Below are 72089 nucleotides of genomic sequence, written 5' to 3'. Positions count from 1 at the left end.
CAAGAATAAAAAGAACATTACAGAGTGCCCATTTACCTTATAGAGTATTCACAACAATTGAGCCTTTGCTTTGAACCTGAACCGTAGCACCATTTCCCAACTTCACACTTGTTTTAAAGGACTTATCAAGTGAGTTAAAGCATGCAACCTCAGGTTTCATATGACTGGTACACCCACTATCCATAAGCCAAATAGAGTTATGAGATGGTTTAACAACATGAGAAACCATAAATAGATGCTCACCTTGCTTTTGGTTCTCTTGGATTTGTTGCTTGCTTCTATTTGGCCCAACAAAACATTTTAGTACGTCCAGACTCTTGGGAAAAAGTACAATGAATTTTGGACATTTCGTTTTCCTTGAATCGATAATCCTTTTCAGCATGATTTGTCCTCTTATAAATAGGACATGGTGGAAAATTTTCATTTTGACCATTGGTGATATGATGTGTCTCACGTGACTAACTGAAAATATGACGAAGGTAAGTGCACCTATCAAAAGATATTATAGCTATGGTGAGTAGAGATATCGTATCCACGAGGACTAAAAGTATTAGTAATTACTATTTTTCTATTATTTAGTCGACAAATTGGAGTGATTTTTTTAAACTAAATTTAGTAAACTAATTTAAATAAGAGCTTAACAGAGAATGAATAAGGAAAATAATTGAAAGATAACAAATGAGAGAGACAATGCCTAGGAAAGAATCCACCTAAACTTTGCCTATTAGTCTGAATCTAAATTAAATGATTTATTCACTTGGTGTCTTGATCCGTAGAAATCCTTAAATTATGTTAATATCTCTTTTGAGAGTAAGAACAACTGACTCTAGGTTGATTAATTGAAATCTCTTTCTAATTAAAACCCCTATCGTTGCATTAACTCGATCTATGGATTCCCTTATTAGATTTGACTCTAATCCAGTAGATTTATGTCATCCTATTTCTAGGATTACATGCAACTCCACTCAATTATGCTAAATCTACTCTTAAACAATGACTTTTGCTCCACTAAATTAAGCATAATAAATATGAATTAATATCCCTAAAATATTAAAATAAGAAATAAGCACACATGATTGAGAACAAGAATCAAGTATTTATCATGTAAAACAAAAATAACATAATAGAATTCATCATAGGTTTCATCTTCCCTAGGTATCTAGGGAATTAGTTCATAATTGTGAAATAAAATATCTCAAAGTTAGAATAACCACAAGACATAAAGAAACTCATAAAAACTTCAGAAGAAATTAAAAGGAGGTCTTCGATCTTAATGGAAATCCGCTTCAGAGTTGGCTCCAATGGTATTCTTCAAGGGTTTTCTTCGATCCTCTCTAATGGCTCCCATATCTCTTCTTCTATTTGGTATTTATAGACGTTAGAATGCTCAAAAAGTGTAAAAATTGCGTTTTTCTGCGTGTTTGGGAAGCAATGTGTGAAATCGACATGGGCCGGCACATGGGTGTGTCCAGCCCATGTGGATACTAAAATTTGCTATATTTGTCCGATTTTAGCTCATTTTTCACTTCTTTCGCTCCCAAATGCCCACCTAAGTATGGGATTATGAATTTAAAGGATTAGTAGCATCAAATTCACCAATTTGCATAAATAATCATCCAAAAAGGCATTAAAAACGAGATCAAAATATGTTAGTTTTATCATTTATCAAATATCCCCACACTTAAGCGTTTGCTAGTCCTCAAGCAAAATCCTCGACTCAAATTAAAATTAATCTTTCTCAACTTATAATTCTCATCAATAATGTTTCAAAATAATTCACAAATAACCATGCATTGGCAATTCAACTAGAAGGGTACTAAAGATTCAAACAATTCAAGTTGAAAATTTTTAAAAACACGAACATATAGGTATCTCCCCTTATTTAAGTAATTACATTTAATTCAAAATTGACAAAAAATGACATCCTCATTAAAGATCCACTCAAATCACTTAAAGTATTTAAGGTTCAAGATTAAGTACTCAACAGTCGAACAAGAAATGTCATTACCATAAGCTTGCTTGAGAATCAAATCTCCACCACTATAAAATGATATGACACACAAATCAAAAGGTCTTTAAGAGGTTGTAATGGGGCTTAGGTTAAGAGTGTGGAGAAAAGGCTAGAAAAGTTGGTTATGATCGAGATCAAGTTGATAAATTACCAAACTAGAAAAAAAAACAAATGCTGAATTAAAAACAAGCGCATCAATCAAGAACAAACAGGAATGAATAATGAGTTTCTTCTTAAAATATGAATTTAACTTTTCAAGCTCCATCAACAAATAACTAATTAATAACCATTATTTTTTTCTAATTTTTTTTCACTTTTTTATCTAGAATAATAAGAAATAATTCAACAAATCAAATAGAAGAGCATAGTTAGGAAACTAACCAAATCAAATCTTGACAAAAAGGGAGTCAATAGAACGTGAAAAAATCACAATGGCAAAATGGGTTATGGGTTAAAATTCACAAGTTAGTTAAGAAAAGGGATGTTGGGCTCAATAGGGTTTACTAAGGGTTAATTAAAAATGTAGACTTTTTATGGGATAAGTGGGTTAAAACCAAAGTGCCTTTATCATCTCAGTATATCAAATCAAAGGTGTTGTCTCGACATACATAATTGAAGCAGGTTCTATAATAACAAATCAAGTTGACACACTCATAACCAATAATAGAATGAGCATGAAAAATGTATGCTCTATAGGCTCAAAAGCTCACAAAAAATCATGGTATTGATGTCAAACTTGCAAATTTAAAACTTCAAGATAATACCTCAATTTAGGGAAATAACCTAATTTTTTTAATTTCTGAAAAATAACTTATCATGCTTGATTCTCTCATGTATTAAAGTTTAAATCAATCAATGCACAAATATCTACAAATTAATCCAAAATAATCAACAAAAATCTCAAATCGATAAAAATTCATTCTACGGAAGTATGAGAAAATTACTTAAATACAAGACATAATTCAGGGATTTTATAATAATTATATAAATAATGTCCTCACACTTGTGATGTACACTTTCCTCAATGTACAAATCTATATAATCACAGTATAAGCAGAGTATCATAAGAGAGGGAGAAAACAAAACTGCCCTGGATATTGGATGAAATCGCTAGAATGGTGAAAAGCGGAATTGTAGGCCAATCTAAATGTACTGCATGGTTCCAAGCAAACTAATAAGAAAATAAACACAAATAATAAATAAGATTAAGATGTTACAAACTCGATTAAAAACAACCATAAAAATGAAAACATAGTTCAAAAGATAATAAACGAAATAAGTCTAAGAAAATAAAACTAACACTAAAAGAAAAAATAAAAATAAAAATAAAAATAAAAATAAAAACAAAAATAAAAATAAAAATAAAACTAAAATCAATGGTCTTTATCGTCGGAGGCATTGTGATTGTGAGGCGTCAGCGCTAAAGAGGAGATATGGAGGTGTTGACAGATCTACTGCAAAGTCGCATCAATACTGTCGAGTTGTTCAAAACAGTGTTGCTCAAAACGGGTGAACTGATCAGAGAGGTCTGCTAAGGTAGCAGCAAAAGTAGCAGGATGATAACTCTGAGATGGAGGATGAGGTGGATCCTCGTGGTGGAAATGTAACAACCCATTTTTTAGTGAAATCGGAACGGTGGTTTCGGGACCAAAAATTCGACCCAAAAATAAAATTTATTTTTATTTTTATTAGATGGACTGTATTATGATAGACATGTCGTGTGAAAATTTTGATACAAAAATTTTACCGATTAAGTGTTTAATTACGAGAAGGACTAAATTGCATAAAATACGAAAGTTGAATTCTAGTGGCTATAAGGATTAAATAGCCATGGAATTAAAAAATAGAGGTCCTTATATGGTAATTAGACCATTAAAGAAAAGTATGTAGATTTTTGGTGACTCATCCATGGAAATTTAGAAAAAAGGCAAGGACTAAATTGGAATTTAAAAAATAAGTAATTAATTAAAAGATGAAAAGAAAATATTATCTTATTTTCTCATCTTCTTCAACCTAAAATACATGGAAACCCTAGGGGAGAGAGAAGAAACTTTTATGGCCTAATTGGGTAAGTTCCTATGTCTCGTTTTTAGTAATTTTGATATTTTTGAAACTGGGATAGCTTAAACTATCTATTTGGGGGATTAATTTGAAAAGTTATCAAAGTATGAAAAATGGGTCATGGATCTATATGCTGAAAATTAGAAATTTATGGTATAAAATGAAAGGTTGTTGATAGATAAACAACTTTTACAAAGTGATTTTTGATGAAAAATGATTTAGGGACTAAAATGTAAATTTGTGAAATTGAAGAAAAATTCTGAATTTTTATGAATACATGTGCTGTAAATTTTGTAATGGGATTTTTGTTAGGCTTGGAATAGGGAGTAAATTGCACAAGTTTCATTTTTCGAGCCTAGGGACGAAATTGAAATTTATGGAAAAGTTAGGGGCAAACTGGTAATTTTGTCTAGGACGTAAATTGAGTCCAAATAAATATGAAATATCTGAAATTGATGATTAAATCTATTTATATAGATATGGACAACACAAATTCGAGGTTAGATCGAGGAAAAGAAAAGGTTTTGGATTAGTAGATTTTATACGCGAAGAAGTGTCGAGGTAAGTTCATGTAACTTAATTGAGTATGTAATTATGTTAATTGAATGTTATGCTTGTATGTAATGTGACTTATATTGGAATGCATTAATTGAATGCTATAATGGACAATTTTATACATGCTTGAAATGGTGAAAAGGGTTAACTCCTGATTGAATATTGAATTTCGATGATCATATATGCTTTCCTGAAATGGATGAGGTCCTACATTTGTTGCGGATAGGATTTAGCTCGAACGAGTAATCTTATTGACCTATTATAGAAAGGATTTAGCCCGGACGGGTAATCCTGATATAATACCTCGAGTATACGTTATAATTAGGGTTTAGCCTGGACTTGTAATCCTAATTAAACTCTTCTAAGCATACATTATATAAAGGATTTAGCCTGGACTGGTAATCCTGTTATACAATATATGGCTCAAGAGTGTGTTCCTTTATTAAGTGCCCTAATGGGTACCATTGAATAAGAATTTATAGATTATTGAATCGTACGCCTTTAGTGTACTACTTGAGCATCCATCGAAAATTCAATGATTCAACGGACATAACTCTTGACATGGTATGAGAATTATGAGATGAAATGATAATGACTTAAAAGAATATTGCATGATGAGCTTATATATGTTTACATGGTTGTTATGAAGATTTTGGTGACTAACATGTTTGATTGAATGCATGTGTTTAGGCAATATTGCTAATGGATGGTAAACATGATATTGTATGCTTAGACTTAACAAACGGAATCGGTAAGTTTAGTTTCTGTTATACGAACTTACTAAGCATGTAGTGCTTACTCCATTTTATTTTTCCCTGTTTTATAGTGCTTGAAAGCTCACGAAGGTTAGAAGATCATTGGAGCATCGTCACACTATCGACTAGCTTATTTTGGGTATACCTAGTAAAATCATTTTGGTATAATGGCATGTATAGGACAACTTGGCCATTAGTGGCATTAAAATGATGTTTTGTAACCTAGCCATTGGAATGGGTAGTAATGGCTTATTTTGGTATGATTAAGTAGGTTATTATGATATAGTCATATGTGATATGTTAAGTATTTACGATTAAATGATGTTAATGCCTAAGTTAATTCAAGGTAAGTTCATAAACACAAATGCATTTAATGGTATGCCATGATGAATGATGGAATTGTTTAATTTGAATGCTTGGAATGGTTGGTGTTGGATGTGTGTTTCAAGTGCAGGTGATGGTTGTGAAACTAACTAAAAATTCGACTAAGGCAAGCGCACCTATCGAACAGTAGTATAGTTATGGTGAGACAGGGAATATCGTAGAAACAAGGACTAAAAGTACTAGTAATTACCATCTTTTTATTATCTAGCCTAAGAATTAAAGGATGTTTTTAAACTAAAACTAATTATCTAATTAACTAAGATTACGATAGAGATTAAAGTTGGAAAATACTTTTTAGAAAACCGATGGAGAAGACAATACTCAAGGAAGAATCCACCTAGACTTCACTTATTACTTCTGAATTAGACGATTTATTCACTTGACTTAATCCGTAGAAATCCCTAGTTTATGTTATTATCTCTCTCGAGACTAAAAACAACTGACTCTAGGTTGATTAATCGAAATCTTTTCCTAATTAAAGCCCCTATTGTCGCATTAACTCGATCTATGGATTCCCTTATTAGATTTGACTCTAATCCGGCAAATTTATGTCGTCCTATCTCTAGGATTGCATGCAACTCCGCTTAATTATGAATGATTTACTCTTAAACAGGGACTTTTGCTCCACTGAATAAGCACATCAAAAACCTGAATTAATATCCTAGAATATTAAAGCAAGAATTAGAACTCACAATTAAGAATAAGAACAAGTATTTATCATAAAATTCAAATAGAAATAAGATTCGTCTTAGGTTTCATCTCCCTTAGGTATTTAGGAAGTTTAGTTCATAATAATGGAAAACATCTCAAAATTGGGAAAACAACAAAACATAAAGAAACCAAAGAACTTCTAAGGAAATTGAATGGAGATCTTCAGTCTTGAAGTAGATCCTGCTTCTTAGCTGATTCTGATGGCTATCCTTGAGTATTTTCTGCCTTCTACTCTGCATGTCCCCCTTGATCCTCTTCTAGGGTGTTTATATAGACCTTGGAATGCCCAAAATAGCCCAAAATTGGCCTTTTCTGAATAGAATTAGACTTTGGCTCGATAGGGACACGGCCATGTGCTATGCCTGTGTGAAGGTGTTTAGGCCATGTGTAATTCTGAGTTGGTTTTTAGTCGATACGGCCTTGACACACGGGTATGTGGTCTGCCGTGTGTATTACACGAGCGTGTGGATTACCTGTGTGGAAGTGCCTAGGCCGTGTGAAACACTGAATTAGGCCCATTTTGTCTGTTTTTGGCACGTTTCTTGCTTTTTTTGCCTTCCTATGCTCGCCTAAGTATAAAACATGAATTTAAAGGATTAGAAGCATCGAATTCTATGAAACCAAGAAAAAAAATCATCCATAAATATGCCAAGGATGGGGTAAAAATATGTATATATTATGGTTTATCAAATATCCCTACATTTAAGCATTTGCTTATCCTCAAGCAAAATCCTCAACTCACAAGTAAAATAAATCTTTCTCAACTTATAATTCTCATTAATAATGTTTTGAAGTAATCCCTAAGTAATCATACATTTAGAGCTTAACTAAAAGAACATTAAAGTTTCAAACAATCCAAGTTGAGCATTTTAATCATAAAATCACTGGTATCCCCTCTAAATAATCACCTCTAATTCCAAATGGACAGGAGTTGACATCCTCACTAAAGATTCACTCAAATCACTTGAAGTGTTTAAGGTTCAATAATTAAGCACTCAATAGTCAAACATGAAAAGTTATTACCATAGACTTGCATGAAAATCAAATCTCCACCACTATAAATGAGATGATACACAAATCAAAAGGTCTTTAACAGGGTTGTAATAGGGCTTGGGTTAAAGGTGTGGATAAAAACTAAAAAAAGGGGTTAGAATCGAGATTAATTTAATAAATTACCAAACTTAGAAAATAAAGCTAATCACTGAATTAAAAACAAGTGCCAGAATTATCACTATCCAAAACTAATGAAGTGAGCTTTTCTCTCAATATAATGATTTTCACTTATACAAGCTCTTTAGTACAATATGTAATTGAATGAATATAAATATACGTTTTTTTAAGAATAAGAACAAGTACAATAATGGAAAGTACATAATAAGAAATAATTCAGCAACTGGAATGAACGAACATTAGTTAGGTAACTAATCAAATCAAATCTCAATAAAAAGGAGTCAATAAAAAGGGAGAAATTCTTAATGAATCAAAAAGGGTTAAGTTGTAGGTTAGCATTAAGGGGGAAAATCAAGAAAAAATGGCTAAGTCTCAAAGAGGTTCACTAAGGGTCAATTATGTGGGTAGGCTTTTTATGGGGTAACTGGGTTAAAACCTAAGTGCCTTTATCATCCCAGTATATCAAATCAATGGTGTGGTCTCGACATGTATAATCGAAGCAAGTTCTAGAAAAACAAATCAGTATTGACACACTCATAAGCAACAATAAAAGTGAGCAAGAAAGGATATATGCTCCAAAAGGCTCAAGATCTCACAAAAAATTATGGCTTTTGATGTCAATCCTGTGAATTCAGAACTTCAAGATAATACCTCGATTCAGGGAAGAAACCTAGCAATTTTAATTCTCAAAAGTCCAGTTATCATGCCTGATTCTCTAATGTCTTAAGGTTAACCAATCAATGTACAATTGCCTATAATTTAATTCAAAACATATCAACAAAAATTATAAATTAATCAGAATTCACTCTAATAATAATATGAGAAAATTATTTGAGAACGAGATAAAATTCAGGGATTTTCTAATAAACATATAAATAACCTCCCCACACTTAAAACGTACATTTTCCTCAATGTACAATAATATAAGCATAATATCAGAAGAGAGGGAGAGAAGCGAAACTGCCTTGAATTTTTGGATGAAATCCTTGGAATAGCGAAAGTGAGAATTGTAGATAAGACCAATGAAAGGCATGATTCTGAGTTACTAATAAGAAAATAAACACAACTGTGGAAGAGAATTAAGGGGGTACTCAATTATAACTATAAAGATAAACATAGTTCAAAATATAAAACATAAGTCTTCAAAAATAAATAAAAGGAAAATTAAAATTAAAAAAAAAAATAAAATAAATAGACTCAAAGGTCCTCATCATCGGATGCCTCGTGGGTCGACAGTGCCGAAGGAGAGATGTGGAGGTGGTGGAAAATTTGTTGAAGAGTGGCATCGATGCTGTTGAACTGCTCAAAACACTGCTGCTCAAAGCGAGTGAGTCGCTCGGATATATCTGTCAAAGTGGTAGCAGTGGGGCAGTGACTTTATGATGGTGGTGGAGGTGGGTCCTCATGAAAGGGAGGGACATCATCAGTAATGTCCCCTGGCTCATCTTGGTCATCAGAATGAATGAGTCTATACTGGAGGGGTCGAATCCACAGCGTCGCTCTATCATCCTCATGGGAATCATACTAGAAATTCCCTGAGAAGACATCTGGCCTACTAGTGTGAGTGTCGATGACATCTCTGGAGTGTCGAATAGGCCGAAGTGTCGACGAGGCGAGTCATGTAGGGGCTAAGGCAAATGGGGCCCCTCCTATGGTGGTATGTCTGTTGACAAAAAGCGAGGGTGATAAAATATGCCAAATCAAATTCATGACCAGTCGTCATGCTCCATAAGAAGTAAGCATCGATGGTGCTAACGACGCTGGTGCTCTCTCCTCCTAGTCAAGGTATGAGCCAATATAGCATGGATGTAGTGTAGTGCTAGAGGAAGAGAAGTCGCCTTTGAGCGACTTGCGTTATAGGGAACAGTACTCGCCGTAAGGTTGGTCCAACAGCAGGAGGGCGAGTAGTGTAAGTGACGGTAAAGATGTAAAAAATTCTCAAAAGGCATAAACTCCTCCGTGTAAGGCCGAAAGTAGCTTCAGAATCTGGTACACTCATGTGTCATACGAGTCCACCCAGTCTAAAAATAATAGTACTGACCTGGTCATAGGTATTCATCACATGCTGTAGATGGAAAGTAGTGCAAAACTCCAAGGTAAGCTCTGAATAGGTGGGCTCGATAATCGAAAAGAACTGATCCCATGGGGCAGTGGCGAGATGGAAACAAACAAGGTGGGCAAGTTGGACCTGCTCCAAGGCGGTCTAATCTATGCAGTGGCCCACTCCTAATGGTCGTGCTCGAAGAAGCTGAAATAAGTTGTCCTATGGGCTAAACGAAAATCGAAGCAAAGGATGACGAGCTTCGATCGATGTGTTCGACGTGGAGGTCGAGCTAGGGCCCTTCCGCTTTTCTTGCCTGTAAGAAAGTGAAGAAATAAATCAGGAAGACGAATCAACATAGTAGGTAAACTCATAATAACGAAGCAGCCAACTAAAATTAACCATGAACCGATACGAGTTAATATTAAAATGAATAAGGGGAAACAGTAAAATCAAGTAAAACAACCCAAATATCTAATCCTACAGAATGAAATAAAAATAAGACTAGCCAAGCCAATCCAAAAACTAAATCATGAACCAGTCAAAAATCCATCAGAAAAAACAAAGCAAATAAATTACTAAAAGTAGTGAAATTAATTAAAGAAAGAAATGGTAATAATAATAATAATAATAAATAAATAAATAAATAAATAAATAAATAAATAAATAATAGAAATAATAATAAAGAATAATAATTAAAGAAAATAGGGGAACAAGAGGGGAAACCGATGGAGATGAAGTGGTGGTCGGAAGGGAAGTGGTGAGAGGGTGGACTGCTGGTGTGCGAGGGAAGAAGGTGGTGAGGTAGGTGTCGGGTTGGGGGAGTTTGCGCGTGGAAGGGAAAAGGGTCGGGCTTTAGGGTTGACGTTGGGCTGGGGAAGGTGTGTACAGCGGAGGGGTAGACCGCTGGTCTCCATGTGGGTAGGGGGAAAAGGGAGGAAGAAGAGGAAAGGGAAAAAAGAAAAGACAGGGAAAGAAGGGGTGGGGTGTAGTAAAGAAAGAAAAAATAGGGAGGGGAAAGGGAGAAGGAAGTCGACTGGCGGTAGGTGATGGTGGTCGGAGTAAGGTTTGGAGGGGAAGATTTTAGAAGAAGAAGACAAACCATGTTAGGGTTGGGGGGTTTAAAAGGGACGATCGTGTGAGGCCCGTGTTAGGCCACACGGCCGTGTGGCTCGAGAATTACCAGTGTGCGTCACGAGAATTTAGTGACCATTCGTCACACAGCCACGGATACGCCAGTGTGTCCAGGCCATGTGGTTCACACGACCGTATCGCACTGCCGTGTGCTTCGTTGTTTGCTTCTCCTACGCCCGTGTGGTTTTCCACACGCCCATGTGTCCTAATACACGCCGTGTGGTTTACCCGTGTAGCTCTCTGACCTGTTTTCAATTTGAAAATTTAGCTCCAGTTTTCACATGGCCTAGTACACGCCTGTGTGTCTAGGCCATGTGGTCTACACGGCCGTGTCTCACGCCCGTGTGGACTCTATTGAGGCCGTGTCTATGTTGAGTTTTGGTCATTTAAGCCATGTTTCCAAACGGCCAAGGATACGCCCGAGTTTCCAGGCCATGTGGGTTACTGTACCTGTATAAAAACACACACAAAAAAAACGGGTTAGTGGTGTTAGTGCTCAGGTTGCCTCTCGAGAAGCGCTTATTTAAAGGCTAAGCTCGACTTACCTCAATTTCGTATGGTCACGATGGCTTGAGGAGTTAAAACTCCTCACCTTTGCTATCAAATCTATCAAAATAAGATCTGAGTCGAGTATTGTTTACCTTGAAAGTTCTGAATTCAGTATGTGTTACCTTGACTGTACCATGTGGGAAGATATTCAGTACCGTGATTGTGCTCGAAAGTAGAAATTCGAGGGTCCTTTTCAGCTAACAATACTTTGTCCTCGATCTTAAATTGCTTTGTTTCATTCCTATGCTCATCATGGCGTAGCTTTGATTCCTCGTGTACTTTTGGTTTCTCCTTGACATGTGTTTACCATTCATCTAGTTCATCAATTTGTAATCTTCGTTCTTCATGACTCGTTCTTTTTTTGTTACATTGACTAGGATGTGGCTCCATCAAGTTCTTCCTAGGGATTTCTTAAAAAGAAGTTTGATCCATAATGCTATTCATATCAATGGAACTTGTATAGCCATTTTGCTTACTAGATGATTTAGTCAAATTACAAGCTTGGAGAGTAATCGTGTCATCACCTACACGAAGTATCAATTCACTTGTGCCAACATCAATGATAGTGTGACAGCCTTAATTTGACCCTAGTCGAAAAGTGGTTTTGGGACCACAAAATCGAGTCACGAAAATAATTAGATGTTATATTCTGTGCTTATTATATGTGAAAGTGCATGTGTGAAAAATTTCATGCTTTGATTTTGTCATTTGTATGTGAAATTATTAAATAGGACTTATGTGAAAATTTTTGAAAATGTGATAGGTTAATTTGAAGTGGCCAAATAATTTATGGTGTAAAATAGGTGGATTTGCATGTCAAATTTTCCACTTTAATCTGTAGTGGCCCGCCATAATGATGATGAGAAGCAATATATGCATTATATATTAATATTATAATAGTTAATGGCTTAAATTATGAAATAAAAATTAATTAAAATAAGAAAAGATGATAAAAAGAAAAATAAAATGTTTTGGTTCATCTTCTTCCTTAGCTTAGCCGAATCTTAAAGAAAAAAAGGGGAGATAGCCATTCGGTCACCTTTGAGTTGGAATTAAGGTAAGTAATTCATGTTAGTTTTTGAGATTTTAGTATAATTTAAGCTAGTTAGTAAGTCCCTTACTTAGCCCATGTCAAAATTTTGAATTGTGTGGTGTTATGAGTAATCGGCTATGGAAGAATTTGAAGGGAATGGTTGTTGTCTTCATGTTTTAATGAGTAATTGTGGATGAGTGAAGTTTGAGCTAGCTAAATGTTCATATAGGTGCATTAGATAAGAAGGTGAAATCGGCTTGTGTGTATGTGTAGTTGCCGAATGTGAATTTAGATAACATTGAGTAATGTTGCGTTTTAAAATGATGAAATGGAGATTTAAGCTTGATAGAATTTTGTTAAGAATGAATGAAAGAATATGTGTATTCGGCTATGGATGTTTGAATAATAAATTAGTGTGGATGCCTTGATGAGTTATGCTCAAATTATAAGTTGAATTTAAAGCTTGTTAAATTGCTCTTAATATTTCCGGATAAGTTACTTAGTTAAGTTTGTTAAATTTGCTCTTAATATTTTCGGATAAGTTACTTAGTTAAGCTTGTTAAATTTTCCCTTATTATTTTCGGATAAGTTACTTGTTAAACAAAATTTTAAAGTACTTAGTTAATTGATACTAGGTTAATGGTGTGTGTATAAATTAATATAAACTTTGTATATGTACTAAAGGTTGTAGATGAATTCGGCCTTGGGAGAAATTTTGGTATAAAATGCTTGAATGTTAATAGATTATTGCTTTAATGACCGAATGTGTCAATGGCTAATGCATGGACTAGTTGATCAATATGTGTTAAAAGGGAAACGTAAATAAATACCTATTTGATGAGCTATATATATATATTCGGCTATATGGTAAAGATAAATATATGAAAATATGATAAGCCTTATGAGTTTTGTGTTTGTGTATGTGAACTAAGTATACAATGAATATTCGACTATAAGCTAGCTTGATGGGACCTTAATAAATTAAATTTTGTTTGAATTAGCTCAAGAGCATAGAGAACCAAGGTTGGATAGGGGAAAAGAGAAAGTAGTTGAATAGCCGAACCGAGATTGTTCGAAAATTTATTCGAGGTAAGTTTTAAGTAGTTAAATAAATATAATACTCGATAATGACATGACAGATTATGAGAATTAAGTATTACTTGTCATATATGTATATGGCCGAATGGCAATTGTAATGGAAGTAAAATGTGATCTGCTTTCATGATCAAATGATAGTGTTAGATGAATATGAGTAAGATGTTACGTGTAAACTATCAAATGTTAAATGTGAGTGATGAAATGAGATAAAAGTGAATAAAATGTAGGATGATATATTCGAATAATGCTTGTACCCAATTTGGTGTGATTGTGTTATATGAAACTTGTTGATTTGAATATCGCACAGTATTATTCGGGCCTTTGAGCCTAGCAAGCTATAATGCCGGTGAGATACTATTCGGGCCTTTGAGCCTAGCAGGCTATAATGCTGGTGAGATACTATTCGGGCTTTCGAGCCTAGAAGGCTATAATGCCGGTGAAATGATATCGGGCTTCGAGCCTAGCAGGTGAAATGCCGGTGAATGAATTCAGGTTTTTAAACCTAGCAAGCTGAATGCCAATGATTTGATAAAAGTCTAAAACTAAGATACCTCGTGTTAGAACGGCAAATGAATACATTCAATACGTTAAGTTGGCCAAGTACGTATTATGTATTTATATGTGAGTATGATTTGAATTGAATCATAAGTGTATAATGTGATACATATGTAAATCAATGTTACATCTATATCTATGATCATGATACATTCGGTCAAGGTGTGAAAGTATGCGAAAATATTCGATTTATTTATGCCATATGAATTCAGATTAAGTGAAATTAGAATGCTAACTGTGCATTATGTGCTTGTGTATATTCGGCCAAATGGTAATATATCTAGAAAATGACCTCTTGAGAAATTGAATAATTGATGTATAATTGAGTTTATTTGTTGCATTACTTAAAACTTAATAAGCTTATGAAAGCTTACTTTGTTTGTTACGCTTCTCTGTTTTAAGATTGTTGACTCCAGTGACCTGCTCGGAAAGGGATCGTCAGCAACTCGTCACATTATCTATCATTTTGGTACTACTATGTTTTGAAGCTAGTATGGCATGTATAGAATAGACTTAAGTGAATGGTATTTTTGAGATGTTGTATATGGGCCATGCGAATATGGCATCTTTTGAATGTTTGTATAAAGTTTTTGAATGCATATAAAAGTTAATGTTCTTATATCAATGTGATTGTACAAATATGGTATTATGGGTTGGTAACACTTCATAACCCATTCCGGCGACGGATACAGGTTATAGGGGTGTTACAGATAGTTCTAGCAGTTGCTAAAAAGGGCCTTTCGAAAATTAAAGGTACGCCACTATCTTCGTCCATGTCTAGAACAACAAAGTCAACTGGGAATATGAATTTATCAATTTTGACAAGCACGTCTTCAATAATACCCCTAGGAAATCTAATTGTTTTATCTGCCAATTGAATACTCATCCTAGTTTGTTTGGGTTTTCGAAGTCCTAGTTGTTTAAACATTTTATAGGGCATGACATTAATACTAGCCACTAAATCAGCCAAAGCATTGTTAGCAGTTAAACTACCAATTAAGCAAGGAATCGTAAAACTCCCTGGATCCTTCAACTTGTTGGGTAGCTTATTCTGTAGAATGGCTGAGCAAACTGTGTTTAGTTCTACATGCGACACATCATCTAACTTTCGTTTATTGACCAAAAGCTCATTTAAAAATTTCACTGCATTTGGTATCTGTGAAAGAACTTCAATAAACGGTAAGTTAATATATAATTTTTTAATAATTTAAGGAATTTACCAAATTATTCGTCCGTGTGGTCTTTCCTTGTCGCTTATGGGTATGGCACACGAGGTTTATACTCTTTGCTTACATCAACCTTACTATTATCTACCATACTGTCTTGCCTCAGTTTTGGTTTATCGTCAACTAACCCTTCATCGCCGTATACAGTAATGGCATGGAGTTGCTCCATTGGGTTAGTTTCAGTGTTACTTGGTAAGCCACCTTGTGGTCGTTCAGAGATCAACTTAGCAAGCTGTCCTATTTGCGTTTTGAGCCCTTGAATTGATACTTGTTGATTTTTAAGTGCAGTTTCAGTGTTCTGAAAACGAGTCTCCGTTACTGAAATAAACTTTGTCATCATCTCCTCATGGTTCAGCTTTTTCTTTTGCTGGTAAGGTTGTTGTTGGAAACCTGGAGGGGTGGTGGTCTCTGATTGCCTTGGCCTCCCCATGAGAAATTGGGATGGTTCCTCCAACCTGCATTATAAGTGTTACTATACGAGTTATTTTGAGGTCTAGAATTATTACCCATATAGTGGACTTGTTCCTCCTTAATGCTAGGGTTGAAGGATGGATACTTTGTGCTGTGCACTCCTCCTTTATTTGAATCACACCTCATCACTGGATGTACCTGAGTAGAACCATACAAACCATCAATCTTTTTATTTAAAAGTTCTATCTGGTTAGATAGCATAGTGACCGTGTCGAGGCTGAAAACACCAGCTGCTTTTGTCGGCTTTGTTCTCATGAATTGCCACTGATAGTTATTTAGTTACATCTCTTCAATAAATTTGTAAGCCTCTTCAGGTGTTTTGTTGTTTAAAGTTCCACTGGCAGCTGCATCGATTAGTTGTCTTGTTGAGGGGTTCACATTGTTGTAAAAAGTCTAAACCTGCAGCCATAGAGGTAACCTATGGTGAGGGCACCTTCTCAATAAATCCTTGTATCTCTCCCATGCATCATAAAGAGTTTCTAGATCTATCTGCCCAAAAGAAGAGATATCATTCCTTAATTTATCCATTTTAGCCGACAGAAAATATTTAAGTAAAAATTTTTTAGTCATTTTTTCCAAAGTGGCGATTGACCCTCGTGGTAATGAGTTCAACCACTGTTTAGCCTTATTCCTTAATGAAAAGGGAAATAACTGAAGGCGAATGGCATCGTTAGAAACACCATTAATCTTAAAAGTGTCATAGGATTCCAGAAAATTTGCTAAATGAGTGTTTGGATCCTCGTGTGGCAAACCATCAAACTGAACAAATTGTTGTATCATTTGAATAGTGTTAGGTTTCAGTTCAAAATTATTTGCAGCAATAGCAGGTCTAACTATACTCGATTCAGTTCCTGTTAGAGTAGGTTTAGCATAATCATATATAGTACGAGGAGAAGGATTCTAATTTACTGGATTTGCAGTAACCACAGGGGGTTGCGGATTATTCTGATTATCAGCCATCTCCTCGGTTGTAGTTGAATATCGCCCTCTCGCTCTTCCTCTATGTATTGTAGGCTTCGTCTTATTTCTCTTCGGTTTCTACGAGCTGTGCTCTCGATCTAACTATCAAAAAGCAAAGGTCCTGACGGGTTTCTTCTAGTCATAAATTATAAAAACCTACCAGAAGTAAATAAAAGAAAATTTAATAATTAAAACAAAAACAAAATTAAATTGCAATAAAAATAAAAGATGGAAAAATTAATAAAAATTAAGCGTTCCTAATATCTTAGTCCCCAGCAACGGTGCCAAAAACTTGATGGTCATGAAACTAACTAAAACTTCGACTAAGGCAAGTGCACTTATCGAATAGTAGTATAGTTATGGTGAGATCGGGAATATCGTATCCACGAGGATGAAAAGTACTAGTAATTACTATCTTTTTATTATCTAGCCTAAGAATTAAAGGATGTTTTTGAACTAAAACTAATTATCTAATTAACTAAGATTATGACAGAGATTAAAGTTGGAAAATACTTTTTAAAAGACCGACGGAGAAGACAATACCCAAGGAAGAATCCACCTAGACTTCACTTATTACTTCTGAATTAGACGATTTATTCACTTGACTTAATTCGTAGAAATCCCTAGTTTATGTTATTATCTCTCTCGAGACTAAAAACAACTAACTCTAGGTTGATTAATCAAAATCTCTTCCTAATTAAAACCCCTGTTGTCGCATTAACTCGATCTATAGATTCCCTTATTAGATTTGACTCTAATCCGACAGATTTATGTTGTCCTATCTCTAGGATTGCATGTAACTCCGCTTAATTATGAATGATCTACTCTTAAACAGGGACTTCTGCTCCACTGAATAAGCACATCAAAAACCTGAATTACTATCCTGGAATATTAAAGCAAGAATTAGAACTTACAATTAAGAATAAGAACAAGTATTTATTAAAAATAAGAACAAGTATTTATCATATAATTCAAATAGAAATAAGATTTGTCTTAGGTTTCATCTCTCTTAGGTATTTAGGAAGTTTAGTTCATAATAATGGAAAACATCTTAAAATTGGGAAAACAACAAAACATAAAGAAACCAAAGAACTTTTAAGGAAATTGAATGGAGATCTTCAGTTTTGAAGTAGATCCTGCTTCTGAGCTAATTCCGATGGCTATCCTTGAGTATTTTCTACCTTCTACTCTGTGTGCCCCCCTTGATCCTCTTCTAGGGTGTTTATATAGACATTGGAATGCCCAAAATAGCCCAAAATTGGCCTTTTCCAAATAGAATTAGACTTTGGCTCGACAGGGACACGGCCGTGTGCCACGCGCGTGTGAAGGTGTTCAGGCCGTGTGTAATTCTGAGTTGGTTTTTAGTTGACACAGCTATGACACACAAGCATGTGGTCTGCCCGTGTGTATTAAACGGGCGTGTGGATTACCCGTGTGGAAGTGTCTAGGCCATGTGAAACACTGAATTAGGCGCATTTTGTTTGTTTTTGGCCTGTATCTTACTCTTTTCACTTCCCTATGCTCGCCTAAGTATAAAACATGAATTTAAAGGATTAGGAGCATCAAATTCAATGAAACCAAGGAAAAAAATCATCCATAAATATGCCAAGCATGGGATAAAAATATGTATATATTATGGTTTATCAGCAGGTCTTGGGTGAAATTTTGGGTGAGAAATGAAGCTAGTAATGGTTTCATTTTGTCCAACAGGCAAACACACAGGCATGTGTCTAGACTGTGTGTGACACATAGCCTGGTAACATGGGCATGTGGTTAGGCTGTGTGTCCCTTGCACCTTAATTTTGAGAAACAAAATGCTCAGAATTAAGCATACGGGCAGAGACACGGGCGTATGTCTTAGCTGTGTGCGCTACACGGCCTAGAACACGGGCGTGTGTCTTGGCGTGTGAAACCTGTATCTATTTTCGAATTGAATTAATTAATGACCTGGTCTAGCACACGGGCGTGTGGCATGGTCGTGTGCACAAGTCAGAGAGTTACATGGGGTCCAACATGGCCTCCACCATGGGCATGTCCCAGGGTCACACGGGCGTGTGACCCCTGCATCTTGGAAATTTTTGAAAAATTGTAAAAAATTCTTCGAGTTTTCAGTTAAGTCTTGACTTGATTCTAATGCTCATTTTGGGCCTCCATGGTCTAGTTAATGGACGTTTTGGATGATTTCAGTTAATGAATAGTGTTTTACATAAATTATTTAAAAATTGTTTTGAAAGTTTTGGTAATGCTCCGAAACCTTGTTTCGAAGATAGATACGGGTTAGGGGTGTTACAGGAAAGGGACATCATCAGTGAAGTCCTCATGCTTATCTTAAAGGTCAGAATGAGATAATCGGTATTGCGAAGGATCCACTCCACGCAGTCACTCGATCATCCTCATATGACTCATACTGGATAATCCCTATGTAGACATCTGTCCAACTAGTGCAAGGGAGTAGGACTGCTCCGGTGTGTTGAGGATGCCAATGTGCCGTGTGAGGCAAGTCACGTAAGGGCCTAAGTAGATAGGACCCTTCCTACTGCGCTTTGTCTAATGGTGGACAACTAGGGTGATGGAATAAGTAAGATTAAAGGTGTGCCCTGTGGGCATGCTCCATAGAAAATAAGCGTCGGTTGTACGGACAACGTTGGTTTTCTCCCTCCGATTAGTCAAAGTGTAAGCCAAGATGGCATGAATATAGCATAAGGCCGGAGGTAGGGAGGTCTCCTTGGATCAACTCGCATCATAAGGTGTCGTACTCAGAGTAAGGTCTACCCAACATAGAGAACATGAGTAGTGGATGTGCCGGTATAAAGTGAAAAAGCTCTCGACACTCATGAACTCGTCAGTGTTGAGTTCTAATGCAGCTCCGAACTCCGGGATGCTTATGTGATGCATCGTGCCACTGAGTCTAAAAGTAATAGTGTCTGGCTCATTGTGTGTCACATCACTTGCTGTAAGAGGAATGTTGAATAAAACTCGAGAGTAAGCTTCGAGTAGGTGGGCTCGATGATGGAGAAGAATCGATCTTAAGAAGGTGTAGCAATGATGGCGCGGACTCGATCAGCAAACTGGACTTGTTCTAAAGCGGTCCAATCAACAAATCGACCTAATCCAAACGACTGTTGTCGGATCTGCTGAAATAGGTCCTCCTAGGGACCTTGTGGAAACCGTAAAAATGGAATACGAGTATTGAAAGAAGTGTACGAGGAGGAGGTTGCGCCTGGAGTCTTCCGCTTCTTTGAAGCGGGGACAACGACCTTGGATTTTTTGCATGTGTTCGTCATGGTGTACCTGGAAGGTAGAACAGTCCAAAATCCAAAAACAGTAAATTAAGTATCACCAACGAAACAAATAGAGAGGTTGACAAATCAACGTGGGAATTAAAATTCGGCTAGCAACCCTCTCATCAAAATTCAATCTTCCTAAATAGAAAATATACTCCTAAAAGAATATGTACTAATACCTAATCATGCAAAAACCATGAACTTAAGCGGTTATGATTCCAACTAGAAGTTATAAAAAAATAATAAAGGAAAAAAAATAAATTAAACTAAATGAGAAACTAAAAGACAAATAATGAAATAATAATAATAATAATCAAAAGAGTAAAACAAATAATAATAAAAAACAAAACCCTAACATAATCAACTACTAACATAACCACAAGAATACTAAAATGACTTATAATTATAACAGTAATAAGATTAAGGAATAATAATAACAAAAATAAACAGAGTAAAACAAGAATGAGAAAATCAAAATTAATCAACAAGAACCAAACTTTTCAGAACAATGATAATAATGAAAATGAAAATAATAAAAAGGATCATAAGAATAATAATAAAATTAATGATAATAAACTAAGAATAAAAAAATAAAGAAAATATAAAAATAAAAAAATATTAATAAGAAAAAATATGAAATAAAAATAAAAAAGAACAGAGGAAAAGGGGCAAACGGTAGGGTACAGTAGTGCGGTCGGTAATGGTGATTGGAGACGCGGTGGGGAGAGGAGGTTTGGTCGTTGGGGAGGCATGTCGGAAGAAGAAGAGGAAGGGAAGGGGCTTGCGTGTTGAAGGGAGAAAGGGGGTCGGAAGTGGCATGTAGGGGTGCGAGATGTAGGGTGTGGAGTGGTTAGGGGCGAGGGTGGGTTTGCGCAGTGGCGAAGGAACAAGAAAGAGGGGAAAGGGGAGAGGGGAAAGGGGAGAAGGTGTAACACCCCTTACCCGAGTCCGAGGTCAGGACTGGGCATGAGGCATTACTTGACTTAACCGTATGCATACAATCATTTTCGAGTTATGAAAACTAGGTCAAACTTAAAACTTTTCTCTTTTAATCTAAAAGTTCTTAATATGGGCCTATGAGGCCCAAATCACATTTTAGAAATAACCCGGGATTAATCCCAACATCTTTGAAAACTTTGCAAAATTCCACTTGAAGCAGGGCACACGCCCATATGGAAGGGCAACACACCCGTGTGGCCATTATGACATCGTTGTGCTAAAGGCCTGTGTGGTTCACATGGCCTAAGCACAACGGGACACACCCGTGCCCCGAGCCTGTGTGAATTAAATTCCAATTTTGAACCTAAAGGGGTTTTCACAAGGCCTGACACACGCTTGTGTCCATGGCCCGTGTCTATGGTCTGTGTCCCTCACACGACCATGACACGCCCGTGTCTAAAAACCCTGACATTCTGTTTCTAAAGTCAACAACAATTTAGGGCACACGGCCTAGGCACACACCCGTGGCTAGAGGCCGTGTACTACACACGGCTGAGACACACAGCGGTGTCTCTGCCTGTGTGTTTACTGCCATGCATACTGACTTGCAAATTCGAGGTGCAGGGGACACAGGCCGAACAACACGCCCATGAGGCTGACCGTGTGTCATACACGGCCTAGACATACGTCCGTGTGTCTACCCGTGTGGATGATATAAGGCTATTTACCAAGCCCTTCGCCACCCTAAAACACCATCTAACACCATTTCTCATACCAAAATCTAACATAACATGATTTCTCAACCAAGCAACCACAACTAAGATCTATATACATTTCATTTATTCAACCACACCAACCACATTCACAAAAGGTTTTCTTGCATTCATATAATAACTTTCAATATCGACCATTTTTCATGACCTTATACAAAATGAGTCAGGTATTAAATTAAGCCAACACATTTGGCCAATTAACAATGGAAAAAAACTCAAAAGTCAAGATCCTATACATGCCATAATCAAAATAAAAGAACTAACTATACCAAGTGCTTCAGATGATAGTGTGGCTAGCTTCTCCGACATATGCGATGATTCACGGGCTACTTTGACGGCACTATAAGAAAATGGAAAGGAAAAAGGGTAAGCATAAAGCTTAGTAAGTTGTATGAAAATAAACATCAACTAATTATCATACAAAAATATACTCATAACATTTCATATCTTGTCCATGAATATAATGAATAGACATAAGTACAACTTACTTATCACCATCCAATACAATTCATATGGCATATATTGAGCCCACATCTAATACATTTCAAGTAGGTACCTGTACCACTCACCACATGGTCATAACTTTTCTCATTTTGATACAAATCATAAATCTTTCATTGAATTATTTAGAATATTATCGATACTAAAATACCCCGAACCTGGGATAAGATGCCGACGCTATGTCCCAGACATCGTCTTACACTGACTAGCACATTAAAATCGATGCCGTGTCCCAGACAGGTCTTACATTGACTTTCATATATCAAGGCCGATGCCATGTCCCAGATAGGTCTTACACTAGCTCTCATCTATTGGTGTCGATGCCATGTCCTAGATATGTGTTACACTAACACACAACAAGTTAATGCCATGTCCCAGATAGGTCTTACACTAGCTTGTATATCTCGAGGTTGATGCATGTCCTAGACATATCTTACACTGACTCTCGTCTAAATGTCGATGCATGTCCCAGACATCTCTTACACTGGCTCTCATAATATGGCCGATGCATGTCTCAGACATGTTTTACACTGGCTCACATACCACCCAATGTCATGGTACGAATATCCAAGTCTATTCCAAATGTTCAACCGGAAGTCTTTATTACATTAATTTCTCGACATGCATTCTCATAATCATAATCCAACAATTCATGCAATATCAATTCAATCATACATCATAGCAATATAGTTGCACTATTAACATACAACTTACCTCGGATTACAAAATGTAGGCGACTAGACGATTTAATCTACTTACTTGGCCTTCCCTCAATCTAGGTTCGGATTTTGTATTTCTTGATTTGTGAGGGTTACAAGCTGCTGAAATTTTCAAGCTTTCAAACCTCTATTTTGCTAGTGTTTTTCGGTGGAGAAGAAGATGAAAAAGTGATGATAACATCTTTCTTTTCTTTTATTTTCTTTTTGGCCAAATAAGTCACCAAACTTCACCTAACATTTGACTATTTTAATTTCCTTGTCTCATGGCCGGCCAAGCACCATCCTAGGGTCTATTTTCACTTTAAATACCCCTACTTTATAATCCATGGCCATGTTTTACACTGGCTCACATACCACTCAATGTCATGGTACGAATATCCAAGTCTATTCCAAATGTTCAATCGGAAGTCTTTACTACATTAATTTCTCGACATGCATTCTCATAATCACAATCCAACAATTCATGCAATATCAATTCAATCATACATCATAGCAATATAGTTACACTATTAAAATACAACTTACCTCGGATTACAAAATGTAGGCGACTAGACGATTTAATCTACTTGCTTGGCCTTCCCTCAATCTAGGTTCGGATTTTGTATTTCTTGATTTGTGACGGTTACAAGCTGCTGAAATTTTTAAGCTTTCAAACCTCTATTTTGCTAGTGTTTTTCGGTGGAGAAGAAGATGAAAAAGGGATGATATCATCTTTCTTTTCTTTTATTTTCTTTTTGTCCAAATAAGTCACCAAACTTCACCTAACATTTGACTATTTTAATTTCCTTGTCTCATGGTTGGTCAAGCACCATCCTATGGTCTATTTGCACTTTAAATACCCCTATTTATAATCCATGGCCATTTAACACTATTTGTTAGCAAATCACAACTTTTTCCCTTTATCGATTTAGTCCTTTTTTGTAATTAAGCTCACAAACGCTAAAATTACTTCACCAAAATTTTCATGAACTGACATAATTATGCTATAACATTAAAATAATAATTCAATAATTTCTATGACTTCAGATTTGTGGTCTCAAAACCACTGTTTCGACTAAGTCCAAAATCGGGTTGTTATAAAGGGAGGGAAAAGAGGGAGAGCTCGTGGGGGTGCAATGATAGCAGCAAGAAAAGGGGGTCGACGTGGGCAGATCGGCAATGTGGGAAAAAAGAAGGGGAGGAAAAAAGATAAAACAAAATGAAAAGGTAAAATTAGGGTTTTGGGTTAAATTGGTGACATGGTCGTGTAAAAGCTCGTGTTGGGCCATACAGCCGTGTCACATGCCCGTGTGCGACTCCCTCAACCCGTATGTGTTTAAAAATTGGAACCCAGTCTTCACACAGCCTCAAACATGCTTGTGTGTCTAGGCCATGTGGCACACATGGCCGTGCGTGATCTCCTTCGCATCTCCCACACATGTGTGCGAGACCGTGTAGGGCACTGATAAACTATAATTTATACATATTTTTATCTCATGCTTAACGCATTTATGGATGGGTTCTCCTTAGATTTGGTGAATTCGATGCTCCTAATTCTTTAATTTCATGTTTTATACTTAGGTGAGCATATGAGAGTAAAAAGAGCGAGAAACGGGCCAAAAACAGAGAAAATGGACCTACATAGGAAATCACCACGGCCTAGACTTCCTCACATGGGCGTGTCACAGGGCCGTGTCCATTTGGAAAGATCGAAGCACGAATTACACGGGTAGACTACACGCCCGTGCCTGTTCAACAGCCTTGACCATAGTCTGGAGTAATCGCACACAGGCATGTCACACGGGCATGCCCCTGCCGAGCCCAAGTATAGTCATATTCGAAAAAGGCCACTTTTGAGGGCTCCTAGGCATTCTAAAGAGTATTTAAACACCTGAGGAGGCACTTAGAAGACACACGTGGAGTAGGACGCAAGGAATTACTCAAGGGAAGCTGATTGGTCTATCTCAGAAGTCGGATTCATCGTCAAGACTGAAGATCTCCCGTCAATTTCTATTCAGGGGTTTTGAGTTTTTCTTTATGTTTTGTATTCATTATTCTTTTGAGATGTTTTCTTTTATAATTATGAACTAAACCCCTTAAATATCTAACGGGAATGAAACCTAAGACGGATCTTGTTATTATTATCTGAATTGTATGATAAATATTTGACTTGTTCTTAATTATGTGTTCTTAATTCTTGTTTTAATATTCCAGGATATTGATTCAAGTTAATGCTCTTATTCAGAGGAGGAATAGACCCTGTCTAAGAGTAAATTTTTCATAATTAAGCGGAGTTGATTGCACGCCTAGAGATAGGTTGACAAGATTTTGCCGGATTAGGGTGAAACCTAATAAGGGAGTCCATAGATCGAGTTAATGCAACACTAGAGCGTTAGTTAGAAAGAGATTTCAATTAATCAACCTAGGGTTGGATGTTATTAGTCTCGAGAGAGATAATAATATAACTTAGGGATTTCTACCGATCAAGTCAAATGAATAGATCGTCTTATTCAGAGTCAAATAACAAGTGAAGTCTAGGTGGATTTTTCCTTGGGTATTGTCTTAATCAATCGAGTTTTTCCAAAAGCTTTTTCCCACTTTTCTGTGCACCCTTAGTTTAGTTAATTAGTCTAGATAAAAAAATCCCTTAATTTTTAGGTTAGATAATAAAAAGAAAGTAATTACTAGTACTCTTGGTTCCTTTGGGTTCGACAATCCAGTCTTGCTAAAGCTATACTACTGTTCGATAGGTACACTTGCCTTCATCGTGATAATAGTTAGTTCCAAGAACGATTAGTTATAAATTTTTAAAACCTTCCATGAATATCACGTACAAAGTTTTTGGCACCGTTTCCAGGGAACTAAGATATTAGGAACACTCGATTTTTATTACTTTAGCCATTTTACTTTTATTACAATTTAAATTTTTATTTTTTATTTTATTTTCTAATTCATTTATTTTCTTCTGATAGGTTTTTCGAGTTTATGACCAGAAGCCCGTCAGGACCACTACTTTTTGACTGTGAAATCAACCGTACAGTTCGCAAAAATCGAAGAGAAATAAGGTGAAGCTTAAGATACACAGAGGAAAGCAAGAGGATGATATTCACACCACAACCGAGGAGATGGCCGACAACCAGGAAAATCTGCTACCTCCTGCGATTGCTGCTAATCAGAATCCTACTCCACGTACTATGTATGATTATACTAAACCTTCTTTAACAGGAACTGAATAGAGCATAGTTAGGCCTGCTGTTGCTGCAAATAATTTTGAACTGAAACCTAACACCATTCAAATAATCCAACAGTTTGTTCAGTTTGATGGCTTGCAGGACGATGACCCAAATGCTCATTTGGCAAATTTCTTAGAATTTTGTGACACTTTTAAAATCAATGGCGTTTCTGATGATGCCATTCGCCTTCGGTTATTTCCTTTTTCATTGAGGAACAAAGCTAAACTGTGGTTAAACTCGTTACCACGAGGGTCAATCACTACCTGGGAACAAATGACCGAAAAGTTTTTATTAAAATATTTTTTGTTGGCTAAAGCAGCCAAATTACGTAATGATATCTCTTATTTTGTGCAGATGGATTTAGAAACACTCTATGATGCATGGGAGAGATACAAGGACCTTTTGAGAAGGTGCCCTCACCACTCTGGCTACAGGTTCAAACATTCCACAACGGCTTAAATCCTTCGACTAGACAGATGATTGACGCAGCTGCTGGTGGGACGATCAATAATAAGACACCTGAGGATGCTTATGAATTTATAAAAGAGGTTTCACTGAATAATTATCAGTGGCAAGTCATGAGGACAAAACCAATAAAAATAGCCGGCGTTTTTAATGTCGATTCGGTCACCATGCTCTCTAATCAGGTAGAACTTTTAAACTGAAAAATTAATGGTATTCTTGGTTCTTCACAGGTACATCCAATAATGCAGTGCGAAGTAAGTTGAGGTGGATCAAGCAATTTAGAATACCCACCCTATGGCCACAACATGGAGAACGAGTAGTTAAATTACATGGGTAATAATCCTCGATCTCAAAATAATCCTTATAGTAATAATTACAATGCAGGTTGGAGGAACCACCCAAATTTCTCATGCAGAGGCCAAGGGAATCAAAAACCACCACCACCTCCAGGCTTCCAACAACCACCTTACCAACAAGAGAAAAAACCGAACCTTGAAGAGATGCTAACAAAATTCATCTCGGTGTCAGAAACTCATTTTCAGAATACCGAGCCAGCACTTAAAAATCAACAAGCGTCTATCTAAGGGCTCGAAACTCAGATAGGTCAGCTCGCTAAATTAATATCTGAACGACCACAAGGTAGCCTACCGAGTAACACTAAATCTAACCCAAGAGAGCAAATCAATGCAGTTACCATTCTAGATGAGGAAGGGCTAGTTGCACCTAAACCAGAACCGAGGCAAGAAACTGTGGTAAGTAACGGTAAGGGTGAGGTGGACCATAATGACCAGAAACCGGTAAGTAAAGAATACAAACCTCATGTGCCATACCCAAACGCGACAAGGAAAGACCGTACAGAAGAACAATTCTGTAAATTCCTTAAATTATTAAAGAAGTTACATATTAACTTACCGTTTATTGAAGCTCTTTCGCAGATGCCAAACGCAATCAAATTCTTAAAAGAGATTTTAACAAATCAGCGGAAGTTGGATGAAGCGTCGCATGTGGAGCTAAATGCGGTTTGCTCAGCCATACTACAGAATAAGCTGGCTAACAAATTAAAAGATCCATAGAGTTTTACGATTCCCTGTCTAATTGGTAGCCTAGATGTTAATAATGCTTTGGCTGATTTAGGGGCTAGTATCAATGTCATGCCTTACAAAATGTTTAAGCAACTAGGTCTTGTAAAACCCAAACAAACTAGGATGAGTATTCAATTAGCTAATAAAACAATCAGATTTCCTAGGGGGATTACTGAAGATGTACTCGTTAAAATTGAAAAATTTATATTCCCAGTTGATTTCGTTATTCTAGACATAGAGGAGGATAGTAACGTTCCTTTAATTTTAGGGAGGCCCTTTTTAGCAACTGGTAGAACAATAATTGATGTTGGCACAGGTGAACTCACACTTCATGTGGGAGACGAAACAATCACCCTTCAAGCTCGTAATTCGAGTAACACATTGAAAATTGAAGGTGGTTGTATAAATCATTCTACTAAAACTGACCATGTGGTGCAACCTACTTTGCAGGAAATAAGTTCGAACAACCTACACGAGCCATGTTCAAGCAACAACAAAGGACCTATCTATGAAGAACGTAGGCTACAAATAGAAGAACTAGATGAATGGTGGACATATAAACCGAGGACACATGATAAACCAAAACCACGCCATGACGAGCTCAATATCGCACCAAATCAACTTAAGGTTGGAGACAAAGTACTACTAGATGCAGCAGACCCTCGTATTGCCACTTCTGAACCTAACAGAGCAATCCCTTTTACGGTACTCAGTATTTTCCCATATGGTACAGTCGAGGTAAGTCATCCATCACAAGGCACTTTTAAGGTAAATGGACATCGTCTCAAAATTTATAACGGTGAGAATTTCAAAGACGATAAAGCGGAGCTACGGCTCCACGAAGTTACCTAAATATACCCATAAGGTAGAGTCGAGCTTAGACTATAAATAAGTGCTTCTCGGGAGGTAACTTGAACACTAACAGTGTTAACTTCTTTAAAATTTTAGCCTTTAACATTTAATTCACTAACTGAGTCACTGAACACAGGGTTTCCAGAAACACATGGCCAGGCACACGGGCGTGCCGTAGGCCGTGCACATACCACGGGATGCAACACGGCCGTGCGATACATCCTTGTGAAAAAAGGGCAAAAACGTTTCCCTAACACGGGATCCGATAAGTTGCCATGGCCATACGACATGGCCGTGGGCAATCCTACCAAATTAACACGGGCGTGCAACATGACCGTGCCCACCGACCGTGGTCGAGCCTGTCAAAATAACACGGGCGTGAGCCTACATACCCGGGTGTGGGAGAAGCGAATGAAGATTGACACGGCTGTGCAACATGGCCGTGTACACCAATGCGCCCAATTTCAAAAAAACACGAAATGCACGGGCTGAAATGAGGGCACATAGGCGCGCCCCATGGCCGTGTGCCCCAATCTCTTTATAAACACCTATTATTTATTTTTATTTTTTTATCTTTATCTTTATATTTTGAAATTACTTTTTATTTCCTTTTAATACTATTTTATCTTGCGATTTTATAATCTTTATTCGGCTTCATTATATTTCCTAAAGAGTTCCTGATTCTATCATAGTTATAAAAAGCTCCAAAGCTCATCCTCAAATAGGAACTAAAAACTCCACTAGCAAAGGACTTATGGACTAATGAACCTCTACCACCACCGGAGTTTCCTCCTCCACTCTCATCATTGCCTTGGCCAATTATTCTCCATAACTCCAATTCAATGAGTTCCTTCATCATTCAGGAAGTTTCACCTCTCTCCCTATCTTATGATTATATATCTGTATTTTTCAATATATCTATCTTTGTACATTGAGGGCAATGTACATCTTAAGTGTGGGGGGTCTTTTATATCATCATCAGAAATCCCTGAATTTTGTCTTATTCTCACATGAATCACTCATATCACTATTAGAATGAATTTTAATTAATTTATGATTTTTATTGATATGTCTTGAATTAAAAACATAGGCATTTATGCATTGACTGTTTAAACTTTAAGACATTAGGGAATCAAGCATGATAAGTTGATTTTTAAAGAATTAAAAACTTTTAGGTTATTTCCCTAAGTTTAGGTATTATCTTGAGTTGAAATTCTGAAGTTTAAACATCAAAAAGCCATAATTTTTGTGAGAACATGAGCCTTTAGAGCATATTTTATTTCTTTCATGCTCACTTTTATTATGAGTGCGTCAGTATTGATTTGTTATTCTAGAACTTGCTTGATTATGCATGTCAAGACCACACCATTTGATTTGATATGTCGAGATGATAAAGGCACTTAGTGTAATAACCCGAAATACACGGGCACTGGAAAAGTGAGTTATAGGGCCTCCGTCTTAGTGAAATAAGTTCGAAAATAATTATTAAAAATATTTATGAGCCTAGTGGTGTGTCTAATTAGGATCTAATTAGGTGAATTTAGCTTAATTTAGAGTAAGTAATAAAATGGATTAAATTGAATAAAGGGTAAAAGTTTAATTATAAAGCAATAGAAAATAAAAATGATTAAAATGGCAATTAAGCCATTGACTACAAATGAGGCGGCATATTGGTGAAATAAAATCAAAGATTTTTTTTAGGTTTTATATATTATAATGATTATTATTATGGTTTTATATTAAATTATTATAATTATTAATTAACATTATGGTTTTATATTAGATTATTATTATTAGCATTATTATTAAATAAATTAAATAGTAGATAATTGTATGGTAATAAAAATATACATGTGTAAAAATTATATTGGTACATTTGTAATTTAAATACTTAATTACTTATAATTTAAGTAAAAAGATATTTTTAATTAAATAATTAAATTATTAAATTATGAGATTTTTGTTTAAGAAACAAATTAAATAATGACAAATGTAATAAAATTATTGGTACAAATGTAGAATTAAATATGTGTTACAATTGTAAAATATGTAAATGATGTTAAAATAGATATTTAAAATAAATATATTATAATATATGCTAATTAAATAAGTAAAACAAATAAACATAAAAGAGAAATAAAGAAACAAAAGGGAATAGAAACAGAATTGAAAACGGGAAGCATGGGAGAAAAAGAGAAAGAAAAAGGGAAAGAAAAATAAAAGAGAAAACTAAGGATTTGAAGCTTGGAGTTAATTTGCCAACAAAGAACCTGAAACGTCAGCATTGAAAGGAAAGGAGAAAGTCATCGAGGACTAAAACGGGAGAATTACGGTGTGTATTACTATAATTCAAATTTTAATTATTATTGATTGCTGAAATTTTAATTGTTATGTATGGTAAGTAAGACTTGAGGTAAGTATGTCATTATTTGAAAAGTGTATTGATTGAAAAATAAATAAATGGTGACAATTGTATGGTGTTGATTGTATACACTTGTGTGAAAATTAATTTGTATATGAATTAAGATAATAGATATTTGAATTGAATGAGTATTGAAAATTTTTGTGTAAGTGAAATTGAAATTAGAAAAAGTAAAATAATACCCTATTAACTTGTCGGACTAGATTTGATACAAATGGCATGCCATTGGATTTGTGATGTGATGAGGAGATTGTAGTTCGGCCGAGAAGATGTTTCTGTTATTATATACTTCGATTTATCCGAAGAGGCACTTAATGCCTTACTGGTGTGTTATGGAGGATTTAAAATATTCTGGGTGTGTTTGGGTTGGACATTCTGGTGTGTTTGGGTGGAAATCCGCGTATCTGTCAGAGTCCGAGCCTTGTTAATAGGGTAAATAATTGAAATGAAATTTTGAAACTAAGATCATTTGTTTTGGCACTATTGAAAAGTATGAGAAAGAATGTATGAACTAAAATATGAATTGAGTTGGTACGAGAAAAATGAATTATGAATTTAAGATTTATGAAGTAAAATAATTATATATAAAATTAGTTTAAATAATTATAAAATTTATGGTTGATGTTTGTAATTTATTAATGTTAAATAGTCTTGATTTATCGTAATACCACTGAGTATATCCATACTCAGCGTACGGTTGTTTCCGTGCGCAGGTTAGTAGAAGTCAAGTGTCCCGGCTTAGCATCCAGAACAATCCCGACTCTAACACAAACTTGGTGATGTATATTTTTCTTTTGGGTAAAGGTGGCATGTACATAGGTGTTGTTTAATCACTTGAATATGCATATTACTTTGAGTAGTGAAGGATGAATTATAATTAAGATTTAGATGGTTAAATGAAATGGTAAGGAAAGTACATGATATTTTGATACATGAACATTAAGTTGTTAAATGAATGAAGTTTATAATCAATTTTGAATGATGCTATGATAGTTATTAAGTTAAAATTATGTTAATGATATAAACATTAGTTATATGAATGTGAAACATTGGTGTTGGTGATTTTGGTTTGAATTTACAGGAGGTTTAGGTAAAAATAAGCAGAAATGCTGCCGAAATTTTTTATAAAAACAAAAAAAAAATTGAAATACTCGAACAAGTCCCATTGTACTTTTAATATGTGTTTGAACTTCGAGAGTCCAAGATAGGGACTTAATTATTATATTATACTATGAAAGTTATATTAATTGTAAATTATTCGTAAGTTGTTTGATATGTTCGATAATGCCTCATAACCTCATTTTGGCGACAGTTTGGGGTTAGTGGGTATTACACTTAGGTTTAACCCACTCACTCCACAAAAGCCTACCTTCATAATTAACCCTTAGTGAATCCTTTTGAGCCTAACAAGCCATTAATTGATTTACCCTCAATATTAACCCATAACCCATTATTGTTGAAATCCCCTAATTTGATCCCTATTTTTGTCGAGATTTGATTTGAATTAATTGCTTAGCTATGTTTTATTCTTCGTTGCAATAATTAAGTTCTATGTTATTTGACTTGTTCCTAATATATATATACACTTACATACATATTAGTAGCAATTCGTCGTTTTTGAGCATAAGTGTTAATTCCATATTCTGAGAAGAAGCTCACTTCTAATCAATTGATGACTAGTTATTTTTCTAGCTAGGTAATTTTTCAATTCAATCTCGATTCTAACATTTACTTTCAGCTTGTGACCACACCCCCTAACCAAAGCCACACTACAACCCTCAAAGACCTTTTTGATTGATGTATCATCTCAATATATAGTGGTGGAGATTTGATTTTCAAGCAAGCCTATGGTAATAGCTTTTCAATTGACTAATGAGTGCCTTATTTGATGTCCTTAAACACCTCGAGTGAATTTAGTGAACCTTTAGTGAGGATGTTAAACTCTGTGATATTTTGACAAAAGGTGATTACTTAGATAAGGGGGGACACCTATGTTTTCATGACAAAATGCTCAACTTGGAATGTTTGAATCTTTGGTGTACTTTTAGTTGAATTTTCAAAGTATGATTGCTTATGGATTATTTTGAGATATTATTGATAGGGATTATAAATTGAGAAGAATTTATTATGATTGTGAGTTGAGGATTTTGCTTGAGGACAAGCAAACGTTTAAGTGTGGGGGTATTTGATAAACCGTAATTTATACATATTTTTATCCCATGCTTAGTGCATTTATGGATGGTTTCTCCTTAGATTTGGTGAATTCGATGCTCCTAATTCTTTAATTTCATGTTTTACACTTAGGTGAGCATAGGAGAGGAAAAAGAGCGAGAAACGGGCCAAAAACGGAGAAAATGGACCCACATGGGAAATCAACACAGCTTGGACTTCCTCACATGGGCGTGTCACACGGCCGTGTCCATTTGGCAGGATCGAAGCACGAATTACACGAGTAGACTACATGCCCATGCCTGTTCAACGGCCTTGACCATGGGTTAGAGTAATCGCACACGGGCGTGACCCTACTGAGCCCAAGTATAGTCTTATTCGGAAAAAGGCCACTTTTGAGGGCTCTTAGGCATTCTAAAGCCTATTTAAACATTTGAGGAGGCACTTAAAAGACACACGCAGAGTAAGAGGCAAGGAATTACTTAAGGGAAGCCGATTGGTCCATCTCAGAAGTCGGATTCATCGTCAAGACTGAAGATCTCCCTTCAATTTCCATTCAGGGGTTTTGGGTTTTTCTTTATGTTTTGTATTCATTATTCTTCTGAGATGTTTTCTTTTATAATTATGAATTAAACCCCCTAAATACCTAAGGGGAATGAAACTTAAGACGGATCTTATTATTATCTGAATTGTATGATAAATATTTGACTTGTTCTTAATTATGTGTTCTTAATTCTTGTTTTAATATTCTAGGATATTGATTCAAGTTAATGCTCTTATTCAGAGGAGGAATAGACCCTGTCTAAGAGTAAATTTTTCATAATTAAGTGGAGTTGATTGCACGCCTAGAGATAGGGTGACAAGATTTTGCCGAATTAGGGTGAAACCTAATAAGAGAGTCCATAGATAGAGTTAATGCAACACTAGAACGTTAATTAGAAAGAGATTTCAATTAATCAACCTAGGGTTAGACGTTATTAGTCTTGAGAGAGATAATAATATAACTTAGGGATTTCTACCGATCAAGTCAAATGAATAGATCGTCTTATTCAGAGTCAAATAACAAGTGAAGTCTAGGTGGATTTTTCCTTGGGTATTGTCTTAATCAATCGAGTTTTCCTAAAAGGTTTTTCTCACTTTTCTGTGCACCCTTAGTTTAGTTAATTAGTATAGAAAAACAAATCCCTTAATTTTTAGGTTAGATAATAAAAAGAAAGTAATTACTAGTACTCTTTGTTCCTTTGGGTTCAACAATCCGGTCTTGCTAAAGCTATACTACTATTTGATAGGTACACTTGCCTTCATCGTGATAATAGTTAGTTCCAAGAATGATTAATTCTAAATTTTTAAAACCTTCCACGAATATCACATACCAGGCATATGGACTCACAAATGCCCGTGTGTCTCGACCGTGTCTCTTGGGCGTGTAACTCACTGACTTGAATTAAAATTGAAAACTTAGCTCCAGTACTCACACGGCTGTGTCTTTAGGCATGTATGTCACACGATTGTTTTTCCAAGCCGTGTGTGCAACACGACTGTGTCTCTAGGCCACGTGGACCACCTCAGGCCTTTGAAATTTGGAAAAATTAAGTCCCGGGACTCACACGGCCAAGGACACGCCCATGTGTTTAGACCGTGTGACTCACATGGCCATGTTTTTACATCGTGTAACTCTCTGTCAATTGCTCCCTTATGCACACAGCTTCGGACACGCTCTTTTGTTCAGGCCGTGTAGGTCAAAAATATTTTTTTATTTTAATTTTAAATTAGCATGCAATAAAATTAAAAGAATTAGCAAGAGTTAAACATTCGGGTTGTCTCTCGAAAAGCGTTTATTTAGAGCCTAAGCTTGACTTACCTTATATGCGCTTATGGTGGTTTACAAAGCCGAAGCTCCTCTTTCTCGTTATCAATTTTATTACCAAAATAGGCTTTGAGTTGAGTATTGTTTACCTTAAATGTGCCGAACTCAAATGCGTTACCTCGATTGTATTGTATCGAAATACATTTAGTATTGTAAATGGGTTTGATCCGTTTGCATCAAGCTCCAAAGGGAAAATTAGTGGAACCATTTTGTCCAGCAGTATTTTTCCCCAACCTTAAATTGGTTTATTCCATCCACATGCTCATCATAGCTTCGCTTTGGCTCTTATTCATGCCTTTTCAGTTTCTCCTTGACATGCGTTCACCATTCATCTAGTTCATCAATTTGAACCATTCGCTCTTCATATGTTGTTCTAATTCTGTCACTTTCAGTGAAACATGGCCCCATTACGTTTTTACGAGGGATTTCTTTCAAAGAAGGTTGAGCCACATGATACTCACATTAATAGAACGTTTCATATTATCTCACTCGCTAGAGACTTTCATAGGATTACGTGCTTGGAGAGTAATTGTTTCGTCACGTACACGAAGTACTAATTCACTCGTACCAACATCAATAATAGTCCTGGCAGTGGCTAAAAAGGGACGACCTAAAATTAAAGGTACCTCACTACCTTTATCCATGTCCAACAAAACAAAATCAATGGGGAATATGAATTTATCTATTTTAACAAGCACATCCTTAATAACACCCCTAGGATATCTGATGGTTCTATCTGTTAATTAAATACTCATCCTAGTGTGTTTGGGTTTCCTAAGACCTAGTTGTTTAAAAATTTTGTACGGCATGACATTAATACTGGCCCTTAAATCAGCTAATGTGGTATCAATATTTAAACTACCAATGGGACAAGGAATAGTAAAACTTCTTGGATCTTTGAGTTTATTGGGTAGTTTATTTTGTAAGATGGCCGAGCAAATTGCATTAAGCTCCACAGTTTATGAATTGTCTAACTTCCATTTGTTTGCCAACAACTCTTTTAGAAATTTTACATAATTTAGCATCTACGAAAGAGATTCAACAAAAGGTAAGTTAATATGTAATTCTTTTAAGAGCTTGAGAAATTTACAAAATTGTTCGTTCATGTGGTCTCTCTTTGACGTGTTAGGATATAACACTCGAGGTTTATATTCCCTAACAACTGGCTTCTGCTTTTTTTGACTTTCCTCAGCCAGATTTTTGCCTCGGTTCTTATTCAGATTCAACTAACCCTTCTTCAGCTTGAACAGTAATTGCATGAAGTTGCTTCCTTAGGTTAGTTTCAGTATTACTGGGCAAGTTACCTTGTGGTATTTTCAAAATTAACTTTGCAAGTTGACCTATTTGGTTCTTGAGCCTTTAAATCAATGCTTGTTGATTTTTCAGAGTTGCCTCTGTGACAGCCCAAAATTGACCCTAGTCGGGAAGTGGTTTCGGGACCACAAAACCGAGTCATAAAAATAATTGATTTCCATATTCTATGCTTATTATGTGTGTACATGAGTATGTGGAAGTTTCATTCTCCAATTTTGCCAATTGCATGAGAAATTATTAAATAGGGATTGATATGAGACATGGTGAAAATATGATAGGCTAATTTAAAATGGTCTATTAATGCATGTTGTGAAAATGATGGGTTTGCATGTCAAATTACCCAAAATTTGAGCTAGTGGTTGGCCATGCTATGGGTGGAAACATGTTGGGAACATGTTGGCCTAGTGAGGTATGTAGGAAAAAAATAAAATAAGGGGCATGGGCATAAAATAATGAAAAGGAGTATGATGAATACAAAAAAAAATGTGTGTAGTTGTTTCCCCCCCCCATTGCCGTGAGCTAAAGAAAAGAAAGGAGAAAATTTTTGTTCATCCTTTCTCATCTTCATTTAGCCGAAACTAGAAAGAAAAAAACAAAGAAAAAAAATGCTCATCCTTTGGTTCATCCTTGGCCAAAAATTTTAAGGAGGAAGGAAGAAGAAAGGTTGAAGAGGTTCGGCCACGCATGTAGCTAGGCTAAGGTATGTTTGATGATGTTCCATGAGATGCATGCATGTTTTAGTTGTTAGCTTGAGTTCTACCTAGCCCATGGTCTAAATCTTGCTATGTGATGGAAATGACACTCGGCCATGGATGCATCATTCTTGGTTGATGTTTGATGTTGTGGTGATGAGGCATGAGGATGAGTTAAGATTCGGCCTAGGTGGAGTTTGTGTTAATGCCATTGCATGCTAAATATGAAGCTTGTTAATGATGCATGTGATGGTGGCTTGATGATTCTTGAACCTCCTTTTTAGCATTTTTGAGTGAGCACATATGTGCATTGGTTGCTAAATGGAGAAGAATCGGCTAGCAAGTTGTGTGCTAAGGCCGAATATAACTTTTGCATGTTAATGAGCAATGCATGTGTTAAATTGATGGAAAGGGAGAGGATGCTTTACTAGTGTGTATATGTGTGTATTAGCCAAGTTTTGAACTTGAAACAAAAGGGTGTTTAGTCAATACAAGTGACCATACTTGTAGAATGTATTAAGTGTTGAAATCGGCCCCAAAATAGACATGCATATTCGGCCAAGGGGGAAAAATTAGCTAAAATGTTGAGTTTGATTCATGATTCCGTACATATGTGACTTTAATGTCTAATGTATAAATATGGGCTAAGTGCCTTGTGTTCCTCTTTTCGATGCTCAAATGATTAAATCAATTTATTTGTTTAATTAAGCTCAAGAGCAAAGGGGAACTAAATCCGATAAAGGGAAGGAAAAAGTGGTCGAATAGCTATCGGAATCGTTCGACAACACCCGAGGTAAGTTCTTGAGTAAGAGAGCTTAAATTATGATGTGATTAGATCATGTTTTAAGCAAATTAAAATCATGCTCTTTGTGTGGCTATTGAGCCGAATTTGCAAGAATGATAAATGTCTTGTGTTTGAGTTTTGCTAACGAAAATGAAATACGAATGGGCCATGATTTATTGTTAAATGTGCATGGTTATTTGAATGATGTCCGGGCTAAGTCCCGAAGGCTTGTGCTAAGTGACAATATCCGGACTAAGATCCGAAGGCATTTGTGCGAGATACTAATTCCGGGCTAAGCCCGAAGGCATTTGTGCGAGATACTAATTCCGGGCTAAGCCCGAAGGCATTTGTGCGAGTTACTAAATTCGGGTTAAGTCCCGAAGGCATTTGTGCGAATTACTATAACCGGGCTATGTCCCGAAGGCATTTGAACGAGGAGCTATATCCGGTTAAATTCCGAAGGTACGTGATTTGGGAATGAATGAACTTGCTGTAAAATTCCAATTAATACTCTCGAAACATCCCAACATTGAGGTATGTTTCGTATGTGCTTGAATTTAGTTGAGCCCTTACAAATAAGTATTCGCTCAGTTGATAAACGAGCTACCGGCCTTTGGCTGAGTTGATCTTTTGTGTATGTACATAAGGGTTGATAATGTGAAGCAAGTACGATATCGTAAATTTGTGCATATGAAATTATCCGTTTAGCTATATGAATGCTATACTTTTGTTGTGCTGGAATTCCTTGCTCAAAACTTACTAAGCATAAATTGCTTACTCCGTTTCATTGCTCCTCTGTTTTATAGATTTGGTTCTCCAGCTATCGGACTCGGGATCTTGAAGTCAAAGTCGCCCACACTATCAAAGCCCCCCCTTTTGGTACAATTTTGGTTGAACTTCGAAATGGCATGTATAGGACTACCCGTTTGTTGTGGGTCGTGGACCCTTTGGACTTGTATAAATTTTGGATAGCCATGCGAAAATGGCTTATATGTGTTTGAGTATAATGTTATAATCATTTGGTGTGGATATGCTTGACAAGGATTGGCCACGGGGATGGTTAATCACTTTCATAAATTGTGCTATTTATGCAAAAAGGGCTAGTTGAATCATGGAAACCATGAAATAGGTAAAGTCTACCTTAAAGGCAGATGCTGACAGCAGCAGTGATGTAGATCTGGAAAATCACTAAAAATAGTAGGAATGGAATTAAATAGTGAATAAATTATGTAAACAAACCTTGATGAATCTACTTTCATAGGAAAGTAACGAAACAATCATACGGACAGTATGTTAAGAGATATTCAGGTTCTCGTGAGACAGGGCCAGAACGGTTTCTGGATTCCCTGTTCCGACTTTGGAAATTCATTATAAATTAACCAGAGATAATTAGGAGTCATACCATATATGTATAGATTTCTCTCTGAGTCTAGTTTCTATAGAAACAAACGGCATCAGTATTGGAGCCCTGTACAAGGAGATATCCAAGTCGTAATGCACAAAGGTCAGGGTAGTCGATCCCTGTAACATGGGAGACTTTGACTAATAAACTGTACTAATTGGCCTGACCAAAAATTCTAGAAAAAAATATGTAGATGGGCATATGAGTCTAGTTTCAGGGAAAAATCACGAAACTGATTTTCGAGTTGTGAAACTCAAGATATGATTTTTAAAGCGACTAGTACGCAGATTGGCAGTGTCTGGGAAATATTTTTTATAAGGGGTTTAAAGTCTGTTAACACCTCGTGTTCGACTCCGGTGTCGGTCTCGGGTTCGGGGTGTTACATTTGATTGGTATCAGAGCCACGGTTTAGTCGATTCTAGGACTACCGTAATGCGTTGGGTCTAGCTATACATGCCATTTTATGTGATTACTTGATAGTGTGGTGATTTCTGACAATTGTAAATGTGTTTATTTATAGTAATGGATCCCGATCCCAACCGAGAGGTAGCTGATGATCTTGAGAGTGTAGCGCCTGCTCCCGCACAAGGGACAGCGCCGGCGGACTCTCAACCTAATGCTAGTAACCCGAATGATGAAGCTAGACAAGCTTTTTATAGCGTGATGAATGATTGGTTCAACCAATACATTCGAACTAATACGGCTGTCCCACAACCTCCATTCCCAACTAATACCACCCCCGCACCTACAATACCTCCAGTAACTGACCAAATAAGGTCAAATAAGCCCCCAGTTGACAGAATCCGAAAACATGGGGCTACTGAATTTAAAGCTACGGATAGCGACAATGCCGAGCAAGCTGAATTTTGGTTGGACAACACTATCCGGGTACTCGATGAGCTATCTTGTACACCCGATGAATGCCTAAAGTGTACTATCTCCTTGCTACGTGATTCTGCCTATTATTGGTGGAGTACTCTGACTTCTGTTGTGCCCCGAGAGCAAGTAACTTGGGAGTTTTTCCAAACTGAGTTTCGGAAAAAGTATATCAGTCAGAGATTTGTTGATCAAAAACGGAAGGAATTTCTTGAGCTTAAGCAAGGTTCCATGTCAGTTACTGATTACGAGCGAAAATTTGTTAGACTTAGTAGATACGCTCGGGAATGTGTTTCGTCCGAGGCTATCATGTGTAAACGCTTTGAGGATGGGCTGAATGAAGATATAAAAATGTTCGTTGGTGTTCTTGAAATACGAGAGTTCGTAGTACTGGTCGAGCGAGCTTGTAAAGCCGAAGAGCTTAGAAAAGAAAAACAAAAAGTTGATGTGGGAACTGGAGAGTTTCGTAAAAGACCTTCGGGAAAGTCTCTTCAACAGGCATCGAAGAAATTTTGAGATGATGCGGGCCAGTTTAGAGGCACTTCGGGCCTTTTTAGACGAGATCGTGATCGACCCCCTGTAGGTACACGAGGCACTTCTGTCGCCAGTGTTGGGAATGAACGTCGAGATAGAACGAAATGTCGATATTGCGGTAAATGGCATTCGGGGAGTTGTAGATTCCCTGACCGCTCCTGTTACAAGTGCGGATCAGTTGACCACTTCATTAAAGATTGCCCGAGGTTGTTTGAACAGAATGAAAATCAGAGTGGGAAACCGGGTGCTACCACTGCTCGAGGTAGACCATCTGGAAATACGGGCAATGCTAGTGGTGGTCAGAGAGGATCTAGAGATGCTACGACCAGATCCGAGGCTCGTGCGCCTGCTAGAGCTTATGCTATACGTGCCCGCGAGGATGCTTCTTCGCCTGATATTATTACCGGTACTTTTACTCTCTTTGATACTAATGTAATTGCTTTGATTGACCCCGGTTCTACTCATTCTTACATATGTGAAACCTTAGCATCCAGTAAGACTTTACCTATTGAGTCTACTGAGTTCGTAATTCGGGTGTCAAATCCCTTGGGTCGTTACGTGCTTGTCGACAAAGTGTGTAAGAAATGTCCCCTAGAAATTTGAGGTTCCTGTTTTCCGGCGGACTTGATGCTTTTGCCGTTTGATGAATTTGATGTTATTCTTGGTTTGGATTGGTTGACCGCGCATGATGCGGTTGTGAATTGCAAAAGCAAGACTATTGATTTGAGGTGCGCAAATAACGAAGTAATCCGAGTTGAGTCTACGGACTTGGAGGGGATGCCAGCTGTAATATCAGCAATGTTGGCCCAGAAATATGTAAGAAAAGGGTGCGAAGCATACCTTGCGTATGTACTGGATGACAAAGAATTAGACAAGAAACCCGAATCTGTGCCGGTGGTTTGTGAATACCCGGATGTTTTTCCTGAAGGATTACCGGGTTTACCACCTGTTCGGGAGGTAGAGTTTGGTATTGAGCTTGTACCTGGGACTACGCCGATTTCGATAGCTCCGTATCGTATGGCACCAACCGAGTTAAAAGAGTTGAAAGCTCAGTTGCAAGAATTGACGGATAGAGGTTTTGCTCGACCAAGTTTCTCACCTTGGGGTGCACCAGTATTGTTCATGAAAAAGAAGGACGGAACCATGAGGTTGTGCATTGACTATCGTCAACTGAATAAAGTGACGATAAAGAACAAATATCTGTTACCGCGTATCGATGATTTGTTCGACCAACTGAAGGGAGCCTCAATTTTCTCAAAAATAGATTTGAGATCGGGCTATTATCAGTTGCAAATTCGAGATTCGGACATACCCAAAACTGCTTTCAGAACGGGATATGGTCACTACGAGTTCTTAGTGATGCCGTTTGGGCTCACAATGCCCCTGCGGTATTTATGGATTTGATGAATCGGATCTTCAGACCATATTTGGATCGGTTCGTAGTTGTGTTCATTGATGACATCTTGGTCTATTCAAGAGATGAGACCGAACATGCTGAGCATCTGAGGCTAGTGTTGCAAATTTTGCGGGATAAGCAGTTATATGCTAAGTTCAGTAAGTGTGAGTTCTGGTTAAGAGAGGTTAGCTTCTTGGGTCATGTGGTATCCGCATCGGGTATTCGAGCTGACCCGAGCAAAATTTCAGCCATACTTAACTGGAAGCCTCCAAGAAATATTACCGAAGTTCGGAGCTTCCTGGGACTCGCCGGTTATTACCGACGATTTGTCAAAGGTTTCTCGATGATAGCCACACCAATGACGAAGCTACTTCAAAAGGATGTTAAGTTCGAATGGACGGAGAAATGTCAGAAAAGTTTTGATCAACTAAAAACTTATTTGACTGAAGCTCCAATTTTAGTGCAACCCGAATCAGGCAAAGAGTTTGTCATTTATAGTGACGCATCCCTACTTGGGTTGGGTTGCGTATTGATGCAAGAAGTTCGAGTGGTGGCCTATGCGTCGAGACAATTAAAGCCACATGAGAAAAATTATCCGACCCATGATCTTGAACTAGCTGCCATCGTATTTGCTTTAAAAATATGGCGACATTACTTATTTGGTGAGAAGTGCCATGTATTTTCGGATCACAAAAGTCTCAAAAATTTGATGACTCAAAGAGACTTAAATCTGCGACAAAGACGTTGGCTTGAGTTGTTGAAAGATTACGAGCTTGTCATTGATTACCACCCGGGAAAGGCTAATATGGTTGCGGACGCCTTAAGCCGGAAATCATTGTTTGCTTTACGAGCGATGAATGTGCACTTGTCTGTTCTACCCGACAATGTGTTAATAGCTGAATTAAAAGCCAAACCATTATTGATTCATCAAATTCGTGAAGCCCAGAAAGTTGATGATGAATTGGTTGCAAAACGGGCTGAGTGTGCTCCGAACAAGGAATCAGATTTTCAAATTGATGATGATGATTGTTTGAGGTTCAGAAGTTGTTTGTGTATTCCAAGGAGTTCAGAACTCATTTCGATGATTCTGAACGAAGCCCATTGTAGCCGAATGTCAAGTCACCCGGGGAGTACGAAAATGTACAACGATTTGAAACGTTGGTTTTGGTGGCATGGTATGAAACGAGACATCTCCGACTTTGTTTCGAGATGTTTAATATGTCAACAAGTGAAAGCGGAACATCAAGTGCCTTCAGGATTACTTCAGCCGATCATGATACCCGAGTGGAAATGGGATCGAGTCACAATGGACTTTGTGTCCGGACTGCCATTGTCAACAAGTAAGAAGGATGCGATTTGGGTTGTTGTTGATAGACTGACTAAGTCGGCTCACTTTATCCCCGTGTGTATGGATTTTTCATTGGATAGACTAGTTGAATTGCACGTTTCTCAGATTGTGAGATTACACGGGGTACCTATTTCTATCGTGTCGGATAGAGATCCGAGATTCACCTCGCAATTTTGGAGGAAATTGCAAGAAGCTTTGGGTACCAAGCTGCATTTTAGCACTGCTTTTCATCCCCAAACCGATGGTCAATCTGAGCGGATAATTCAGATACTTGAGGATATGTTGAGATGTTGCATCCTCGAGTTCAGTGGTTCATGGGAACGGTATTTACCTTTGATTGAATTCGCTTACAATAATAGCTTTCAATCAAGTATTAAGATGGCACCTTACGAGGCTTTGTACGGTCGTAAATGCCGTACACCGTTGTTTTGGACCGAGCTCGGTGAAAGTAAAATTTTCGGAGTTGATTTGATTAAGGATGCTGAACAGAAAGTAAAGGTAATCCGTGAAAGTCTAAAAGCAGCCACAGATCGTCAAAAATCGTATGCGGATTTGAAACGAAAGGACATTGAATATCAGGTGGGAGATAAAGTGTTCCTTAAAGTTTCGCCTTGGGAAAAGGTACTCAGGTTTGGCCGTAAGGGCAAGTTGAGCCCGAGATTCATTGGGCCGTACGAAATCTCCGAACGAGTTGGTCCGGTTGCGTATAGATTGATTTTGCCCCCTAAGCTTGAAAAGATTCACGACGTCTTTCATGTTTCGATGCTTCGACGCTATCGATCTGATCCATCGCACATAATTAGCCCATCAGAGATTGAAATTCAAGCCGATATGAGTTATGAAGAAGAGCCGATGCATATCCTAGCTCGTGAAGTGAAGGAGTTGCGAAACAAAAGGGTTCCGTTAGTGAAGGTGTTATGGCTCAAACACGGGATCGAGGAAGCTACTTGGGAAACCGAGAGCTCGATGAAAGAACGATACCCAAACCTATTTACCGGTAAGATTTTGGGGACGAAAATTTCTTAAGTGGGGGAGAGTTGTGACAGCCCAAAATTGACCCTAGTCGGGAAGTGGTTTCGGGACCACAAAACCGAGTCATAAAAATAATTGATTTCCATATTCTATGCTTATTATGTGTGTACATGAGTATGTGGAAGTTTCATTCTCCAATTTTGCCAATTGCATGAGAAATTATTAAATAGGGATTGATATGAGACATGGTGAAAATATGATAGGCTAATTTAAAATGGTCTATTAATGCATGTTGTGAAAATGATGGGTTTGCATGTCAAATTACCCAAAATTTGAGCTAGTGGTTGGCCATGCTATGGGTGGAAACATGTTGGGAACATGTTGGCCTAGTGAGGTATGTAGGAAAAAATAAAATAAGGGGCATGGGCATAAAATAATGAAAAGGAGTATGATGAATACAAAAAAAAAATGTGTGTAGTTGTTTCCCCCCCCATTGCCGTGAGCTAAAGAAAAGAAAGGAGAAAATTTTTGTTCATCCTTTCTCATCTTCATTTAGCCGAAACTAGAAAGAAAAAAACAAAGAAAAAAAAATGCTCATCCTTTGGTTCATCCTTGGCCAAAAATTTTAAGGAGGAAGGAAGAAGAAAGGTTGAAGAGGTTCGGCCACGCATGTAGCTAGGCTAAGGTATGTTTGATGATGTTCCATGAGATGCATGCATGTTTTAGTTGTTAGCTTGAGTTCTACCTAGCCCATGGTCTAAATCTTGCTATGTGATGGAAATGACACTCGGCCATGGATGCATCATTCTTGGTTGATGTTTGATGTTGTGGTGATGAGGCATGAGGATGAGTTAAGATTCGGCCTAGGTGGAGTTTGTGTTAATGCCATTGCATGCTAAATATGAAGCTTGTTAATGATGCATGTGATGGTGGCTTGATGATTCTTGAACCTCCTTTTTAGCATTTTTGAGTGAGCACATATGTGCATTGGTTGCTAAATGGAGAAGAATCGGCTAGCAAGTTGTGTGCTAAGGCCGAATATAACTTTTGCATGTTAATGAGCAATGCATGTGTTAAATTGATGGAAAGGGAGAGGATGCTTTACTAGTGTGTATATGTGTGTATTAGCCAAGTTTTGAACTTGAAACAAAAGGGTGTTTAGTCAATACAAGTGACCATACTTGTAGAATGTATTAAGTGTTGAAATCGGCCCCAAAATAGACATGCATATTCGGCCAAGGGGGAAAAATTAGCTAAAATGTTGAGTTTGATTCATGATTCCGTACATATGTGACTTTAATGTCTAATGTATAAATATGGGCTAAGTGCCTTGTGTTCCTCTTTTCGATGCTCAAATGATTAAATCAATTTATTTGTTTAATTAAGCTCAAGAGCAAAGGGGAACTAAATCCGATAAAGGGAAGGAAAAAGTGGTCGAATAGCTATCGGAATCGTTCGACAACACCCGAGGTAAGTTCTTGAGTAAGAGAGCTTAAATTATGATGTGATTAGATCATGTTTTAAGCAAATTAAAATCATGCTCTTTGTGTGGCTATTGAGCCGAATTTGCAAGAATGATAAATGTCTTGTGTTTGAGTTTTGCTAACGAAAATGAAATACGAATGGGCCATGATTTATTGTTAAATGTGCATGGTTATTTGAATGATGTCCGGGCTAAGTCCCGAAGGCTTGTGCTAAGTGACAATATCCGGACTAAGATTCGAAGGCATTTGTGCGAGATACTAATTCCGGGCTAAGCCCGAAGGCATTTGTGCGAGATACTAATTCCGGGCTAAGCCCGAAGGCATTTGTGCGAGTTACTAAATCCGGGTTAAGTCCCGAAGGCATTTGTGCGAATTACTATAACCGGGCTATGTCCCGAAGGCATTTGAACGAGGAGCTATATCCGGTTAAATTCCGAAGGTACGTGATTTGGGAATGAATGAACTTGCTGTAAAATTCCAATTAATACTCTCGAAACATCCCAACATTGAGGTATGTTTCGTATGTGCTTGAATTTAGTTGAGCCCTTACAAATAAGTATTCGCTCAGTTGATAAACGAGCTACCGGCCTTTGGCTGAGTTGATCTTTTGTGTATGTACATAAGGGTTGATAATGTGAAGCAAGTACGATATCGTAAATTTGTGCATATGAAATTATCCGTTTAGCTATATGAATGCTATACTTTTGTTGTGCTGGAATTCCTTGCTCAAAACTTACTAAGCATAAATTGCTTACTCCGTTTCATTGCTCCTCTGTTTTATAGATTTGGTTCTCCAGCTATCGGACTCGGGATCTTGAAGTCAAAGTCGCCCACACTATCAAAGCCCCCCCTTTTGGTACAATTTTGGTTGAACTTCGAAATGGCATGTATAGGACTACCCGTTTGTTGTGGGTCGTGGACCCTTTGGACTTGTATAAATTTTGGATAGCCATGCGAAAATGGCTTATATGTGTTTGAGTATAATGTTATAATCATTTGGTGTGGATATGCTTGACAAGGATTGGCCACGGGGATGGTTAATCACTTTCATAAATTGTGCTATTTATGCAAAAAGGGCTAGTTGAATCATGGAAACCATGAAATAGGTAAAGTCTACCTTAAAGGCAGATGCTGACAGCAGCAGTGATGTAGATCTGGAAAATCACTAAAAATAGTAGTAATGGAATTAAATAGTGAATAAATTATGTAAACAAACCTTGATGAATCTACTTTCATAGGAAAGTAACGAAACAATCATACGGACAGTATGTTAAGAGATATTCAGGTTCTCGTGAGACAGGGCCAGAACGGTTTCTGGATTCCCTGTTCCGACTTTGGAAATTCATTATAAATTAACCAGAGATAATTAGGAGTCATACCATATATGTATAGATTCCTCTCTGAGTCTAGTTTCTATAGAAACAAACGGCATCAGTATTGGAGCCCTGTACAAGGAGATATCCAAGTCGTAATGCGCAAAGGTCAGGGTAGTCGATCCCTGTAACATGGGAGACTTTGACTAATAAACTGTACTAATTGGCCCAACCAAAAATTCTAGAAAAAAATATGTAGATGGGCATATGAGTCTAGTTTCAGGGAAAAATCACAAAACTGATTTTCGAGTTGTGAAACTCAAGATATGATTTTTAAAGCGACTAGTACGCAGATTGGCAGTGTCTGGGAAATATTTTTTATAAGGGGTTTAAAGTCTGTTAACACCTCGTGTTCGACTCCGGTGTCGGTCTCGGGTTCGGGGTGTTACAGCCTCAGTGTTTTGGAAATGAGTTTCTGACACCGAGATAAACTTTGTCAACATATCCTCAAGGTTTGACTTCTTCTCTTGCTGATAAGGTGGTTGTTAGAAGCCTGGAGGTGATTGTGCTATTTAATTTCCTTAACCACACTAAGAGAAATTGAAATGGTTCCTCCAACCTGCATTATAGTTATTACTATAAGGGTTATTTTTAGGCCTAGAATTATTACCCATATAATTGATTTGCTTGTTCTTTGTGATAGGATTGAAGGGTAAACATTCTGGATTATTTTTTCCACCTCCATTTATATCGCATTGCATCACTGGATGTACCTACGTAGAAAGATATAAACCATCAATTTTCCTATTTAATAATTCTACTTGGTTTGATGACATGGTGGCTGCATCAATATTAAAAACATCGGATGCTTTCATCGGTTTTGTCCTTATGACTTACAACTGATAATTATTCAGTGCCATCTCCTCTATAAACTCATAAGCTATCTCGGGTGTTTTATTGTTTAGAGTTCCACCAACTGCTACATCGATTTGTTGCCTAGTTGAGGGATTCAAACCGTTGTAGAAGGTTTGAACTTGTAGCCATAAAGGTAACCCATGGTGAGGGAACCTTCTCAATAAGTCCTTGCATCTCTCTCATGCATCATATAAAGTCTCTAAATCGATCTGCACAAAGGAAGAGATGTCATTCCTCAACTTGGCTGTTTTAGCTGGTGGGAAGTAATTTAGTAGAAATTTCTTGGTCATCTGAGCCCATATGGTGATCGAACCTCGTGGTAAAGAGTTTAACCATGGTTTAGCTTTTTTCCTTAACGAGAAAGGGAATAATAGTAAGCGAATGGTGTCATCAATGGCGCCATTAATCTTGAAAGTATCACAAATCTTTAGAAAATTTTCCAAATGGGTATTTAGATCTTCGTCTTGCAAACCGTTGAACTGGACATATTATTGTACCATCTGAATAGTGTTTAGCTTTAGTTAAAGTTATTTGCAGCAATAGTAGGTCGCACAATACTCGATTCAGCCTTAGTTAGAGTGGGCTTGGCATAATCATACATAGTACGAGGAACAGGAGTAGGAGTTGCTGCAGGAGGTAGCTGAATATTCTAATTATCACTCATCTCCTCAGTAATAATAATGTCCTCTTGTTCATCTACTAAATTCTATCAATTCTGCCTTTCTTTTCTACGATTTATATGAGCAGTACTTTCAATCTTGTTGTCGTAAATCAATGGTCCTAACGAATTTCTTCTAGTAATAAACTAAAGGAATCTGCCAAAAGCAAACAAAAGAAAAATTAAAATGTAAAAATTAAACTAAGACAAAAAATATAAAAATAAAATAAAAATGGCTAAATTAATAAAAATCAAATGTTCCTAATATTTTATTCCAAGACAACAGCGCCAAAGACTTGATGTGTCTCACGTGACTAACTAAAAATACAACAGAGGCAAGTGCACCTATCAATAGATAGTATAGCTATGGTGAGTAGAGATATTGTATCCACGAGGACTAAAAGTATTAATAATTACTATTTTTCTATTATTTAATCGACAAATTGAAGTGATGTTTTTTAAAGTAAATTTACTAAACTAATTGAATTAAGAACTCAACAGAGAATAAGGAAAATAATCGAAAGATAACCAATGAGAGAGACAATACCCAAGAAAGAATCCACCTAGACTTTATATATTATTTTGAATCTGAATTAAACGATTTATTCACTTAGTGTCTTGATCTATAGAAATCCCTAAATTATGTTAATATCTCTTTTTAGAATAAGAACAACTAACTCTAGGTTGATTAATTTAAATCTCTTTCTAATTAAAACCCCTATCGTCGCATTAACTCGATCTATGGATTCTCTTATTAGATTTGACTCTAATCCTGTAGATTTATGGCATCCTATTTCTAGGATTGCATACAACTCCACTCAATTATGCTAGATCTACTCTTAAACAAAGACTTTTTCTCCACTGAATTAAGCATATTAAATATGAATTAATATATCTTGGAAATATTAAAGTAAGAAATAATCACACATAATTGAGAACAAGAATCAAGTATTTATCATGTAAACCAGAAATCAAATAATTGAATTCATCATAGGTTTCATCTTCTCTAGGTATCTAGGGAATTAGTTCATAATTCTGAAATAAAACATCTCAAAGTCAGAATAACCACAAGACATAAATAAACTCATAAAAACTTCAGAAGAAATTAAAAGGAGGTCTTCGATCTTGATGGAAATCCGCTTCAGAGTTGGCTCCAATAGTGTTCTTTGAGTGTTTTCTTCGATCCTCTCTGATGGCTCCCATATCTCTTTTTCTATTTGGTATTTATAGACTTTAGAATGCTTGAAAGCCTAAAAATTGTATTTTTCCGTGTGTTTGGAAGCAATGTGCGAAATCGACATGGGCGTATGTCCAGCCTGTGTGGATCCTAAAATCTTCTATATTTGTCCGATTTTAGCTTGTTTTTCACTTCTTTCACTCCCAAATGCTCACCTAAGAATAGGAACATGAATTCAAAGGATTAAGAGCATCAAATTCACCAATTTGCATAAATAGTCATCTACAAACACATTAAGAACGGGACTAAAATATGTTAATTTATCATTTATCATGGAAGAAAGAACAACTTTGCCCTTGCTTAAGCTTTCAAATTTCTTCCCAGAGCTGTTGAACTTTACTCCTCTATGAGCAGCAAGAAAAGCACCTTCACTTGCCACATGGGCTCACATAGAAACCCTTTGTTCTTGCATTTTTAACTTGCTAATAAGATCAGCAATTGTTAGACTCGTCATTTCACAAGATTCCTCAATAGCTGAAATTTTGGCATTAAACTTTTGAGAAACACTGATCATGACTTTTTCAACCACCTTTTCATCAGACAGTTCTTTACCATAAAGTCTGATTTGGTTTACAAAACCATTAGCTTGGTTGAATAATCTTTAATTAGCTCATCATCCTTCATTTGCAGCATCATAAACTCTCTTTTTAGAGTTAAAAGTTCTGTTTTCTTCACTCTGTCACCTCTCTCATAAGTTTCTTTGAGTTAATTCCAAATAGCCTTTGGTGTTTCAAGATCCATAATACTTGTGAAAATATGATCTACTAACCCGGAGTGAATGCATGTTAAGGCTTTATCTTTTTTCAAGATTTCTTCATCATAAGCTTTGAGCTGAGCGATGGTGGGATTTTGTCTCAATGCTGGTGGATCTTCATCAGTTTCTACAACCTTCCACAAGCCAAGAGATCTCAAATAAACTATCATCTTAACTGCCCAGACATGATAATGAGTTCCTGTGAAAATAATAATAGATGTTAAAATAACATTAGAAGAAGCCATTGGAAACACTCAAAAAATAACACTCAAAAAATAACAGTAGAACCTCACAGCCCTCAAGAAGACGCTCTGAATACCACTGTTGGTGTAAATTTTGGTACAAAAAGGAAGGGAAGAATAAAGAAGAAAAAAATTACAGCAGACAAAACTAACAATAGCCTATTACTAAAGGCCTAAAGCAGCTGACACACAAAATATATATTTGATTTCCGTATCAAACTCAAAATACATCAACCGTCCTTACCAAAAAATCCAATGCAACCTTGATCCCAAAACCTCTGCTACATTTGAATCGATAATACCCAAAGCAAGAATGTCTCCTGACGAATTCCTTAAGACTCCCCCACAGCCCCCAGGGCCTGGCTTGCCCCTAGCGGATTCATCTACGTTAAATTTGAAACAACCATGGGGAGGTGGAGACCACGATAACCCTTAGCGAGCAGCACATCCGCGGCTTGACGGAACACATAGCAGTGGGTTATCCCACCAAGTCGACTAAAAAATGCACACATCTTCTTTTGAAGCCCGAATTCCAGTAGTGTTCTCAATTTGAACAAGAAGAAGATGTCTGCGATCGTCAATCGTTTCCCTTCGAACCTAGTCGCGTTGCAACCCTACCAAATTGACCAAAACAGTGCCCAACAATTCTTAAACCACCACCTTTTAATAGTACCTATGAAATTAAACTCCCAGCAACCATATCACACTTTAACAGCACTTATCAAATACCAAAAAATAACATTTGTCTCTGATGAGGATCAACTCCAAACCCTAAACTTGTTAAGCTACCAAAATAAGGTAGAGCCAGACTACGACACTACAAAAAAAAAATTGAGCCCACATCTTATCACGAATATATTTTATATAAACAAAGTATATTTAAAAATATTTCGTACCAACTTTTTTAAATTTGAAGTGTTACGTAATAAGAATTTTTTTGTTTTATAAATAAGATCATAAACTTTAGCATTATAGATTATAGATGAAAATAATATTGAAGAGCTTTCCCCTTTAAAAATCCTATTTGAATTTGAATTTAATCAAGTCTAATGCTCTTATACAGAAAGATGTAGAAAATATATTATGAGTTTGTTTGCATGGACAAAGTGGAGAAATTCTTAGAATAGGAAGAGGCTTTACCGTCGATCGCTATCAATCCGGATAGCACAAAAGAAAAGACAAGGCCTACACGCAAAGACAGCACACCAAGAAAATGACATCAACTGAGAATGCCGGGCCGGCCAACGTTGCTTCATCCACATCGTGCCTTATGATATTACCAACGCTACGCTACCTTTTCCAAAATTACACCCTCTTCTTCGTTGTTGTCGAATCATATCCCGGCCTCTTTTCTCTTTCACTCTGGCATTACCGGCGGCCCTCATGGATCGGAGACTCAGCAGAGACTCATCGTTGCAGAAGAAAGCATTGGAGAATCGATGCAAAGCTGAAGCCGACCAGCAACATGTCCCCGACCTCACTGATTTCATCAACGACATGTTCTTCGGAACTGTCGATAATGACAAGAAAGCTCATTATAATTTAACTGGTAAATCTACGGATGAAGAAAACGAAGATTTTGATTCTAGCACAAGGAGTAATAGCAGTAAGTTAACTCAGGAATGGCTGGAAGAAGCTAGGCGCATGATGGCTTCATCTCCTTCTCGGAGTGACTCGCCTTTTCGCCTTGTTGGTTCACCTAAGTTCGCCGCCGCTCAACCGGGGCGGCTTTCCCTCTCATCATCTTTTGAACGCCGTGACCCTCTCTCCAGGTCTGCTAGAAGGTAGGAGTATTTCTAACATTCATTCATTTGATCTATACATATACACATATATGAATCCAATCGAGTGTGTTTCAAATACAGGAACAGGCAGTTGGAAGGATTCAGTGAAGAGATTTTAACGAAATCAGCAAAACACAGCCGCAACAAATCAGAAACACCAGACACGGTGAACTCTTCTAGTCCTACTGATAATATATCCGCAGCCGAACCTGTTCATAAATGGTTCTCCAACATCCTTAAACCCACCAATCATACACCACCGTCTAGTGGACCACCTTCCCCGACAAGAAATGATCTAACCTCTAGTTTGCCACCTAGGCAATCAACCTTCCGCAGGTCACGATTCCAAGCAGACCCATCTGCCCGAGTCCCGGTCCCTTCCTCTACAACTCTCAAAACTCAACTTTCTTTGCAAGACACCCAGTTGGTTTCTCCTCCGAAAAAACTGGTTGAATCGGCTCACAGGAGGTCAATATCGTCTTCCACAAGCTTCTTTGAGCAGAATAAGCCTCTTTCACCTCCAAGGAACTTGTTGGAGTCTGCTCAGAGGAGGTCTATATCTAAGTCGACATGTTCATTAGAGAAAATTGCACCCAGGAAGAGTAATGCAAATGGGTGGTCCAAGGAAGATGATGGAACTCGAGAAATTAGCCTTAATAAATTTCTAAAAGATCAGAGAAGTAAGTTCGAGATGATATTGAATGGAGAGGCTGGATCCAAGGCCAAGATCGTCCTGTCAGGACCTTCTAACAGTTAAGTATATCCATGTTTTGATTACGGGGTGTGTGTTATGGGAATTAGTCTATTAATTAGAAATGTCGGTGGGTTTTCAGGTACGAGTTCAATGGTGGCAGCTATATGCTATGCGTGGCTATTAGATAACAGAGGTAAGAAGAGTAAAGGAGGAGAAGAAGAAGGGTGCATTGTGGTGCCTGTGATGAATGTTAAAAGGGAAAGAATGTGGAAACATAGGCAGGCGGCTTGGCTCTTTCACCATGTTGGCCTTGATGCGACCTCACTTCTCTTTGCCGAGGAGGTACTCTTTCATGTTCCAATGATAAATATAGGATAATTATTGAATTTAAAAATTGCTCCATGATAGTTTTTAAATTCATAAGAGTTTAGGTAGCTAATAATAATTCTCACACGTATATATAGTTTTAATTTGACACAAGTTTACTATCATTAAATTTTATGATTAATTTTAGAGTGTTACATTATACTATTAGGGATTGACTTAATTAGTATCACCTATTAATTGAATCAAGAAATTATAAAAAATTCATTTTTTTATAAAACAATAAACATTACTTGAACATATATTTTTTTTATTTTATATTTTATGTAAAATCTAAATGACTTAATGCACCATAATTTTCATTACCTTTAACAACATAATTATTACATAACTAACCCATAAACTAATCTATTTTGAGCACTTTCAACAAAGTGATCGCATGTGGCTTGCCTGTATTAAATACAAATTTATATTATAATTTAATTTTATAAAGCTAATATGTATGGTTAATTAGTCAAATTAGTTTAGGACATGAGTTTAAATACCTTAATACATGTTTATCGGGTGAGAAAGGTTAACACTATATTAAAAAAAAATACCCAAACTAAAATGCGGGTGTCAGATACAAAAACATGCTAGATATTTTTTTTAACTTTTTTTTTATTTAAATTTTATGTACCCATGTCCTAATATCTATTGAGCACTGAAACTAAACATGAATACTTCAATGTCTGAGGATCAGGTGGATGTGGAGACTCTAATGATGGATGGCCAGTTAAGCATCCTTGTAGTTGGCCAAGATATTCTCAAAACAAATGGAGAGGTCAGTAATATTAACATCCATAGCTACTTACAACCGTTATTTCTTTTCTATTCCACCAACTTCAGGACATAAATAAGTTTGGGTCTTTCTTATAGGTTGGATCTCAATGCACAATTCTAACAGATAATTATTGTGAAGATGCATATGAACTACTGCAAACCCCAATGCTGAAAAAGCTTTTGGTAAATTCCCATTCACTATATTCTTCAGCAGGCAATCTGGTCTGTGATTCTAAACTGGTTTCTTTTTTACAGCTTTCTGGCATTCTATTAGACACACAAAATCTGAATGTGTATGCTAAACTGTCCATGGCTAGAGATGCAGAGGCAGTTCAACTACTTCTGGTTGGCTCGGTCCCGAATTATCGAAATGCTCTTTACGATCAATGTAAGAACTTCCATATCTATCAACCAACTTAACCTCAGTGAATGAATTTTATCTGATTTTTGGGTTGTTTTCTTAGTAATGCAAGATGAAAGGGACAATTCGTTCATTGAAGTATTGCAACATACCTATGGAAAGCCCTCTAATGATGGTAATTAAGCAATCCATATATATATTTGATAACCTTAAATACCATAGTTGTAAAATTTCTGTTGATTGTATAGGTGTTGATGATACTGTTTATACGATGTCGGAGACGAAATCACCGTCTATTTCACGTCGTGGAGCTTCTGCAACACATTCTGATAAGACTTCTAATGATGCAAGGAGTGCAAAAGTTAACAAATCTCCTTCAAAACCAGGTTTTGCTTTGTTTTTAAACATGTTTTTCATGTTGCACAAATATTGTTTGCATTGACCAACCTATACAAGCTTACAATTAATCATATATATATATATATATCGAGTGCTTTAACTGATTTTTTCTTTGAAATTCTTTTTCCTGGTTTATGTTCTTTGAACGAAATGAAGCCATTAACGCCCATGTTTAAACCTTAATTTGCAGCAAAACCTGGTGCACTACCAGTGAAAGGTGGAACAGATTCAACAGCAGAAGCATCTCGTGGAAAGAACAAGTTTTTTCTGGCAAAATGGTTTGGTTTTGGATCAAAATGAATTGAAAATGGAAATTGTCTTCATCTTTTTGGCCTGAATTTCCAATCATCCAAACTTATTCTTCTTCTTAGGTATTATTCTTTGGCTGGCTTTACATTTTTGAGTGGTAGAGTACAATAAATTAAGAATCTATTGAGGAAAATATGACATGTTTTATCTGGATTTTTTTAAAATATATTTTTAAAAATATGTATTAGTATGATTTTTTAAAAAAGAATTATATTAATTAGTATGATTATGAAAAATGGTATTTAAATCAAGTTTACTTAAACATTATCTTTCATTTAATTCCTTGACTAGTAAGCTTGAAATTATTAATTAACTAAAGTTAAAATTGTTAATAATTAAGTTAACAATTTCAATTTTAATTTTTTTGAATTATAATTGGTATGTTGATAGTTAAACTTAAATTTATGAATTGTTTGATACATCTCAAAAAATAAAATCATAACTCTCACTTATAAAATAATTAATAATGACTAAACAAGACTCAATTCTTTATATTTTAATGTAGAACTAATATTGAGATTCAACTAAAAACAAAAGAAGCAAAATTACAACCTAGAAATTACAAAAGAAATAAGATTTTATGAAGGAATGTTGATGAAACTAAAGTCTAAAATCTCTTTTTCATCTTGAAAGAATTATTTAAATGATAAACTTCCGGTGTGAAAAAAAGGTGTAAAGCAGTCAATCATGCCTTGGCGTCGCTACTCAATTTAATTTGCGTCGTGACTGCCTTTGCTTTTTCCTGTAATTCAAGCTCAAACATCACGACACAAAATCCCACTGGATCGCAACTTACTTCACTGACTTGCCAAAGTCGAGCCTTTCTACAATGGTCGAGCTTCGATGATTGTCGCTACCTTCCTTCACATTGTGGTGTGATTCAGCACACCAACTTCTCCTGTTTTTGCTTTCTTAGTTTTTCCAACCTGCTCCATATTATCTCCAGTGAGGCTAAATCATACTAAACACTAAACATTAAAAATGTAAAATTACTAAAATTAAACAAATGTAAACACTATTTAGCCAAACTCTAAAATACTAAAACTGACTTTAAACCTAGTAATTTCACTTAAAACCACCATAAATCAAGTGTGAATTTGACTTTAAAACATGCATTTATCAATTTGACACCTATCAAATTTTCTCACAATTAAACTTTTGCTTATCTTCAGATAAAACTACTAACTAAATTCTAAAACACAAACAGCAATGCAGACGACCTTAGATAATCCTAAATAATCAGAAAATGTCTCTAGTATCAAAGATTTAAAAATATATAAAGCAAGTTGAAAAAAGACTAGTTTGCAGTAACAAAACACTAAACTAAAGTTGATTGCGACGTGAGAATGAAAAATATAAGCTTAGAAAGCTAAAACGCAAAACAGAGAAGAAATAACAGGAACAAGCTTTGTTAGCACGGTTCAGACTCAACGGTCTTATGTCTCTAGAGTCTCGCTTAGGATCTACTCTCATTCAATCAACCAAATCCACCAATCGAACAACACGCCTCTATCAACTAAAGCCCAGACATCCCTCTACAAGTAAAGTTCATGTAGCTCCAATAGAAAGCAAAAAACCAACTGACATACATCTAATATCACTCTCAATACCACACATTAGAGTTATTCAATACCAATCAAGAATACAGAAATCTCAACACAAAAAAAATAAACAAAAGCTTATAACAAGTACTTTGAACAAGATTATTCAATTCCCAGCATACCAAAGTGGAACGTCTCCAAGGGAATAAGACACCTATTTATAGTGTCAATCAGCAGCAAAATAAACACAAGATAAGCTTTAATAAAATGGCAAATAAATCCCTTGGATTAAGTTGATCAATCTCTTTGATCCGTCCTTCAACAAATAAATAAAAAAAGATAAAGCTTCAAGCCTTATCCGCTGAGATCCTCAACATCATCAAGTAACCGGTTAGAAAAGATGATGAAATCTCACTCCAAGTAACCGAAAGTCAACTCTTGTTTTATCAAATATGTCATTCAACCTTTGTCGCTCAAGAACACCTGAATACCATAAGGTTGAAACAGCCCAAAGTCCATGAAGAAATTATTTTTTTTTTCGAACAAACAGACCTAAAACTCTAATCCAAACAAATGAAATAAGTCTGGCCTTTTGAATACGATTGATTAGATGAGTGTTACAAATGTTGAGCATGAAACAAAGTAAACCGAAGATATTAGCAACCACTGGAATAGTCAGAATGTGAAGTGCGCGTGTGGTGGATTCATGAACTCAATCACAATTATTGGAATGGATGTTAAATGAATTGTTTGTTGAAAAAAATTGGATATTTTGAAAGTTTTGAGGCATATTCTCGATTAGTAAAGGTGGAGATTCATAAAACTATATTTTTATATTCTGCTGAGATTTTTATAACGATATATTATATACTCAAAATGGTTGAGTAGTGAATAAAAAATTGATACTCAAAATAAACCACTTGTAAATTAAGTTGAAGAAAATGAAAAAATTTAGTCTCATATTGGTTAAATACCAAAAGTAGACTATGTTTAAATATAAGAACTAACTTAATAATCATTGAATGATTAAACTAATATTCTCTATTGCGCACAAAAGGGTGCAAATCTAAACTTATCAAGGCTTATGTGGGCAATGCAAAATATGTAGATAGATTGGATTTTTTGGGTTAATTCTCCTTTATTCACGAACACATTTTCGCTTCATTAGTTAAAGATTTTCAAAAATAAAAATTCTCCATTGAATTTATTTTAAAAAACTAATAATTTTTCTTTACAGGGAAGGTACGCATTAAAATATTTTCTAACATTTTTGAGATATTCTTCCCTTCATATTATTCAATTTATTTTCCGGTAATAGACGAAGGCAAGGCCACTATTCATTGATCACTGCAGTCGTGCTATTGTCGTGTTCATCTTGTTGTTGTATCCTGCGAGACAATTAACCGATGTTTCTCCAACACCTAAAGGAGCGACCAAATCTGTATCAAGGAAACTTTTTAAACAGGTCTCAACTACCAGTATAGTATTTCAATTGAATTGAATTGAATAAAACCAGTCATATATATATATTGATTGTGATTAAAATAAAAAGTTTTATGTTACTGTTATTTTAGTAACACTTGTATAAGATTGTTGGCATAGACCTCAGCCGTTTCATAAGTTTTTCCTAGCATTTTCTAACTCCATCTTGTAAAATTGCAAAGTAATACTCTAAAAATTATGGTATCATAATTCGTTCTGTTCTAAGATATAGTTAACTCAATTCCCGAGAATGAACATTGTATTATTCGTACAATATAGAAAAACCAACAAGTAACTGATAAGTAAAATTTAATGCAAAAAGTTAGAATTGGGTTATGGACTAATTTGCAAAAAAAGTATAAAGAAGTTGAATAATATAGGATTTAAAGACATATATTTTTCGTAGGAGGAATTAGTAATATATCCTCCGGAAATAGATTAGTGGAATGATTGACCATAAGCCATTGATTTTTTTATCCACTCACTTAGTTAGTTTAAGGGTATGGTTGGATGGACGATTGGGTGCAGTGTGTTTAATTTACTTTTTGTTTCACGTTACAGTATCTAATTTCACTGCTACAGTTGTTTTTACACTAATTACAGATAAACGCACAGCCCATCCAAACTCACTCTAAATCCCTATCGTAAAATTCATATAGAGGAGATACTTAACTTTAACTTTTTTTCTTTAACCATTTTAACTTTCTATAGTTATATTTAAAATTATAGCTATTAAATGTTATTCAACCTAATTAAAAATTTTAAAATTTATATTTTTATAAATATATTTATATGAATATAATTAAGATATATTTGCATGTATAGAATATAATTTATTTTTTTACCAAAATAATATTTAATTTATTAAGAAACCAAAAATTAGACTATAAATATGTGTGTAAAAATATTTAAATGTTTATATAATTTATCATAAAACTAAAAATTAGATTATAAATATATATGTGAAAAATATTTAAAAATATCGATAAACACAAAACGATATACCTAAACATGCTGGTACCAGGTATGTACTAGTGTCACGGGCTGTGAATTAAAGTTTGTGACAATTGCACACAGAACGTCCCATGGAGGTTAACTAATTAAATAAATCTCATTTGACTCACTTGAACTGACCCGATTTGTGGAACATATGGAGAAACTCATTTACTTGAAGCCTTGGTGGCCTAATAGAACACTCCAGTAAAACAAGAGTTGCCAAGGTAAACATTGTAAATCCTAAGGGATAACATTGTATAGAGCTTAAATTCTTTAAGAATCTCATCTTGTAGATAGGCACAATCTCATCCATTGATGTAACTCAATCTATACCGTTGGATCTAAGAGAGCTAAACTATAAATAGAGGTCTTCCCTTTCATTTCTAATCACCTCATTCTTGAGTCAAATAATACTTTTGAGAGCATGTACTTAAACATCTTGTGTGCATTGCTTTCTTGTGGCCTTTTTAGTTATTTTGTGCTTCTTTAATTTGAGTTTGCTTCAATTTATTTCAATGCCTTAGAGAATTTCCTTTCTGAGTTCTCACCTTTTTAAGAGTTAGGTTGACTTAGGAAGATTTGAAGCAAAAAAATTATCTAAGGCCATGCGGTTTGTGAGACTAAAATTCTAGCCCCGTGACAGTTGGTATCCGAGCTAAGGTTTGAAGGCATCAGTTGAGATGATGAAAGGACTAGACGAGCAAAATGTCTCGATAGAGACTCATGGGAGGCCCAAGAAAAATAGCAGATTGAGGGATATGTTGTCGAATTTGGGAAGTAAAGTGGTTAATATAAAAAAATCCACAGGTAAAGTGAAGGAAACACTTGAAGCAGTTGAGGGACACATTGATGAGCTGGACTCGATGAAAGAACAATTCAAGGAATATATGGCGAAAGTCATTTGTTCCAATATGGATACGTTGCAAGTGCTCCTTGATACTTCTATGGGTAAGCTGACGGAAAAGAATGAGGCTCTCAAAGCTGGGATTATAGCTATGAAGGAAGAAAATGAAGCCACAATAAAGACTTTGAACACAAAAATTGAGGAGCTCGAGGGAGAGCTTACTGTGTGCAGAGCAACTATGGATAAAGGGGTGTTGGGTGGAACACCGAGCCATAAGATTGATGTCCCCAAACTAGAAAACTTTAAAGGGGTAAGGTCCGCGAAGGAAGTGGACAAATTCTTGCAGAAGATGGAGTAATACATCCATGTCCTGGGCATCAATGATAATGATGCTAAGGTAAATGCTACTTTTATTTATTTTATTAATGTCACTCTTTTATGGTGGCATCGTAGTTTTGCAGATGAAAAGCGAGGTGGGACTGAAATTGGGACTTGGGAGGAGTTCTAAAAATAATTCAAGGAGTAGTTTTACCCATAATATGTCGATAAGGAAGCTCAGGCTAAGTTGTGACTGTTCTTACAACAAGACATAATTTACGTGAAAGAGTTGAGTTAATTGATGCTCCGAATTACTGATCTAAGTGAGAAAGAGGCATTCTTCTTTTTTCATGGAGGGGTTGAAGTTGTGGGTTAAATAAGAATTGGAATGTTGAGTGGACCAGGAACTGTCCAAAGCCATGGCAGGGCCATTAATCGAGCTTGTTTTGAGGAAATACAAGTTTAAGTCTTCTAAGCCCAAAGAAAAGGGAAATGATAGGGGAGATAAAGAAGGACATGTTGAGAATAGTAATGGTAATAGTAGCAATGGAAAACCATGGAAAGGGAATCCTACTAACAAACCAAAAAAGAAAAAGAATGAGATACAATGCTTCTTATATTATAGTTCGCATAGGGTGCGAGATTGCCCACAACGATCCAAGTTTTCCATGACCATTAAAGAAGAGAAAATAGAGCCTAAGAAGGTTAGGCTATTGAATCTTGGATCAATAATACCTAACTGTACGAAAGAGAAGAAGGATCGCAAGTAGAAAGAGTTGATATTTGTAGACATTGACATTGCAAGTCGAAGGAGGAGTGCTCTTCTGGATACAGGGGCATTTGATTTGTTTATATCGAAGAAAGCAAAGGCTAAATTTGGTCTCTCTGTTAGCAAATCGATCAAGATGATCAAGACTATTACTTCCAAATAGGTCTTAACTATTGGAGTAGCACAAAGAGTTGATGTACAAATCAATGAGTGGAAAGGCAAGTGGTCTGTCACAATTCATTATAGCAAATTAGGCCCAATTCTATACTTAACGAGTTTGTCTTATAGCAAATTAATATAGTTTTTATTAACTTTCCCTTTTTAGGACTTAGTTAATAAAATGAGCATTTTTATGTGTTTTATGATCTTCTAGGCCAATCTGAGCCTAAAGGAATACTAACATATTGATTAAGCGTGTAAGACATTAATTCAGGCCAATGAGTTAGTGTATTACTCCCAATGTTGCAACGCAAGGTTAGTGCATTACTCCCAATGTTGCAACGCAAGGTTGAAATGTCACAACACACCTTCCCAACTACTTAAGAAGCATTCTAACTTCCATGTCACAACACACATCAGAGGGTGTCACGACACAACCTTGAAGACACCAAGAACAAAGCAAACTGCCTTCAATATCGCGACACAAGCTTGAAGGTGTCGCCACACAGCTACGACGAGACCAATTTAATGAGCAATGGTGTTTTCGCCTACACAACCTTAATTAAAATGCTTAGCTGTCCTTGACCTAATTAGGTCATAATACAAGTAATTTATAAATACTCGCTCAGAACAACACATTAAGGGAGTTAACATATTTATACAAACATAGTTTTAAGGTTTTTATTTTATGTTCGTGTAATCTGAAAATCCTATTTTGATGTTAGATGATCACGAGTGGAGATTGTTTCAGAGCCATCCTTTTACATTGATGAGATCCATGAGCATCTCTTTCCTTTATTCTATTTTTTATGTCTCTTTCTTTAACATTGTTAATTGAATGTTTGTTTAAAAATTAGAACCAATTTGTAACACCTCTAACCCGTATTCGTCGCTGGAATAGGGTTACAAAGTATTACTGGACTAATCTCATAAACAATCATACAATTCAAATTACAATTATCGTATCAATTAAAATCCATACAAATACAATCATATAGTCCCTAACACGAGCCCTCGAGGCCAAAAACAAGCATTAGAAATGATTCGGGACTAAACTGAGAACTTAGGAAAAATTTTGGAAAACATAGAAAATTTTCAATATACAAGGGACACACGCCCGTGTGGCCCAGCCGTGCGTCTCACACGGCTAAAGACACGCCTGTGTCACAAGCTATGTGGACATTCGAAATGGGATCACATGGCCGTGTCCTAGCCCATGTCCGACCCTGTGTAACTCCCTGACTTGGGTCACACGGTCAACCACACTGTAACACCCCTTACCCGTATCCGAGAGTGGGACAAGGTACGAGACATTACAGAACATAAACAGGATATTTTTGAAAAATACGGGTAATAAAATTTCATTCCAAATTAAATTGACCAAACAAAATCATTTCGTTCTTATCATGGACCTACGAGGTCCACAACATACCTTGGAAGTAACTCGGAACTAAACCGAGAACTTAAGAAAATTTTAAGAAAGTCTCTAGGTTTAAGCCTCACACGCCCATGTAGAGGCAATGCACACGCCCGGGTGCTTTGGGACATGCCCGTGTCCCTTACCCGTGTGGAATTAATTAAATTTATTTTTCATTTTGAACCTACAGGGGTTGCACACGGCCGAGCACAAGCCTGTGTCCCTGGCCCGTGTCCCTCACACTGCCTAGACACGCTCGTGTCATCACTCGTGTCCAAAAACCTAGACATTTTGTTTATGACGTCATCATTCATTTAGGGACACACGTCTAAGGCATACGCCTGTGCGCTAGGCCATGAGACACAGCCGTGTCTCTACCCGTGTGTTTACTATCATGCATACTGACTTAAAAATTTTTGGTGCAGAGGATACACGGCCATTCAACATGCCCATGGGGCAGACCGTGTGTCACATACGGCCTAGACACATGCCTGCGTGTCTACCCATGTGGACCTTTTTGGAGGCTATTTTCCAAGCCAATGGTCACCCTCAATCACTTATACATTCAAACACACTTTATAACATGCAACATGACATATTTGTGTACTCAAACATTCCACACTATGGCACTCTCACATCTTCAAAATATCATTTTATTGCACACTTATTTGCTACACCATTTAAAGGCATTCCACACCAATTTCATGCATTATTAAACTTGTTACCATAACTTCAATTTGTGTATTCATGCACATAGTCATTTTAAGATATTAGGTCATCCCTTATCCATTAGCACCAGATTTATACTTTACCATATATTCTTTGATCAACCACATATCACATCATTATCATGCATTCACCAAGCAATAACTTGTCCTACCATCAAGACACTAGCATATGTATGCATGGGTAATTAGATTACAACCCAAATGATCAAGTATGAGCCATATCACATAGTCATTACAAAATGAATCATCATTATCATAGGCCTTCACAATTTGACCAAATAGCACGACACATATCACTAAATGACCAAGTTTCCTATACATGCCATACTCAAAATAATAATTTCACTATACCCAATAGTCTTTTGATAGTGTGATCGAGTACTCCGACAGCTTCCGATCCCCGAGCTAGCTTGGCGGAACTACAAAGGAAGGAAAAAGAGAGGGGAGTAAGTATCAAAGCTTAGTAAGTCTACATACAAATAATATGCAATAGTGGTAAACAATTAACATGCAAAAACATGATAATATATACATAAAGATTATTCTTTCATTCAAACCTTTTTGCTCACTCGTCATATGCACATATATATATACTTGCTTATCGTAACCCGATCTTTATTAAGGCATTACTCATAGGTTTAGCATACATACATGTACTCATTGTAAGTATCCGTAACCATACCTCTTTCATATGTCCTTCTCGGGACTCTCATTACATTCTTTACAATACCCGTTGAATATTCGGAATACTATTGGATACACGAAAACCTTGCACATAAATGCCTCATATACAAACGTGGCCGAAGCTACCACATAACATGTAACACATCCATAATGAACTCCAACCTCTCAACGAGCTCAGATGGTACATGAATCGCATCCACCATGAACTCAGCCTCTCAACGAGATCAGATGCTTGCATCCATAATCAACTTGGACCTCTCAACGAGCTCGGATGCTACATACTTCACGAACCCAGACCACTCAACGAGTTTAGACTTTTTAGTTCCTAGTGACATGTCACTTGTATCTTAAAATATTCCTACAGTTCAAATGGGATTTTTCCTCACTTGCATATAGTATCTCCATTGTACTAGCTCGTAACATCGTAAATCACGACCATAATAGCATTCATGTTTTCATAACATTCAATAAGCATATAATTCATAATTATAATAAAACATCTATTACATTATATTTAAAGCATTTAAAACATATTACCATACCACATTATTTGCATATATACTTACCTCGGTACAAAACGATGATAATCGAGCCTAGTCATCGTATACTTTATTCTTTCCTCGATCAAGTCCCGATTCATGTATTTCTTGATCTATAATGGCAAATTTAACTTATTTATTATTCACATTATTCAAACAGGTCCATAAATCATACTTTTGCAAATTTACATTTTGACCCTAAACTTTTACATATTTACAGTTAGCCCCTAGGCTCGTAAAATAAAATGCATGCATTTTCTTGTTTATCCAAGCTTGGCCGAACCTTTTTTATGCTTATATCAGCCCATATTTTCTCTTATTTCACATTATTATTACTCACTTTTTCTCTTTTACAGACAAGTCCTTCATTTAGGTGTTTTCATTAAAAATCACCTAATAAAATATGTTCATCATGCATCAAACATCCATATTCCTCCAGTAATCATCAAAATACAAGCATGTCATGCATGGGTCAATTTTCATACATGAACCCTTGCTCAAAATATAGCTAGAAATGGGTAGACCATGTGACCGGGACTTCAAAAATATAAAGAACATTAAAAACGGCGCTAGGGAACACTGACTATTGAGCTTGGAAATGTTGAACAAAACCCTAGCTATGGTGTTTTGTGATTTTCGGCAGCCAAGGAGGAAGATGGACACATTTTTGGTTTGATTTTCCCTTTTTATTCTTTTAATTACCTAATGACCAAAATGCCTTTAGGGTTTCTTTTTCCAATTTTTCCTATGTATGTCCATTTTTGTCCAAAATTATAGAAATTGGTCAAATTGCTAATTAGGACCCCCTAATTCATAATCTAAAGCAATTTCATGCTAAAAGCTTCTAGATTGCAAGTTTTGCACCTTATTCAATTCGGTCTCTAAAATGCAATTGAACCTTTTATGCTTAGAATTTCTTCATGAAACTTTCACACAAGCATGCATTCATAACATAAACCTCACAAGAATCATATAATAATTATTTTTATCTCAGATTTGTGGTCTCAAAACCACTTTTCTGACTAGGCCCTAATTTGGGATGTCACACACACGCCCGTGTGACTAGCCCGTGTACCCTTCAAAATGGCTTCACATGCCCGTGTGCCAAGCCATGTACTAGGCCGTGCCAAACCTGTAGGGTATACTGATTTATGCCAGACAGCCAAGTCACATGCCCGTGTGTTGGGTCATGTGGTGCATACTGACTTGGTTTCTAATTAAGTACCAGGGGACACATGGCTGTGTCACCTAACTGTGGGTCACACATAGCTGAGACACACACCCGTGTCTCTGCCAGTGTGGACAAAAATAGACTATTTTCCAAGCCATCTTTCTCACCCAAATTTGCATCAAGCTAAACATGCCAAATGGAATATAACATAGCATCAATAGACATTTAATCCAATCTCAACCAAGCCTAAATTATGCTATTCTAACACCAACAACCACAAGGCTCATAAGTACCACAATTGAACATTCAAAAACATACCAATATGACTTCCTACGATCATCTAACTAATCAAACTTACTTAGTAGGTTTTGTGCTTAAATCAATATGCATACCATATCTCAAAATTTAACCATTTGGTACTCAAATACAAATACATAATTAAGGCATTCACCTAGTAATTATAAACCACATATTAAAGAGCCATTTACACATTCACATATTCAAACATATTCCATGACAACCCAAATGCATACGACATGAAAATAATCACATATATACATACATATACCAACATATGCCAAAATAAGCCAAATAACATGGCTAGCAACATTGCAAATATATAAGCCATATTAACCACAACTCTTATACATGCCATACAACCAATTACACAAGTTCCAAAAGTACCAAAATGACAGCTTGATAGTGTGATGAGATCTCCGACAACTCTCAATTCGAGCAAGCTTCAAAATCATTAAAAACACAGAAAAGTAAACAGAGTAAGCTATAAAGCTTAGTAAGCTCGTATGATTAATAAATATAACTTACCATTCATTCACATATTTAGTTATCTATCATAAAACATTACAATTTAACTTAATCACAATGCTAATATATGTTCATCCATATAGTAGATCATGTAACTCACAAACTTCATAGATTCAATGCTTATACAGTTTACGTACATACCTGCACTAATACATATCAATCTCTTACCCTTTCATATCTTTAATATACCCATTGAACCATTTGGAATAAAACCAGATACTCAGGAATCTCGCACCTTAAGTGCCAATACATGGTCGAAACCATCTTAATATCATATCTCATATAATGCTCACTCTCGAGCTATCAACGGGTCTGCTCACACAAGCTGACGGTCAAGACATAACTACACGGTGCTGCTCACACAAGCTGAAGAGAATCCACAACACATGCTGGAAAATTCAGCCACCGGTAGAACGCATAGACCAGCACCCAAACACAATAACCTCTAATGACATGTCATTTGTATCCTATCTATTCCTAAGGTTCAACCGGGATTTCACCTTTGCCGAATCTTCGTTGAACTTTTCGTAAGGTTGTATTCATTAACAATACAATTATAAAGCATTTAAAATACAATTACATTAATGCTTATTAACATATGCACTTACCTCTTGATCTATATATAATCAAATTTGACTTATTTAATTATCATTCTATTCAATTTAATCCAAATTTCATATTATCAAAATGTTACACTTTTGCCCCTAAACTTTAGACTTCTTTACAATTTAGTCCCTAGCTCATAAAAATACAATTTCATGCAATTGGGTCCACACCCATACTATCCAAATTTTACTTATTCTCATAGCAACTCTTATTTTTCATTATTTTACACATTTACCACATAATTTTCACATTTCTCAATTTAATCCCTAATTAAAAATTTTATTAAAAATCACTTAACAAATATTGTTTATCTAAAAAAAACCATCCATTTTCTATCATCAAATATCAAAACAAATACACATTCATCAATGGTATAACCCTATACTTTTAACAATTTTGGAAATTAGTCCTTGGGCTAGCTAGATTAAGCTACAACGACTTCAAAAACATAGAAATCATTAAAAACGAATTGAAAAATACTCACCATGCACCAAGTTTTGCTTAGCCAAATCTAACAAGCTTCCATGGAGGTTTCTAAGCTTAAAATTTCAGTGGATGGATGAAATTAGGAAGAAAACACTTTTGTTTTTATTATTTTACTATGTTTATTATTTAATTTACATTTTTAACCTTTAATATTAACCTTTGAAAACACATAAATCATGTCCACGAGAGTCCACTTACTTTATAAATGGTTTAATTACAACATAAACCCTCCAATAATTTAATTTCATAACTATTAAATCCCTTTAGCTTATATAACTCCAATTTTGTACTTTACGCAATTTAGTCCTTTTTATCAAATTGAGTATTCAAACGATTTAATTTCTTAACCAAATTCTCATATGACTCAATTAACATTCTGTAGACACTAAAATAATAATAAAATAAATATTTTGACCTCAAATTTCTTGTCCTGAAACCACTGTTCCAATTTTACTAAAAACGGGCTATTATACAATTTATGCTTTATACATATTTCGCATGTTTCAATTGTATTAACCTAATTAATTGATTGAAAGGTAGAGTTTAATTTGGATTGGTTGGATCAAGTTGAGTGCAATTAAACCCTAGGATTGATGCCCTTGAAAAGTCATTTAAGTAGATATGAACCCTAAATCGGTATAGTCGACTGAGCATCACTTAGCCTGTCTCAGTTTAAACTGTGACATCGAGAGAAAAGTAATTATTGCTGACTATTTAGGTTAATAGAAGGTCAAGAGACCCTTCTAGGTTAATCACTAGCCAATTGTTTAAACCCTACTGTCGAAATCATTTTTAAAAGGGGTGGCTGAAAATGGGGATCGACTTTTTAAAAAACGAAAATGGGAGTCGCCACCAATCTTTTTAGGTGTGATTGGATCACCTTATAAAATTCTTTGTTTTAAAACATTAATTTTGGTCTACGAAAGTTGAGAAAACGGATTCGGGAGTTGGTTACATACGAGGAAGGGTTAGCACCTTCATAACGCCCAAAAATTGATACCTAATTGACAATCAAATGTCTTTAATGTTGGAAGTTTAAAATTTTTAAGACCCGATCCCCTTCAGAATATTTTAATTTTGAAAATTAGGGTTCACTTGTATCAAATGAATCAAAATATTACATCCAACAAATTAGGAAGCAATATTTTTAAGACATTCGGAGCTAAGATAGCCCTTTTTGAAAATCCCTATCTCAAAACGACAAAACGCTATATCCAGTAAGTTAGGACATAACACTTTGAAATTCCAAGACAGTTGCTCGTATGTTGAAAAACCTTAAAAACTTAGAAGGGTGCTTGACTATTCGAACTCAACGAGAAAAGTCGCAACCCAGTAAGTTAGGGCACTAACTTTCTCGAGGCTTCCAAATACCAAGCATTGCCTTTTTATTTTTGAAAACTTTTGAGTAATTTGGTAAAAATGAATTTCTTTATTTAAAACGTTTACTCATGCAGAAAAATGGTGTTAATATAATATATCACAAGACAAATATACCAAAGGTAATAAATTACAACATATTACAATTCATAATAATATAGGCAAATAAGAAATAACCTAAAATAATGAAATATACACATCATAAGATGATTATGCTAAAAGATAAACCTATACAATATTAGTAAATAGAAATACAAAAACAATTCATAATAAGTTAAAGAATATAAAAGTAGAAGTGGAAATCAAAATTTATAATAATAAGGAGTGACAAAATAACACTTAAGAAAACAAATACGAATAATTAAAACACCAAATCAATATTTATGAAGAGGAAAAAAATGATAATATTTAAAAAAACATATATATATATATAATAATTAACATATTTAAGTAAGTAAAAAAATTAAAACAAAAGGATATAATAATATATAACAATTTAATATATATATATATAGAAAAATAAAAAAAACTTTATTATTACAACAATTAGAAATATTATACATGTTAAATATTTTAAATAAATAATATAAAACATTAAGATTTTTTTAAGAGAATAGAAATATAATAGATGATATTTAAAAAAAGGATTACATGCACAAAAATATATATATATATATAAAATCTTTAAATCCATTTAACATATGATGTAATATACATAGATTATAAAGTATATAAGAAAAATAATGTACTAAATATTGCTATTACACTTAGTTTTTAAATTTTTTTTTTAAAAATGTACATAATTAATTAATAATAAAATAATGTATATTTTATAATAAAATAAATGTAATATATGGAATAATATATGGTAAAATATAACATGCAATAAAATTTGTAAACGTAATATATAATAATATAAACTGTATTATAGATGAAGTATAAAATAATAAATATGATATGAGTAATTTTGTATATAAAAATATAGTAGAATAAATAATACACATGCATAGTAAAAATATATAAGAAAATAGAATGTGTAATATATATATATAAATGAAATATGAATATTATTATATAAATAAAGATAATATTATCTATTAATAATTTTTTTTAAAAGTTTACAATTTGCAAATTCAATAAATGACGATACATAAAAATAATATAAGGAAATATATAATGAAATTTATAATAAAATATAATTTATAGATAAAATATACAATAAAATAATATAATGGGTAGTATATATATAAATAAAAAATAATAACTAATATTTATAAAAATAAATAATATAAAAAGTATTTAAAATAAATTAAAAAAAGATTAAAATTGAATTAAATTAAAGAATTTGGGGTTAATTGCAAAATAGATGAAAGTTCTGGGCCTGATTGAAATGCGCGTTAAATTCAGAGGACTCCCTGGGCAATTAACCCTAATCCTAAAACGACATCGCTTCCACCAACTCAGTTTTAAAGCCACTGTGAGGACCAAATTGAAATAAAATTAAAATACTAGGGCTAAATTAAAAATAAATAAAATGAAATTGAAAAAATGTGGGAGGACCAATTGAATAATTAACCCAATCTTAAAAAACACGCGGATCCTTCATGGGTCATTGGGTCAACGCGCGGATCCTCTTCCTAATATGGTGCCGTTTTAGTGCTTATTGAATTAAGCAAAACGTCACCGTTTTTTAAAGGTTATATAAGTTAAAACTTAAGTCTAAAATTCATTTTACACCGGGATATATAAAAAAAAGGGTTTGAAATTCTTTGCAAAGGGAGAAGAGAAGGGTTTCGGTCACGGCCTTCAGCCACCGAGCAGCTCATGCTCACGTGCCACACGCGCCACCACACGCGATGGTCAGAGGGTTAAAAACCCTCCGTCTTTTCAAGCAAAATACGGGTAATCTCTTTCCCTTCTTATGATCAACAGTTTTTTTTAAAAAATGTTTTGTATACTCGTTGATGAATGAAATAACAGAATATAAAATCACCTTTTAAAGAAAGCTGCTTCAACTTCTTTTTTCTGTGAATATAAGTGTATATCTTTTATTCCCTGTCCAAAAAATCCCCCTCATTGCAATGATAGTATTCGGCTTTATAGCCACTATTTTTCATATATTTACATATTTCCTTGCCATATACTGTTTTGTTTCTGTCCTTTCTTTCCATTTTTGCAGATGATTGAGGAGAAGAAGGGGCATTGATCATGGCGTCAATTTGCGTCTCAATTACAATGAGATACGGAGCCTGGAATCACGGCACCGATGAAGGGTAGCTGAAACGACGCAAGGTGAAACGGCGTGACTGATGGGGTGCTTACGGCGCGAAGCTTCTGGAAACCCTAGGGTTTCCAGATTCTGTTTAGGCATTGGGCCTTGTTTAGGTTGGGTCTTGTTTGGGCCATTGAGTTTTGGGTTTGGGGTGTAACGGGTGCTGGGTAGTGGTAGTCTTACTGGGTTGTAACTGGGTGTAGGGATTTTGGGCTTCAAAGATACCGAACTTTGGGCTTTTGTAAATGGACTTATTAATGGA

General features: G+C 35.8%; 1 protein-coding gene and 3 non-coding genes across 4 annotated transcripts; 3 read left to right on the top strand and 1 right to left on the bottom strand.

Annotated features, from left to right (window-relative positions):
• Nucleotides 1-16169: 16169 nt before the first annotated feature.
• On the top strand, nt 16170-16276 carry LOC121226592 (small nucleolar RNA R71). Its single transcript, XR_005924365.1, has one exon. It is a non-coding gene; the product is annotated as a small nucleolar RNA R71 (small nucleolar RNA).
• Nucleotides 16277-26463: 10187 nt separating this feature from the next.
• On the bottom strand, nt 26464-26568 carry LOC121225738 (small nucleolar RNA R71). Its single transcript, XR_005923608.1, has one exon. It is a non-coding gene; the product is annotated as a small nucleolar RNA R71 (small nucleolar RNA).
• Nucleotides 26569-48164: 21596 nt separating this feature from the next.
• LOC121225957 (small nucleolar RNA R71) lies at nt 48165-48271 on the top strand. The gene has a single exon (XR_005923864.1). It is a non-coding gene; the product is annotated as a small nucleolar RNA R71 (small nucleolar RNA).
• Nucleotides 48272-51939: 3668 nt separating this feature from the next.
• LOC107888150 (uncharacterized) lies at nt 51940-55642 on the top strand. Its single transcript, XM_016812285.2, has 9 exons — nt 51940-52704; nt 52786-53456; nt 53538-53740; nt 54465-54545; nt 54641-54727; nt 54800-54932; nt 55009-55080; nt 55154-55291; nt 55495-55642. Exons 1-9 carry the CDS (start codon nt 52304-52306, stop codon nt 55602-55604), a joined length of 1896 nt encoding a protein of 631 aa, XP_016667774.1. The 5' UTR covers nt 51940-52303; the 3' UTR covers nt 55605-55642.
• Nucleotides 55643-72089: the final 16447 nt, after the last annotated feature.

The sequence above is a fragment of the Gossypium hirsutum genome, chromosome A03, assembly GCF_007990345.1.
Source record: "Gossypium hirsutum isolate 1008001.06 chromosome A03, Gossypium_hirsutum_v2.1, whole genome shotgun sequence".
Taxonomy (NCBI): Eukaryota; Viridiplantae; Streptophyta; class Magnoliopsida; order Malvales; family Malvaceae; genus Gossypium; species Gossypium hirsutum.
The sequence above is the reverse complement of the archived record's forward strand: the minus strand, read 5'-3'. Positions and strand labels throughout refer to the sequence as shown.

Bases quoted from the DNA above. Each gene is read 5' to 3' on its own strand.
- LOC107888150 (XM_016812285.2), top strand. From the start codon at position 52,304: ATGGATCGGAGACTCAGCAGAGACTCATCGTTGCAGAAGAAAGCATTG. The intron at 52,705-52,785 runs GTAGGAGTATTT...TTTCAAATACAG, and splicing joins CTCTCCAGGTCTGCTAGAAG to GAACAGGCAGTTGGAAGGAT. The intron at 55,292-55,494 runs GTTTTGCTTTGT...CTTAATTTGCAG, and splicing joins CAAATCTCCTTCAAAACCAG to CAAAACCTGGTGCACTACCA.